Source organism: Natrix helvetica, assembly GCF_964273705.1.
Source record: "Natrix helvetica genome assembly, chromosome: 2".
NCBI lineage: Eukaryota > Metazoa > Chordata > Lepidosauria > Squamata > Natricidae > Natrix > Natrix helvetica.
In genome coordinates, this window is record NC_138552.1 from 62,594,075 (window position 1) to 62,666,163 (window position 72,089).

The 72,089-nt window shown below is 38.5% G+C and overlaps 2 protein-coding genes across 2 annotated transcripts; one reads left to right on the forward strand and one right to left on the reverse strand.

Moving 5' to 3' along the window:
- Positions 1-1,077: 1,077 nt before the first annotated feature.
- Positions 1,078-39,222, forward strand: SHC3 (SHC adaptor protein 3). The gene is made up of 12 exons (XM_081939993.1): positions 1,078-1,766; positions 13,650-13,720; positions 17,323-17,386; positions 21,675-21,794; positions 23,350-23,403; positions 23,968-24,019; positions 25,408-25,534; positions 27,523-27,655; positions 30,691-30,787; positions 32,801-32,995; positions 35,186-35,481; positions 39,045-39,222. Exons 1-12 carry the CDS (start codon positions 1,245-1,247, stop codon positions 39,168-39,170), a joined length of 1,857 nt encoding a protein of 618 aa, XP_081796119.1. The 5' UTR covers positions 1,078-1,244; the 3' UTR covers positions 39,171-39,222.
- Positions 39,223-45,878: 6,656 nt separating this feature from the next.
- On the reverse strand, positions 45,879-59,823 carry S1PR3 (sphingosine-1-phosphate receptor 3). Its single transcript, XM_081944875.1, has 2 exons — positions 59,363-59,823; positions 45,879-48,836 (listed from the first exon to the last, which is right to left on the reverse strand). Exon 2 carries the CDS (start codon positions 48,676-48,678, stop codon positions 47,545-47,547), a length of 1,134 nt encoding a protein of 377 aa, XP_081801001.1. The 5' UTR covers positions 48,679-48,836; positions 59,363-59,823; the 3' UTR covers positions 45,879-47,544.
- Positions 59,824-72,089: the final 12,266 nt, after the last annotated feature.

Below are 72,089 nucleotides of genomic sequence, written 5' to 3' on the forward strand. Positions count from 1 at the left end.
TGTCATCTGTTCTCTGGATAATATATTAAGTTGTGTGCTGCTGTTCTCTTTTCTGTTTTTTGCTTAAGTTGGAGTAGGATTATTCAGGAATTTGCCTTTTTCAGTATAATTATTTGAAATCATAGTTTCAAATCTAAATACATTAATTTAATGAAACATTAGCAAGATTAGTTTTCATAAGAATGTTACATTTTGCATGATTACAATAAATATATTACACATGTTTTAAAGGTTGGTGTGTTGCTTATCTCTTCATATTAAGAGTTTTATACACTTTTGATTATTATTGATGAAAATCAAAATGATTATGAATGGATTTATGTTTAGTTTGGAAGAGAGGCATTACTATTTTGTCTTAGATATTTTTCAGTTGTCCTTTAGTTGTCCTGAAATATTAGATTAAAGAAAATATGCATGTGTGTGTGTTTATACAAATTACTTAAGCCATATGTTTTTCATATTGTACAGCACAACATTTAATATAAAACTGCTGGCATTAAAAATTCCAGAATCAGAACACTGTGGTTTTGAAAGAAAGACTGCACTTTGGTGATTATAGTGACAAACATACGGCTATTTTAATTGATAATGAGCTTTTCTGGAAAACAGAGAGAGAATGAGGGATTCTGTACTGTATAGAATTTGTAGCATTGCTTTCTGTTTTTGAATAGTTGCACACTGGGGCATATTTTATAAAGCCATTAAAATAGGCTAGTACTTTACATAGGGGAAAAAGTTAATGCAATTGCTTTGAGCCATTGCAGACATCCACCTGGAAGGAAGGAAGGAAGGAAGGAAGGAAGGAAGGAAGGAAGGAAGGAAGGAAGGAAGGAAGGAAGGCTAAATATGTTTCAAATAGGGAAAGGAAATGTGAGAATTGATTGGAGGTAGTGTGCTGTAAGTGGGTGGATTTTTTTTCCTTACAGGAAGTGCTTTGCAGCATTCACTGAGCCTTTTGTTGAAAAGGGTCCTTCTCATTTGTGTGAGTCATGCTTTTGCTGTGAGAGACTTGGCAGCTCTGAGCTGGACTGGGATCTTTCTGTTGCACAGAAAATTACCGCTTTGCCTAGCCTTACCATGGAACCTTAAGCAAAATTCCTTTCATTTTATCTTTAAAAAAAAACACAAGCTCCTCCCCATGGCCACATTTTCACTGACCATCTTTGATACTCTGAATCATCTGCTATGTTAGTAGAGGAGTTTCCTGTTTGCCGGAACGAACACAAGATTCCAGACAGAAGGGCATGCTTCAGCGTTCCAAGTATAATCGCTTCAGGAATGATTCGGTGACATCAGTGGATGATACGGTCCATAACTGGTCCATCAACAGCAAGTTATCCTCAACAGAAACCATTTCAGCGTCTTCGCCATATCTGGCCTCACCTGAGAACCTCCAGAAGGAGCATGGTGGAAGCACCACCCTTTCCACTCTTGTGCCTAAAGCGTCCCACTTAAAACTGTCCTCCACAGGCAGCCTTTGGGGCATCAAGAACCTTTCCTCTGCAGTGAAAGAGCTGGCTGTCTCCAAGTTGCAGGGTAGTTCAGCAGCAGAGACTTCAGACAACACATGTAGCCTTGCCACTGCCACCCTGTCTTCTCAGCAGGACAAGAACAAGATGAATACCGGGAAAAAACCATGGTCGGAGGAAATGTACCTGGGAGGTGAGGACTGGAATCAGCGTGGCAGCACTGCCAGCAAAGTACCCCAAGGATGGCTGCATTCAAATGAGAAGATCCTAGGACCAGGAGTGATGTATATTGTGAAGGTTGGTCTTCTTTCTTTCCACGCTCTTTTTTTTTTTTTTTTTTGTATCTCTTTAATAAATTTGGGGGGGGGAGGAAACCTAGACACCAGCCAAATAGGTTGGAGGATTTTAAATCTGGAATTTAGTCTAATGAAGACTGTTAAGTGCAAAAGACTTTATTGTGAAAAACCGATGTTAATTTGCTTTCATTAAGTGAGCATTCAAGCTGACTCCTTGGCAGTTTAAATGATTTAAAGCAGTGGAAAAGAGCACTTTCAAAATTAAAGGGATTATATATCCAGCTCTTCAGAGCACTGCATGTATTTGTATATTTTTATTAGTATTGTCTCTAGAGAATCTGTAATAGGTGAGGTAAGAGTAACATCTTTCCAAATGATAATTCTGAGTTGAAATCAAATATCTCAAATGAAATGTGTGTGTGTGTACAAATACACACGCAACTCTTTTATTTGCATGTCATGGCTAGAAGAGCAACAGTTTGTAGAATCTGTCTTATTTGCAAACAGAAATACTCTTTCTTGAAGTGGTGCATTCAAAATGCAGTCTTGTTTTACATAACAGTCTTTAACAGGACTTTCCCCCCCCTCTCTGTTCCCTGATAATTGAAGAGTAGGACAAAAAAATCCTTGTGCATATCTAAGTCAGTTTTTTGATTCAATGTAGTTAAGGTTTCATCTGAGCAGGTGAAGTCTAAGAACTTAAAGGCTAAATTAATGATTTATTTTGTGACTGTATGCCAATAGGTACTTGGTTCTAAAATGGCACTGTTGAGAATGACCATTCGTTGTAACAGAGCAGATTTTCATAAAAATAATTTGATGTTTCATAAGATTAAGCAGAAGCATTGTATTTATATTTTATTTTTTGAAAATAGGAATGATTATGTAAAGGGGGAAATTATGATATACCCTATAGTACAACAGAGTTTAATTTCTCATTGCTCAAGATTCTACACTGGCTGTACTTTTATTTCAGTTATCTTCTTAATTATCTGGTTTAAAAGTTTGCTTTTACAAAAATAGGAAAATGTTAGTGTTTGTAATTGTAATTATAGCTAGATTACTTAAGAACCATATTTAATGAACAAATTGATCATGGCATGTAGAATAAAATATGCTTCTCATTGCTATTTTTCACAATATAGTACTCATTACTGGAAAATGAAGGAAATATATAATACAGCGTCAGATTTTAGAATAGCTATTCTGTATCATTTGCTTACTTATATTCTGATAAAAAAGCATCAGTTGCAAATTTCAAGTGATTTTAAAAACTTGACGAATGAGGCACTATTGTTGGTGGATTGCGGTAAATAATATGCTTGATAGAAATATTTTCATTTTAATTATTTATTATTGAAAGCTTCTCTTAAACATTCATGCTGACTTTTTCTGGATAGATAAATAGAAAACAGTGTATTCATGATCTCAGTATATAATTCTAGTTCAGCAAAAAGATTGTTACTCGATTGGACATTATTTTTTGCTACCTGCTTATGAATTGACTTCGAATAGAATAGAAGGTAGTAGACGAGTATTATTCTGTGTATTTAAAGTTTAATGTTGTATTTAAAAATGAACTGATATTTCTATTTTACTGAGTTTTGTTTGCGTCATATTTTTTTCTTTTTTAGATTCCCTTTTTCTCTTTTTAATTATTAAAGCTTTTTAAAAAGTTATTGATATTTGGAATAATGAATTGTAATTCCATATATTTCAGATGTTGGCTGCGTAGTGATTTTTTTACTTCTTTCCTGACTTCACTGATAATTGTTTTAATATTTTATTGTTTGGAATTTTTAATGTTTCTGTTCATTACACGAATACACAGAATTAAAAAATAATATAACAAAGATATTAGTTTTCCCCAAAAAAATAAATTGAGGAAGAAAGAACTAGAAATTTATCTTTTGTGTAAAAAATTTCATCAGCAACTCAAAAATCCTCTTTCTTGTCCTCTTGTTGATGATGAGGGTAAACGTATTTCAAAGTCTTCTGCTGTAACTCAGGAATAGATTTGTCCTTCTGATAATAACAACATTATATAATAATAATATTAGACACAAAACTCTTTGTCCCTTTGTTAACCAAAATATCAACATCTTTTTCTAAAGATGATTAACTGGCACATTTGGTGGAGTTATCCAATGATCTGATAGTTCTGAACATTTGTTGCTTGGGAATCAGATCTGTTCATCTTCCATCCCTGTAAAACAAGAACAATATTTTTTAATGTTGCTTGAGGGAGAAAAATAAAGATTTGATTAGTGACAGGAAGGATGGCTGTAGTTCATAAGTGGAAGGAAATGAGTTTTCCTGATTTAGACTTTTAGTACACCGAACTATTATAAACAGTTATAATGGAAAAACTCCAGGATACAATACATTAAATCCAGAACTTTCAGAACCCATTATGAGACATTTATCTTCATCAATGTTGAAGATAGTGGGACAAACATGAATGATAATTTTGAAAAAAAAAACGATTTAATGAGAAAGTGATGAGTACTACATTCAGCAAAGATATACTGCCCATGTAATACCTTAGTTAATTATCTAAAATTTCAAATATTTTATTCTAACCTGCTAATTATTAGTGAAGTAGTTTAAAATTTGCATTATCTATAATATTATACACAACAAATAAATGCAACTCATTTAATATTTTGATATCTTAGAAGTTCAATATTTTAGTATTCCTCATTTTAATAATTCACATTATTAATTCTCTAACAACTAATTTAACTTTTAACTACTTTAGAGTTTGTCTAGTATTTTAATAACAACTTGCTTTTATACTCAAGTCTATTTTAGTTTGATGTACTTTAATTTAAAGGATATAATTAGAAATTTCTTTTTGCAATTTTCTCTCTCTCTGTATCTTGTATAAAACTAGGTTTATATTATATACATGAAGCCAAGTAGAACTATACATAATTTTAGAGGTCACTGATTATTTTTGTCATATTATCAATCCTGTTAATTTCAGCCAAAATGTGGCAATATGGAAAGTTCAGACTGTGATAATTTAAATAACATTCAAACATTCTGAAATTGGAAAATTAATTCTCACATCGATGGCATCATTTCAATCAAGGAGGTGACACACTATTGACAATCATATAAAATGAGAAGTTCAGTAAAACATTAATCCCAAATGTAAAATTGTTGAGGAAATTTAATGTGAGTTAACATCTGTGTCAGAAACTGTGAGAAAATTACATCAAAAACTTGCTTTGCATCTAAAAAATAAGTGCAGGATTCGCATTCATTAACAATTTAACATTATCAGACCCTTTATGAGCGGACAGAAATCCAACCTAAGGGGTTGTGTAATAGGATGAAGAACAGGCAGCAATCTGTGAGCCAAGATAGATGATAAAATCTTAATATCTACATTTAAAGAAACAGCTGCTTAACTGGAACTTTAAGACTTGGGAATTTCTCTCTCTCTCTCTCTCTCTCTCTCTCTCTCTCTCTCTCTCTCTCTCTCTCTGTGTCTATGCATATACATAGTTGAAACTGCGAAATAGGTTTGCAAAACCTTTGATTTATATCACCTATTAAATGGGGGGGGGATTATCAAATTAGCTGGGAAATCACTAAGCTCAGCAGATTTCTACAAAACAATAAATTTTAGTGATATTCACAATTTTTTTAAGACGGGGTGAGAAAAATAATTGTGCAATAATCTCGTTATCTATTGATGAAAAATTGGAACTGTTCAGTTTGAAGTACGATTTTAAAAACTATTGAATAATTGGTATAGAATCTATATACAGCACATTTCTCAAGTATACAATGGTATAGATCAGGGGTGTCCAAACTTGGGAACTTTAAGACTTGTGGACTTCAACTCCCAGAATTCCCCAGCCAGCCATGCTGGCTGGGGAATTCTGGGAGTTGACGTCCACAAGTCTTAAAGTTCCCAAGTTTGGACACCCCTGGTATAGATGCAGTTACTGAATTTGTTAAGACTAAGGCCAGCGGCTTCCTAGATTTTTTTTCTTTCCTTCCCAGCATCCATGCCTGGTGCAATGTAATAAAAATTCTGATTTGGCAATGTACCACTTGTTAAATTCATATTTAATAGAATCCAGAGGTCTATATAAATTCTAATAAATGTTTTTGTTGCATCCCACAGTAAAGCAATTAAATTAAAAGGGAAAATGTGTAGCCATCATTCCCCCCCCCCCCAATCTGGTTAATACTTCTTTATCATTCAACAAATACACATACAAAGACTAGTTCAAAAATGTTTATAATTTATTGCCAGATGTGTCTTTTAATTCCACAGGAAAATTTAGCATCTGTATGATGCTGTAAGATAACCAGAAATTAGGTAAAGAAAAACATTTTCTTTGTACAGAAAAAAAGTAAATTCATGTTGGTAAGGATTATCACCTGTCAGATATGGACCAAGTTAATTTGTATGTATTATAAATCCTGAAATATAATTTGTATTATGGCAGTTGCTGTGATCTAATTAGGGTTCTAGAATATGTTAGGCTCCTTTCTACTAAATGCTACTAAAATAAGGTGAGGAGAATGAATAAATTTAATAAATACATGGACATTCTTTAAAATATATAGTACAATAACTCCCAGGATGTATTGGAGACTCAAAACACTAGTATTTCTTTTATCAGACATCCAGAATTCTAAGTGTAATGCAGGACACCAGTTCATATGATGAATGGAAACATTGTCTTCAAGGCAATCCCTTTTCAATTCTGTAATACCTAACCGTTTGGAATCATAAGAGTAATTTAACCTCAAGGATCAGTGACTGAAGACAGCTAAGATCTTTATTGTTGTTTAAACTGTTGTGAGTTTGCATTGATTTATTGATTTAAATTAAAAAATAAAATAAAATAAAAATGTAGGTGGTGCATCTTCTACCCACTGTCTATAAGCCATGTCTGTTGTAAAGCAATAGATTGGCATGGGAAGCAGCTTCACACAGTTTCATTAGTTAAATATTGGTCTTAGATCAAGCTGAACCTGAAATATCTCTCAATAATTTTCTCTGATAAAGATAAACATATTTTGAAAACCGATATACTGTAGATGTATAGTCAAATTATGTGTGTGTGTATTCATCTATATTTCAAGAAATAGACAGATATCTTCATATAGTTTAGGAAATTGTGCCAGTTTTAGCATATTTATAGGAAAGGATGACTATGCCTCTCCAATTAATATATATTTAAAAAGTACATTTGCTGAAAATAAAATGAAGCCAACTTTTTTTTCAGCTTAATTTGCCATCTTAAATTCAGAACCTTTTTAAAATAACTATGGAAAGATGCAATTTTGCTGCTTATAATTGACAATGCAATACACATATATGGGGATACATCCAACATGCATTAGTTCTGTGCAATGGGATTTCTTCTGTTTTGTTTTGTTTTTTTCATTTTTGCATGAGAAAAATCTATTCTATTTATGGTAAGTTGTAACTTCCATTAGCTACATTAGTTGGGGTCCATATTATATTATTCAGAAGTATCATGAAATTGTGTTGACCAAGATATTTTGTTGTCTGAAATAGAAAAGGAAATGAAAAATTCCAAATTTCTTACATTAACACCAACAAATCAAGGTGAGCAATACCTAAGGCTATATAGTTTCTCCACAACTCCAATCAGCAAATCTTCCTATTTATAAAAATATAACTAGACTACATTAAAAACAACCATGCTTTTAAAGCCAGCCATCTGATTCTTTCAGCAATTTTTGTTAGATATCGGTGACTATGGAGAGAGAGGAAACTTTGTTTCTGTCAGCTTCCTTATTACTAAATTAAAAAAGACATATCAACCTTTTGTTAATATATACGGTATGCAACTAACATACTTGTGTGATATCTCAGTGCTTATGCATTTAGATTCTATTGTTCAAGTTGACCTATAAATTTAAAAAAGCAAACATTAGTCTTTGTTCAAAATTGCTTTTCTTGATTCATTTGCTCTGAAATTGCAGGAACTTTGTAAAGTGCAAAGCTCCATTTTAAGCCACAGACATTGATCAGGAAATTAGCCACAAACAATTTAAAACAATTTAAAACTGATCATAAAATAAAATGTTCTGATTCAGTCATGCAGTGGAATGCTAAAAAGCATCATGGCCTCTATGCACAGCATATGAAACACATACATTTCTCAGTGTTTTGTCATGGAAAGGTAATATTTATGTTTGAGACAAGTGAACAAAAGTTTTCTTTTAAGAAATATCCTTCATTGATGAAATGTGTACTGGATTAATTATTTTATCCCTGGTAATCTAATTACAAAACTTCATTTTTTTCCCCTTTTCTAGAAGGGCATTGAAGCATAGGCATCAAGTCTTCAACATTGTGATACTAAAATGGTGAAACATATTGTGACATTGCAGTAAAAATTCCCCGTTTCTACTTTTGTTGTAATATCACATGCAAGTAATAAGGTCTGGAGTTCATGTCACAACCTTATAGAAGCTTTTTAATGGTTCTCCTTTGCTCAGATCTTCTTAGTTATTTTGTGCAAAGCTTCCTAGGGAATCTTTGACTCTGTGGAAATTTGAAGTGTTATCTTCTGGACCTTAAATTAGAGTTACAATCAGCAGTGATCTGAAAGTGATCCAATTAGCTAATAGCAATGTTTGAAAGGAACAAAATTCTGACACAATGTGGCTTTCTTTCTTAGTTTAAAATGGCTTCCTATTCAGCAAAGAAGTTGCATTTTCTCAGTAAAGGACTGGCACTCAATATTTCAGGTTGACTCCAGGAGAAACAGAATCTCATCTTAGAAATAGCAATGGAAGACTGTGACCTGTTTTAACTATGAGAGGAGAAGGATTTACACCCATAATATAAATTGTCCAATAATAATAGGGCAAACCCAAGTTCTCGACTTCATCAACAATAACAGAAGGCATGCCAATGATCGAAATTGTGCTAAATGCAGACTTGAAAACTGGAACAGCTGAAGATGATTTTAACATACCTCAGCTTTGGGCTGAGGTGAGGTAAAGTCAGCTTCACCAAGACAGTTATTGGAATATGTTTATGCAGCAGATAAAAGAATGTGAATATGGCTCCCAGCTTCATATCAGTTTCTGATACTTGGCTGGTTCTGAATGGCATTTGATTCCGTGGATACAAAGCGACTAGGACTTGCCAATAACTTGCCACTTCTCTACCATGGTGGAGTTTGTTCGTTTATCTTAGAATGCCAAGAAGTACATCAAGAACATACATCAAGAACAGAGATAAACAATCCAGCTGCTACAGAAAACAATCCAGCTGCTACAGAAACATTTGGGAGTTTTGATATTGCATCACCACTGAAACTACTGTGACTGATCCCTGTATTCATTAGTGAGAAAACCATGATCTGACAGTCTGACATAATAAAAAGGGCTAGATGAAATTATTAAAAATATTATGATAAGAATCACTTTAATGTATACAATAACATTTTAATTATGGCAAAAACAAACAACAATATGCAATATAATTAGAAAAAATTGGCATAGGGCAAAGTACTTTAATTTGAAAGCTGCTCTAAAATTAGATTTCAACCAACTTCATAAATAAAGCATGGTATGACTCTTTCTGGGTCTATGATGAATTTCTGAGCAATAAAACACAATTTTGATTAGTTCAAGGAGTGTTTATGGAAACATCTTCCTGGACTATACTCTAGGTATTTACATTTTCTATAACATTTCTTATCAAAGTATATTTGCTTTCAATAGTTTTCATCTGGAAATAAAGCATATTCACTACATCCATTAATGAGAAGCATCTATTAGAAATAATAATATTTATGAGTGCACATTTAGTAAAATTCTGTATCTATGCAAATGGTATTAAGGGTCAAGAAATCCCAGCTGCTTTTTTCTTTATTTTTGGAATACACTGGCTAGCAGATAGGGACATTGCCACTTCTGTTTCATCAGAGTTTGTCTGCAACAAGGAACCAGAATGACACTAAAAGGGCAGTATTTTTATTGCTACTCAGCTATTTACAAAAATCTTGCCAGACAAGCAGCACTCATTATGGAACAACTAGATAAACATTCCAAGGTTTGGAGAGGGTGTGTATTTTCTGTTGCTTCCTTCCCTTCCGTGATTCCAGACTACCCAGCCTCTTAACTCTTCCCTCCAACTTCAACTGCAGATTCCACGACAGATTTGCAGCAATAACAAAGACAACTGAGATAGCGATGGTGTCAAATAATTGTTATTTTCTAACAAGGAAAATGAACCCCAAATTCTGGTAACACTCTACAACATATCAGTAGTCCTCCACATACAACTATTCGTTTTACCACTGTTTGAAGTTACGACGGTGTTGAAAAAGGTGACTTGTAAGTGTTCCTTCCGCTTAGAAGCACCAGAGTATTATTATTATTATTATTATTATTATTATTATTATTATTATTATTATTATTATTATTATTATTATTATTATTATTATGGTGAGCCTCTTTTTTTTTTACTTCTTCCTTTGGATACCCCTGCAAAGATAGAGAAGATATATCATAATATTACATCAGAGTGGGTAGCCTTCTCCCCCACTTTGTCATTTTCAGTTTAATTTTACTTCTGGGTTTTATAAAATCCAACTGTGAACCTGATTTGCATAACTACTACTGTATCTGCCTCAGTTCTCTATTATTATGGTACTTTCCCAGACGGGTAAGAGCTATTGTATATTTTCAATAATGGAATTAATTCCTTCTGCTTATTTCTTCTATTTTTAATATATTACAATTTAAAATTTCTATTTAATTCCTCTGTTTAAGTAATTTAATTTTGAGGGGGAAGGTTCATTCTCCGAGCTTGTGGGTTGGTTTCCGAAACTTTTATTACCAGACTAGGTAACATCTTCAGTGGAGTTTAGGGCATGTCAATCTCAGTGTTCTTCTGTTTATGACGGCTTTGTGTGAACAGAAGGTTTTGTGATGGGTCAGACATAGGTGTGTCAAGTGGGGGCCTTGTAATGGGTCTTGTGATGGGCCAAGTACGAGTGGGAATTTTATCTATTTATATTGTAGTTTTGAATTGAAAATCTAAGAATAGTAAAATACGATCATGCAGAGTTCTGCTATCTTAAAAATAAATTCCAATCAAATATAACAGACTATTTATAGAGTCTGTGCATTGATGCTTCACACATAAAAATACCTGAAACAAAACATATCCTTAACCTTTATTCATATGCAATTAATAGCCTGGATTTTTTTTTTATGAAGCCAGTTCTGTTTTATGACATTACTATACGCATAATCAGTTCAACATGAATAACTGTTGGCAAATTTTCAAAGACAGGGTTATTTTTCCCAGCTAAAAGTATTATGCAGCAGTAGTGAGACAGATTGCATTCAGACAGGCATGAATTCAAATGTGCCCATATAAGAAATGTCTAATTTTGCAAGCTTATTTTTAGACCATTGGCTGACTGGCAAACTACCAAACTTAGGGGAAGGCTAGCATTAGAAGCAGCTATAAAAATGCTATTTTCATGATTAAAAAATGCAACAATAGTGCCTATATATAGTATTTTGTTCAGACTGCTATCTCATATTTGGGGATATGGCAAATTTCTTATAGAATTTAGTATCTCTTTGCAGTTTTCCCCCCATCCCAATCATCATTTTTGCAGAATTCTGTACAATCATTTTCATTTCTTCAGCAAGCCAATGTTATTTATTTTATACATGCACACTTTCTTATGGCATTTATTGATAGCCAAGTTCATAAGTATCAATACTCATTCTATTTTGCTTCCTTAAAATTTCAGGATTCCACCAATAATCCAAAATTTCAGATTATTTGTGAATGTTACTCAGGAATGTCTATATTTCTAATTGATTTACATAATATGCTGAACAGCTCCGTTAATTTTATTTACCACCTGTGCAAGTTGAAATAATAAATGCCATAAAAGTGTGTTTGTGTACATGTGTGATTCTATACACCTTTGTTTGTATCACTTTAAATCTAAAGTAAACGAGAAGGACTGGGTTTTGGAATAGTCACATTTCCTCAACCCTCAGAAGGAAACAATGGCAAACCTAAGCTACTCAGGTTTGTCTGCAGATAACAGCCTGCATTGTATGTATTGCAACCAATTAAATATAAACCAACAGTATGCAGCAGCAGCCAAAAAAGCCAATGAAATCCTAAATTGCATTAACAGAGGGATACAATCAAGATCAAGGGAGGTTCTTGTACCACTCTATAAAGCCTTAGTAAGACCACACCTAGAGTATTGCATCCAGTTTTGGTCACCAGGCTATAAAAAAATGTTGAGACTCTAGAAAGAGTGCAGAGAAGAGCAACTAAGATGATTAGGGGACTAGAGGCTAAAACATACGATGAACAGTTTGAGGAACTGGGCATGGCTAGTCTAGTGAAAAGAAGGACAAGGGGAGACATGATAGCAGTGTTCCAATATTTGAGGGTCTGTCATAGAGAGGAGAGGGTCAATCTATTTTCTAAAGCACCTGAAGGCCAGACAAGGAATAATGGATGGAGACTGATCAAGGAGAGATTCAACCTCGAAATAAGGATACATTTTCTGAGAACGAGAACAATCAACCAATGGAACAGCTTGCTTCCAGACGTTGTGGGAGCTTCATCGCTGGAGGCTTTCAAGAAGAGACTGCACTGCCATCTGTCAAAAATGGTGTAGGGTCTGCTTGGGCAGGGGGTTGGACTAGATGACCTACAAGATCCCTTCCAACTCTGTTAGTCGTTATCTCTGTATCTGTATGTTCACCTGTAGTATGGGGAAAGAGTGGTCAGGTTAACCATTAAATTGCATAGGTTCAAGACAGAAAGGAAAGAAGTCTGAACTGAGAGAAGAAGGAAGAGATGAAAGCCCCTCAAATTTCAGCATAATCCATAGAAGGTCCATTAGGGAAAAAAACATACAAAGCAAGCCTTTTTGACAAAGAAAGAAGACAAAAGTCCTGAGTCCCTCTACCAATTATGTCTGCATCTATTGCCCCCAATAGTCAATAGATTTTTTGGTGCAGAAAACTGGTGCCTGCAAAGTTGAATTCCAACCATTATCCCCTCTACATTCAGCATCCCAGCAACTGGCCCAAAGTTGTTTACTGACTGAAATATCTGGACCAGGCAAAAGTTGTTTCTGGCCAGGAAATTTACAGCTGCCTTCTATTTCTTTTCCAGCAGAGACAGGAGAGATTGGCCAGGCCTTATTATAATCAAGTTAGTCTAATTTAAATATATCTACACAGCTGCAGAATTGTCAATAGCCAGTTAGCCTTTTTTTTTTACTGTAAAGCCTAAATTCTTGTGCAGATGTGTTGGTGTGCAAACATTTATGAAAAGAACGTGAAACAAGTCTGCATGGCCTCTGATGCCTTTCACAATTTGAGGGTCATGCATGCGGCACAGGATATATTTTCCCACAGTACTAGACACAAATGATATCGTGTATGCAAATTTTCTAACTCATTCTATTCTTGCACAGTTATTATATGTAGCATCAAATTAAATTATAAGCATAAGGGACTTTCTGCAGCATTAACTAATTATGCAACCTAGACTAATAATAGTATGCTTAAAATGTACACACTAGTGAAAGTGCCTTCTGTGTAGCTTCTAACCTAATAGGGAGGGCTCCAATTTTTAAAAAATGATTATTGCTGCTGCATAGATAAATGAAAAAATATATAAGAATAAGAAAGGGGATAATGGGATTTGTTTTACCATACATGCTTAGCAAGCCATTTTGATGGACTATTTGTTGGAGAAGAGATATAAATAAAACCACAACCTCTGTCTATCAAAGTATGAGTATGGATTTTGCTATACAAAGTTTATTTCAGTTATATTTATATGCACACTTTTTCCTCTTTGTAGTATTTGGGATGTATAGAGGTCTTGCGGTCCATGAAATCTCTGGATTTTAATACTAGAACACAGATAACAAGGTAAGATGATATATTCTACATACATTCCCATCACTGTTGTACCTTTTGAATCAGATACAATTAATTTACTTGAAGGAGAAAAATACCAGCAATAGTGCAGGGTGCATGTTGCTGATGATGATAATTATATGTAAGTTTGTACACATAACAAATGTTTTTAGAGTTCTGCTCAGCCATAAAATACTGAAAATATAAAATTATTTATGGACGTGCAGTCATATATATATATTGTTTGTTTATTGGATTTATTGGATTTATATATATGCTGGTCTTGTTGTATTCGGGTCTTTTCCCATGTAAGTTTGAGATTGTCTTGGCAACGTTTTGGCGAGGTCTCACTCGTCATCTTCAGGCTGGGTTTTGGGCTTAAAGCCCAGCCTGAAGATGGCGAGTAAGACCTCACCGAAACGTTGCCAAAACAATCTCAAACTTACATGGGAAAAGACCCGAATACAACAAGACCAGCATACTTACACCCGTGAAAATCTGCGAATACACACACACACACACACACACACACACACTATTTATAAATAGCATATAAATGATTGACATATTCTTGGATAGTGTCTTTAGGGACCATTCTACTCTGGTTAGTAGGAAGTCCAGTTTTTTCTGATCAAGCACTTGCTCCCTTTATACTCACCTCCAATTCAGAGACTTAGCAGCAGAGCAGCAGTGGTGGTTGGGTGGTGGTTGGGTTTTGGGAAGAAGATGAAGGATGAAGCAAGCCATTTCACAGCACAACCCCATGCCCATTATATCTACCTCTTGTTTGGGATTCTTTTGAACATGGGCTTTGCACCAAGTATACTAAACTCATATTTAAGAGTTGCACAATGAAGCAACAGAGAAAGATAAAAAGGGGGAGGGAGGGAGATGGCTTGTGTGATCCCTTTATTGGCCCATCCACTGTCATTCTGACAGATGACTAAACCTGCAGATATAACAAGTAGTTCTTGACTTGCAACTGTTTGTTCAGTGATCATTCAAAGATACAATGGCACTGAAAAAAGCGATTTATGACAGTTTTTCACAGTTACAACCTTTGCAGTATCCCCATGATCATGTGATAAAAATTCAGATTCACAGCATCTGGTTCATATTTACGACTGTTGCAGCGTCCCAGCATCATGTCATCCCTTTTGCAACCTCCTGACAAGCAAAATCAATGGGGAAATTAGATTTCACTTAACAACCGGGTTACTAACTTATCAACTGCAGAGATTCACTTAACAACTGTGGCAAGAAAGGTCATAAAATGGGGCAAAATTAACTTAACAAATGTCTCACTTAACTGCAGAAATTTTGGGCACAATTGTGGTCATAAGTCGAGGACTATTTGTACCTGTAATGCAGTGATTGGTAGGTGATTTTCCAGCCATTTGGAAATATTGAGAGGAGTGCAGACAGCAACCTTTTCTGAGTGGAAAATTAGGATATCAAGTCAACCCTATGAGTTAGCAAACTGAGATTGACTGTGGGGAGAGCATATACCCTGTGGCAGCTTTACTTTTCTGCTTTCTCACAGAGGAAACATAAATAGGAGGAGAGCTGTTTTAGTCTATGTGACAAAAAAACCAGCAGCCTGATGACACCCTTTTTCTGACTATCAAATTTATTAACAGCAATAAGCTTTTGTGAAATGCAGCTCAGTGCTTTATTTGAGCTATGGGGAAATGTCCTAAGTAGGAAAAGGCTGCTTTATGTACGAAATTCCAAATAAATAACAACAGTATGTCAAGTTAAGATTTCTAAGCGTGTTTTATTTCTCTCTGTTTTGTGATGTGAAATGATTCTTAAGGCAGGAAATATTGTAACTACTATATTGCTTGAGTCTATTCTTTAAAGCTTGCTGCTTTAAATTTTGGATCCATGTTTTCAATGTAAAATACATTCATATCACTTTTCAGAACACTTTTTCAATACAGCTTCTATATAGTTTCAAAGCTGTGATTGATTCTATAAATCCACAAGAGTATATATATTTGAAAGTGAGAATATGCTGTTATAAATCTGGAGGATATAATCATTTATGTGTCAAAGCCTTGACTCTACCACCTGGGAAAACAATAGGTTTCCTAAATAGTAAGGTGAAAACTATGGCAATATTGAATAACCGACTGGGTCCATTGTGAATATATGCATTGAAAAGTACATAAAGCTGCCCAAGTAAATCAGTTTTAAGAATTATTTATTCTGGTAGCTTATTAATAAAGTCTGATTTAATATTTTGAGCCCACTTTTTGAGGGAGTTAGGTTTGATACTGTATTAAAATCATCATTATGTGTATATTAATAGCTAGATATATGCCATAATATATAAGGGATGGATAAAGAAGGAGAAAAAAAGGGGGAGATATTTTACTTATGCATTGTTCTACCTTCTTTGCCCCAATAGCCCTATTATTAATTGGTTGGAAATCCTTTTCTGGCCCAATAGTCAGTTCTGATCACGAAAGCAAGATATATCATAAACACCCATCCATGAAAGAATTGGAGACTTCTTTTTGCCAACAGATGCTCTTCTGGGAATGCTTGTCAGCTGTGGAAATCAGGAAATAGAGACCCAATCCTTCTGGTTTTCCAATGAAGACAGCACCAAGTTGGAGAAGGCTTGTCCATTGCTTCAAAAGGGTTAACAAGTGCAAGCCAGCATTTAACCCTGTTTTTGCCATACTTTTTTTAAAGCATTACCAAATTTTGGTAATTTGGTGTTCCCAGATAAGGATTTTATTGGGGAGTAATCCTGTTGCATTCAAGGAATGTGAATAAGATGCCATTTTCTTCTATTTATAAACCCACTCAGTCTTTCCCACTTTTCCTTTTGCTATTTTTTAAATAACAATTTACTTCTGCAAGGCTAATCTGAATTTTTATCATCTGATTTGTTGCAATAGGCAGAAAGGAGAAGAGGCACCAATCATTCTTTCTGATTATCTGCTTTTTTTCCTATGCTGGGTATAAAGAAGTTACCCTGTTTCTGCTTTGGCCAGCAAACAAACTAACAAAACTCTCAGCTTGCAGCATCTTCCTTCCTTCCTTCCTTCCTTCCTTCCTTCCTTCCTTCCTTCCTACCTTCCTTCCTTCCTTCCTTCCTTCCTTCCTTCCTTCCTTCCTTCCTTTCTTTCTTTCTCCCTGCAGTGTTCGGTGTTGGTGTACATTTATGTGCTTGTGTGCATTTAAACCAAAAACTGCAAGAAAATGAAAATTACTGTAAGGCAGAGTTTGCCATGTATTTATTCAGACTATTTTCATTGATTCATAATAAAAGTTCATATACTCTTTGTGGTATGGAAATGCCTGTTACTTCTAATCTAAAACCAATCTCATTGACTCCAGAAATCCCCCAAAATATATTTCAGGTAGAAGGAAAATCCATGTGTTGAAAATGTATTATGCTACTAACTCACATTCCTCTAGGAAAATTTGATGTTTGAGTAATTGTGTTGTTCCTATTAGCACAATTAATACAAGTTATGAAATTGTATATATATATATGTCATAAGGGACCAATTTAGATTTTCAAGCTCTGTTTGTAAAAATAAATGAAGAAAAATAGCATAAGCATTTGCTTTTGACATCCTATTCTATCTTTTTAGAGAAGCAATTGGCCTTGTTTGTGAAGCTGTGCCAGGAACCAAAGGAGCTTTTAAACGAAGAAAGGTAGTAATCTTAATTACTTATTTATTGACTTACCATTGTTGCCCAACTATCATGTCCTTCTCCAATTTTATCTCTGAAAAATGTCCCACATTTTAACCAGTCAGCTTCTGTGCATCAATGCAGACATGAGCCCAAGTCTTTTCAGTTCTAGAACATCTTCACCATCAAACAAAACTACTGTTTTTTATTAATTTATATTGCTTCTACCCAAGATAATGTGATAAAAATAAGTACATTTGTGTTTAGTTTTTTGTACAAACATACAGTATATAAGAGCTTGAGCAGAAGAGGGACCTGGGAAGAAGAATTATATTTTTATTCACATTTATATTTTGACTTCTGGTGACTACACGGATAAATGTATTTGGTTTTCTCAACAACATTTTTGGAAGTGGCTTGCTACTGTCTTCTTCCTTAGGTTGAAAAAGAGCCCAAGACTATGCAGTTGGCTTCTATGCCTAAGGCAGGATTGGAACTCAGGTCTTCTTGTTCGTTGCTTGGTGTATTAACCAGCGTTAACTAGGGTTAAGAATTAACCATCAGACCAAACTGGTTTTCAATCCAGATGACTACTAGATGACTGTGAAGAGACCCAGACAATTTAAAGTCTTAGTGCCATTTACTATTTATTAACAACCTAGTAGCTGTCTAAGGACACCCCAAATTTGGTAGGCCTAACCTGAATATCATAAAATTACCTATCCTGAAGCTATTATTGACCCTATTTTATAGATTAATATTAGATAATACTCTAAGGAGAGTATTATTTTAATAGTAGTCAGGCTTCTTTTTTATCAGATGGTCTACTGCAGATGGAACCACGTTAAAAAAAAGACTAACCAGAATATCTTTCTATGTAATTTTAGCTGTTTGCAGGCAGGATGTGTTTGTATCAAGTAGTATTGTGCTAGGGTACTTTCGGTGTGTGCTAATATATCTTAAGTATTGCAACATGATAGAGCCCTGTGCAGTTTTCTTTACATGGATAAATTAACTCATGAGTACATCAGTTCAAATATTGCTGTAATTTACATGTACCTGTCATGTAATTATTTACAATTATTTATCTGCTGTTCTTATTCATTAAGCACAATGGGTTTGAGGCAATGTTAGGAACATTAAACATATGATATTTATGTTTTTATGTAATGATTCAACAACATGTGAAATTTGGTTGGAAAGTCACGACAGTACAGTAGCATAATGTTAAAGTGAGAGCTGTATTAAAGCCCTATGTAGAAATAGAAAATAATAGAAAAGGAAATATGAACTTTACTTTTTATAAAATGTTCTTCCATTGATCTACCAGTATGTTTGGTATTAAAGTTTCATCTCTAGCATTTCAGATTTCTCCTGGTTTATTATCTTAACAAAGGTGGTTTATTATATTTGTTAACATTCTTATCACTTTTGTTGACTCAAGACAAATAGATTTTTGAATAGGCACTGCAATTTTTATGAGCCTAATTCCTATACGGTGGGTCAATGCTCATATAAATATGCACACACACAATACATATTAAGTTTATACAGTTTGTGAAGTTTGTGCCCAACTAAATACTCTGCCCAATCCTAAAATTGGGCAGATTTAGTTAGTATCCACTTCTTTAACTCACCTTCTAACCAAACCTAACTCATTTCATTCCATTGCTTTTTTCATTCACATTGAGGTGTTTGTGAGTTTCTGAGCTAGACTCAAAGCAACTACAATGTAGAACAACGTTATTTCAGTTTAGTGATAAGTAGAGATGGGCTACAAATGACTATGATAGTTCCTACCGTTTTGAACATGTGATAGCTGCTATATTGTCTTTAATTAACAAAATTCATTTTTATGACTTCTACCACCCAAACTATTGACTATAGTAGAGAGCTCAAGAGAGTTCTCAACCTTACACTTAATTCTTCAAGAAGAAAGCAATCCCACTAAGTAGTTAGGTCTACCATTCCAAACAGCTGATTTCCCAATCCACAAAATGTCTGAATTAAATCATGTCTATTTTCCCTCAAACATTATCCAGTGAACTCCCTCAGGATATCAACAACTATTGTAGGATTAACAAAAAACAGATAGGCATGTATCTTTTATATATTTGTAACAATGTAAACAAAATCTCCAGATGATTGGCTTCACATTATTGGATATCACAAAGTATGCAAGATAAATTTGATTTGTATGTCATCTCTCAACTCAAATGACATGGAATGAAACAACCGAAACTAGCTGGGGTTTAAGACACATGCTCTATGCATTGCTTCTAATCATAGTGTATTATTGATGTCAAACTTCAGTAGGCTTGAAAGGGTCATTGGATACCTCTACTATCCAATCACAGACAAGTTTAATTTCAACATAATAAGACTATTTTGTCTCAAAATCTAGCAAGAATCCCAGCAATTGTTAATAGAATTAAGTGGAGCTGAATTGTCACTGCTCTCAAACTTCATTTTTAAAAAATGAGATTGGAGACAGATAAGTTTTTTATCGGTTGGTTGGTTGGTTGGTTGGTTGGTTGGTTGGTTATACAAGCTGCCCAACACCATTGCATCTCTAGTATACAATATTAAAAAATTTGAGACAATATAATACACAACCAAATAAAACCAAATATTGGAAGGAAAATAGCTCAGTCTTTAGCAAATCAATCATCATACAAGGGGGCTGTCACTCTAAGTCCTAGTCCTTAAAGAAGAATCAGGTTTAGAGGGCTAATTTAAGTAAAGCCAGGGTACAGGCCATATAAATCTGAGGGAATGTTCTTACAAAAGGGCAGTCCCAGAAACAGAAGGCCCATTTCATGGACTCCATCCGTTTAATTGATTGAACCAAGAGCATGCCAACTCTGCCCAATTTTGCAGGATGGGCACAAACCTCAGGTGATAAATGGTCACTGAAATATAACTAGGCTATATTTATATTTATTTATAAGTTAGTGCATTTAATGTGTATTGTGTGTACATATTTATATGATCATTGAATTCATAGCAATTAGGATCATTAAAAAGTGCAGTGCCTATTCAGAAACCTATTTGTCTTCAGTCAATACAAGTGCTCTTTAAAATACAGGTAGTCCTCAAATTACAACCACTCATTTAGTGACCATTTGAAGTTGACCATTGTCGAATCCCCTCAGTTACATGATCAAAATTCAGGTGCTTGGCCATTGTCTCATATTTATGACAGTTGCAGTGTCCCAGGTCATGTGATCACCTTTTGTGACCTTCTATCAAGCAATCAGTGCAGAGGTGGTATTCAGCAGGTTCTGACCAGTTCTGGAGAACAGGTGGTGGAAATTTTGAGAAGTTCAGAGAACTGGTAAATACCACCTCTGACTGGCCCCGCCCCCATCTATTCTCTGCCTCCCGAGTCCCAGCTGATCAGGAAGAAATGGGGATTTTGCAGTAACCTTCCCTTGGAGTGCATGGGAATGGAGATTTTATAGTATCCTTCCCCTACCATGCCCATCAAGCCATGCCATGCCCACCAAGCTGGTAGTAAAACTGGTACTAAAATTTTTTGAATCCCACCACTGGTCAGTGGGGAAGCCAGATTCATTTAATAACCAATTTAAAACGGCAGTGATTCATTTAACAACTGTGGCAAGAAAGGTCGTAAAATGGTATAAAATTCACTTAACAACTGTCTTGCTTAGCAACAGAAATTTTGGGCTCAATTGTAGTTGTAAGTCGAGGACTACCTATAAATACATTTTGAAAACAAATAATAATCTTAAACAGGAGTTAAGATTTGGTGGCGCAATGGTTAGAGTGCAGTACTGCAGGCTACTTCAGCTGACTGCTAGCTGCAGTCCAGCAGTTCAAATCTCACCAGCTCAAGGTTGACTCAGCCTTCCATCCTTCCAAGGTGGGTAAAATGAGAATCCAGATTGTTGGGGGCAATAGGCTGACTCTGTAAACCACTTAGAGAGCGCTGTAAAAGCACTATGAAGCAGTATAGAAGTCTAAGTGCAATTGCTATTGCTCAGATTTGCAATCCTGCAAGTTCTCACCAGCAACCCGGGTTACTGATTCCAGTTTCCAGAAAAGGTTGTTGTTTCCAGTTTTAAAACTATTTCTTCCATCTCTCAGTTATACAAAATTAGATCCATTTTTCTTCCCTATAGTATTTTCTCTTTCTTCTAAATCAGTATTGAAAGTATCTGTACACTGTAGATTGAATTGTCACGTTCTTGACTATTAAATTTTAGAGGTGTCAGTTTATTCAGAGGGATTCAGATGGAATCAAACGTGGACAGAGTACTGAAATTTGTGAATTTTACTTTTCCAGCCACCAAGTAAAGCTCTCTCTAATATTCTGGGGAAGACCAATCTTCAGTTTGCAGGAATGAACATCAGTCTGAATATATCTACCACCAGCTTAAACCTGATGACTCCCGACTGCAAGCAGGTTGGTATTTTTCTCATTCCCATTATCTCTTTTTAAACTCTCATGGTTAGTGTGAGCAAGCTATTTCCGTTCTTAATTTAAAAAAATAACATTTAAATATCCAATTAATATCAGTAAAAATATAGATACATGTGTATAACTCAAGAGGCCATTTCTTCCATTTGAACTCACCAATAAGTGACTTCATTTTCCCATCCCTTCAAGTACATCCTGCAGATGTAAAGTGGGTAGTGATCTGGCATGCTTCTTTGCATAGTTACTGTTATGCTATTTCCAAGCTGTGAATTTGCTTTGTATGTTGTTAGATTAATTGTTTTAGATAATTATGTTTTTTTATTTATTTTTTTAGTTTAAAAAGATAAGTGTAAATGTTTTAAAGAAATGAATATGCACACCTTTTCTGGATCTTGATTTAAAAGCCGTAAAGACAAAGGTACTCAAATTGGAATGAAAGAAGAGAATAATTTAGCTTTTTAGTATGCCTACAACTTCAACCAGAGACCAATGTTACAAATTTTACACAGCATTGTGATGTGACTTTGGTGGTTTAAAGAGAAACGCTTGGGTGTTTGTCACTATAGAAAACAGTAGGGCAGGGCTCAGGGGTAGGTTCTGGCTTCTGTTATTGCCGGTTCGCTCAGAGGAGTGCTGTGGGTGCGCAGGCACTTTGTGCACACGTACGCTTGATGCTCACTTTGCATGTGTGCATAGTAGTAAAAAAATTGCTTCTGTGCATGCGCAAAATAAAAAACAAGATGGCGGTGCCTATGGCGCCACCAATACAACTGGTTCAGGGGCATGGCCGGCCGAGTTACTACCTATTTTGCTGAACCAAACTGGTAGGAACCCACCTCTGGTAGAGCTATGTAAACCATGTCCAGAGGCAGTGATGGGATGCTGCTGGTTGAACAACTGGTTCGGTGAGCGCGTGCCAAAAATGGAGCATTTAGAAACTCAGCTGCTTACCTTCCAAGTCAGCAACAGTAAGTAAAACAGCTGCCAGAGGGGATCAGCTGTGCCATGAGTTTGACGTGAGCTAGAAAGCAGGAAATAAAAGACAGGATAGAGCAGGGGCAGGTGGTCAGGGCCAGCTGATTGTCAGAGCTACTGATTCGCCCTAACCAGTCCGAACTGGCTAAATACCACCTCTGGCCAGAGGATGAGACAAGAATAGTGTCATGGGGACAGGCATTAAGCTGGGATTGTTAGTTCTTTGCACTGATTCTCGAAGCACCTAATAATGAAAGGTTGTCTGTATATTAAGAGCTATACTGGAATAAAAAAAATTAAAATTAAAAAAGGGGGCAGGGAGGCATTGGTTTTCATTTCCAAATTCCAGGTTCACATCTGAATGACTTTTGAAGATCTTACAGATAGAGTTGTCATTTGAATGTACTCTAAATGGAGACATAGAGATACATGACATTTGTCACTGTTACCCTTGTATTTCTAATTTGGGCTTCTGATTGTACATACTCAAGAACACAGCTGGGGGGAGGGGAAGAAAACTAGCATTCTTGTGTATCTCACACATTATGTTTTCTTAACTCTGCAGATTATAGCAAACCATCATATGCAATCTATTTCTTTTGCATCTGGAGTAGATGTGGTAAGTCTCTTCCTTTCTACCATTTGCTATTGATGCAAGAGGCCATTGTGCCAAATGTATTACTTATCTTTCTTGGGGAGGAAATTGCTCATTGTTACACTCTTAGGGCATAGCGGTAAGGGAGAAAGACAAAGAAAGTTTCACTTTATTTGAACACGCTTGTGATATATAAACATATTTTCAGCGGGGTTTACAATATATATGAAGTTTAGTTAAGATTTACTGATAATAATTTCATAATTTGTAAGAGCTTCATTTAATGGACTTGGAAAACTAGAGTCCACTTTTTGAAAATAGCATCTTAAACTTAATCTCAAGATTTGCTCAGTTGCTTTACAAAATTACCTATGCAAGACTTTGAAAAGGCTTGCTTGATCAATGCATCTGTTCTAAAATCTAATGTGATTAATTTTTCTAATATTTTTGTCACCGTGGGATCTAGGCATAAGTACCAGATTGCAAAGATTCAGATGAAAATTGAACTGACCTCTGAATCAGCACAAAAAGAACTTTCGCATTCATGATAGATGCTTTACTTTTTTATTCTATATCCTCCTCCAACAGGATACAACAGACTATGTTGCATATGTAGCTAAGGATCCTGTTAATCACAGAGGTAAAGAATGTCTTATCTTTAGTCTCAGCTTCCTTTTGAAAACATATATTGTCCAGATTCTCTTCCATTGTTAATCTATTTCTAATGGCTTCCTACAGGTATTTTGTTAGCAGTGTGCTTGTATTTATTTGTTCAGATATTTGTTTCCTTTAATGCACATCATCTTTTAATGACCCCATAATCCCTTGCGGGGTGGAATCTGGGCAACCGAATGGAGCTAATAGTGGTGGCAGTGGGAGGCTCCACCCGCCCGCTCAGACGCTTCTGCACATGAGCAAACTGGTATTAAAAAACGATGCCTGCATAAGCAAACCGGTAGTAAAAAAAATGGAAACCCACCACTGGTTGTGGCACGCCCGCAACCAGTGGAGCTGGCAGGAGATTCGGATAGTGAGGAGGTTGGAGAGGAACATGGGCCAGTCCTGGAGTCTGGGGAAGGCTCTGATGAGGGATCTGTATCAGAGGCAGAGAGGGGGCCAGAGCTGTATGCCAGTTATCAGCTGCTGCCAGAGTCAGACATCAGTGAGGCAGACAAACATCTGGAGCCTGTTCCCAGCTGTTCCTCTGTCGCATTCTCCGCATGTGCAAAATTGTCAGACAAAAGGAACAGCTAAAGAATGGGGGTCGACTTGGGAGTAAGGCCACAGATGGACGATGAATGCTCCCTCCCAAAGGAAATAAAAGAGGAGCGAAAGGGGAGTGGAATTTGCAGGAGACAATTAGTTCACTTAATTGGTTCGTGACTCTCCGAGACTCCTTGCCAAATTTTGCAGATATTGGTCTGGCAGCTCTCCAAGCCAGATAAGGTCTGTGACTGTAAATTCTCCCTTGAAAGACTTTGCTGGATGTGAATGAGCAGAATTCACAGTAAATTAATAAAAGAGGTTTTGCCAGGACAAGGAGTTTGCTTCATGCTCTCGGGAAGCCTCAGTCAGAACAAAAGATGTTTAAGCCACTTTGGGGGCTCTTTTGGCTAAGGAGTGGTTAGAAATGCATTATAACATGATCTTGAGATATCTTGAAGACTGATCGATGTATAAAACTTTATCAAAGAAATGAAACATGTTAACCACTTATACCAGGAGTAGATATCCTATAGTTCCAGTCAGATGTTTAATTTTTTGCTTTTCTTTCCAGAGATGACCTAGTGGTCAGATAAAAATTTACTTATTTATTTAAAACATTTATCTAGCCGTTCATTTTATATCAAACTCTGAACCGTTCCTAATCAAGAATTAAAAAAATGCCAGTATGATGTCATTAACAATGCTTAGATGATTTTTTTTTGGTATTTACAAAAGTCAGCAAATTAAACTGGAAACTGTAGTATTACAGATTTTTCCTGGATTTACATTTGAATAATGGTCTTGTTCTCTCATCACTTCCAGCATGTCATATTCTAGAATGTTGTGATGGTCTTGCCCAGGATATAATCAGTACCATAGGGCAAGCATTTGAACTTCGTTTTAAGCAATATTTGCAGTGCCCCTCTAAGATTCCAGCACTTCAAGACAGGTGAGTAGTATCACTGAGATTTTTATACACATAGGTTTCTTGATTTAATGGAATCACAAGAGTTATTTTACTCAAGAATTTTAATACTAGACCTAGCTGCAAATGTTTTAATTAGATCTACCTGTAAAAATGCAAGTAGAAAAATAGGGACCATCTTTGGTGGGAAGATAACAGTGTTCCTTGCGTCTTTAGCATTTAGTCATGCTGGGCACATGACCACAGAAACATCTTCGGACAGCGCTGGCTGTTCGGCTTTGTAACAGATGAGCACTGCCTCCTAGAGTTGGGAACTCTTTTTTTTTTTGCGCGCCAAACCAGCAGTAATGCCAGCAGCAATTCACCCCTGACTTAAAACAGTTCATTTAGTGACTATTCAAAGTTACAATAGCTGAAAAATCACTGAAAAAGTGACTTATGGCAGTTTCTCACAGTTACGACCGTTGCAGGATCTCCATGATCATGTGATCAAAATACAGAAGCTTGGCAACTGGTTCATATTTATGACTGTTGCTGTGTCCCAAGGTCACATGATCTTTTGCGACCTTCTGACAAGCAAAGTCAATGGGGAAACCAGATTCACTTAACACCAGCTTGCTAACCAATCAACTGCAGTGATGCATTTAACAAATGTGGCAAGAAAGGTTGTAAAAGAGCTCAAAATGCACTTAACAATTGTCTTACTTAACAGCATACATTTTGGGCTCAATTGTGGTTGTACATCGAGGAATACATAATATAATATTATTTTGATTATTTTTCTGCATCTAAGAGAGTGAGGGGGCAATAAAGTTTATTAGGATGTCTTTTAATGGGAGAAATAAGTTCATAAGATAGGAGGCAAGGCAAATGTTTTTATGCTGAAGATCTTAGAGAGCTGAATTGTCCTGCTTTTTTATTGAGAATCAGGCAGGGCAAAGTTGTACTGATAGAATGATAGAATAACAAAGTTGAAAGGGACCTTGGAGGTCTTCTTGTCCAACCCCCTGCTTAGGCAGGAAACCCTACATCACTTCAGAAAAAATGGTTATTCAATATCTTCTTTAAAACTTCCAGTGTTGGAGCATTCACAACTTCTGGAGGCAAGTTGTTCCACTGATTAATTGTTCTAACTGTCAGGAAATTTCTCCTTAGTTCAAAGTTGCTTCTGTATATCATTGAGTTCTGATGAGGTGGTTTCAAAAATTGAACAAATTATATTGTTATTATTAATCTTTGAATAACTGTTATAAAACAGTAAAGTAGATCTCGAAGTTGGGTTGAAACGCCTGGGAACAGGAGAAATTTTCATTATTTTCTTGAATTATTTGTACTCTGTTCAAAGGAATGAGGGCTCAAACTGTACCATAATAGAGCTTTCAGTCCTAATGCATAAAACCCTGATTCCAATAAAGAATATCCCATCTGTAAGGGTGGGATATTCACTACCTATTCATACACACTATTGAAGATAGAAAGTGGCATCCTTCTCACACTTCATATTTGTCCTTTGGAGGAGCTCAGAGAAAACATAAGCTCAGAGAAAAATAGGATCCAATCTGGGTCAATCACTGGGACCAGAGATTTTGTCTTCTGAGCTTTGAGACTTGTGCTGGAGACCATCTTCAGGGAGAAGATGGGCACCATCTTCAAGGTTTCTGCTAGAGAGGAGTTCCCTGAAGATGGGCTCCAGCAGGAGTCCGAAAGCTAGGAAGATAAAAACCTCTGGTCTCAGTGACCAACCCAGATTGGATCCTACAACACTATCCTGGGACTTCATTTGTCAAAAAAAAATAGTACATCAATAAAATATTCCTAATTGTTTAATTGTTTAATGACTAAAAGAATGACTTCTGCAGTAAATATGTGCCTACATTATTTCCAACTTTAGGATTCACAGATACTCTGATATTTTAAAAAAACCTTTGTTTACAAACCATTCCCAATATTAAAATATTGTGATAACAAATGAAGATAAATCAAGAAGCAATTAACTGAGCATCTCTCTGCAGGATGCAAAGTCTGGATGAACTGTGGGTGGAAGAAGACAGCGAAGTGGCTGAACATCCCTACTACAATAGTTTTCCAAACAAAGTGGACGAAAGAGTCAGGGTCAAAATTCCCCCTATTTCAGATCCTGCTCAGGTAAGCAAAGCAATCCCTATGAAAGTCATTCTAGAGTATTAAGGTTGAAGGTGGATTGAAAATAGCTGCCTAAAAGATACAGAGAAGTAAAGTATGGGGAGGAACTTTACTAAAGCCTCTCCAGCCAATCCATGTAGGTGCATGACCCAAAGATTTGATATCATAACAGAGAATGAAATACTTGTCCCTCTTCATTTTATCTATAGCAAGTATGTTATACATACAACAGGGACGTGCGGGCAGGGGAGGCAGGGCCTCACCTCTCTTCATGAAATAATAGTATATAATATTACATTATATATATATATATATATATGTGTGTGTGTGTGTGTGTGTGTGTGTGTGTGTGTGTGTGTGTGTGTGAGCTGCGGAGGCAGAAATGTTGTCGGTGCTTCCGGATGATGAAGGCACACAAACACGCATCTACCCAGCTGTCTTTTCCAGCTACCTAGCGCTCTTTTCCACCGATCGCGCACATTGTGTGCGCAAGAAGGAAAAGTCCGCGGCGAAGCCCTTGTCGCCCCGAGCCCCTTGTTTGCACTTCCGCCCCTTTTTCTTCGCTCCTCCCCGCTCCGGCTTTGGAAGGGCCGGTGAGGTTGGCTCCAGCCGAGAGCGACAGGGAGGAGAGGAGGGGGTAGCTGCGGGCTACCTTCCGGCCCTGGCGTGCGCGCCTCACTCTTGTCGGAGCCTCGGCCGCCCGCAGCTTCGACTGAGAACCGCAACTCCGCCCGCCTCGCCAAACCAATTTTGAAATCATTGTTTATTCCAAATGCGCACGAAAAGCATTCACGATCGGTGGAAAAGAGCGCTAGGTAGCTGGAAAAGACAGCTGGGTAGATGCGTGTTTGCGTGCCTTTGTCCTCCGGCAGCGCCAACATTTCTGCCTCTGCCCTCCGCAGCTCCCGGGTGCACCCGGACGGAGGTAGCCAGAATGGCGCCGAGGCAGTCCGGCCGGACGAAAGAGTGAGCGCACCCGGGAGCTGTGGAGGGCGGAGGCAGAAATGTCGGCGCTGCCGGAGGACAAAGGCAAACACGCATCTACCCAGCTGTCTTTTCCAGCTACCTAGCGCTCTTTTCCACCGATCGCGCTTTTGGAATAAACAATGATTTCGAAATTGGTTTGGTGAGGCGAGCGGGATGGAGCGAAGAAAAAGGGGCGGAAGTGCAAACGAGCTCGGGGCGACAAGGGCTTCGCTGCGGACTTTTCCTTCTTGCGCGCACAACGCCGCTTTGGTGGGAAACCGCTCGCCGTTCTTGCGCGCCTCTCCAGCCACCGCCTTGGAAGTGAGTCGCGCGGACAGAGCTTTGGGGCTGAGGAGAGAGGCAGGGACGGAGGGAGTGGGGGGAGAGGAGCCGCCCCCCTCAGCCCCCCAGGCAATGGGGAAAGCTTTCCCGAAATGGGGGGGGTGTCACAGGAAATAAAAAGGGCGCGCGCTGGGGGGGGGACGAAGGAGGTTTTGGTGCGCCTTAGAGGCGGACAGGAAAGCAACGAAAGGGGCAGCGAGGGCGGGCGGGAAAGCAACGAAAGGGGCAGCGAGGGCGGGCGGTGGCTGCAGGCGGCAAGGCTTGAGCGGGGTGAAAGCGCAGCCCCTTTTGTTGCTTTCCCATTCACCCCGCTCAAGCCTTGCCCAAGGGAGCTGGGTATCAGGCTTTGGGTTGGTGGGAGACCTTGAAGGAGTGGGGGGGGAAGGGACTGGTGCCGGTGGAGGAAGCAATGCTACGCGGATCAGTGCACTCCGCGGTCCCCTTAATGTTCACTCAGGAAGGCGGAGAATGGGACCACGTGTGCTGCACACGTGGTCCCATTCCCCGCCTTCCTGATGACGTCACCAGCCTCCCCAGCCATAACCCTCACCGCACGTCACTGACATACAATATCTATCTGTACCAATATATACTATAAGTCCTTCTTGCCATATTTTTATTTGATCCATGAAAGCTGCCCATTGTCCTTGTTTCTTGTAATTTTTTTTTAAGTCTGCATCTTTTCAAAATGTCAGTATAATTGTAAGCAGAAGAGCGGCCCTATCATAAATCTCTATTTCTGTATTGCCACTCCTTTTGCTCATGGGAACAAGACCTTCTCTAGAGTTTCTGTTTGCGTCTAAGGCACCTATGAGCTTTTCTCCCCCTAAATGCCATTACTATTTGGGCAGATGTTAATGTATGTAGCATCTTCATTTAAAATGCAATAGGTAGCATAAGGACAATGGCATGTTCTATTGTTTCCATAAGTGACCATAGGCCAAAAGGAGATGTTGGTTTAGTTGACTCAGGAATAATAACATGGCCTGATGATCTACTTCCTGCTTGTCATGTTTGAAACTAATGTTAGTTTGGTTTTATTCCAGTGTGCATTATCTGAGTTTCTAAATGTTCTGGTATCTTGCATCTAATAATACAATGAAGGAAATATTTAATATTTATTTCATATGTATTTAATATTTAATAATTGTTTATAAGATTGTGAAGGAAAGCACTGCTCTGGTAACTTTTGTCCTTTAGACTCTCCTAATTTAACTAAAATAGTCGTCTCCCTCTTCCTTCCTTCCTTCCTTCCTTCCTTCCTTCCTTCCTTCCTTCCTTCCTTCCTTCCTCCCTCCCTCCCTTCCTTTCTTCCCTCCCTCCCTCCCTTCCTCCCTCCCTCTTCCTTCCTTCCTTCCTTCCCCCTCTCTTTCTCTCCCTCTCTCTTTCTTTCTTTCTTTCTTTCTTTCTTTCTTTCTTTCATTAGGAGAGAGTGATTCAACTGGAGGAGTTCCTTTTATAGATGTAATATACCAACTTTGTCATTTAGAATTACAGGGGTTAATAAAACAGGAAAGGAATGAAGTTTTCCAGAAGGTCATCATTACTTTCATCCTCCTATGCAAACTCATTCATGCTCAGGCATAGTGTCATACATGATGAATGAATGAATGAAGACTGGGTTTGGGTAGAATTGCACCTGGGCCAATCATAAAAAAAGACTTACTGAAAATGCATAACAGTTTTTAAAGGTAACGTTTGCATGAAGAATATTTTTACTACTGCCTTAGTCTGCATCAGCATTGGGAAAAGAGCAAACATACTACCAGAGCCAGCACGTTAGAGATCTGTGTGGTGAAGACTGGCAACAGGCACCCAGCAGGCAAGGTAAGCTATACTCTTGTATTTTATATGTATACTCAAGGTACAGAACTACAGAAGTTCCAATTACTTCTGCTCATCCAATAAGATTGGATAGGTAGGAGTCATGTTCTAGAGTAGGTTCTCACTCAGTTATCTAGTAGGACCCAAGAAACATGCTTTCTCTATCACTAGACCTGCCATATGGAATAGCATTTCCCTGCCTCCACATAATTCAGATGGTACTGTCTCTACTTACCTTTTGGAGAGTATGCAAGACAATGTAGATATGACTTTTCCCAAGTTTGGCTTTTGTACCCATCTTTCATTGCTTTTTGATTGAATAGAGTTTGAATTATATATAGAAAGGATGTGGTAAAAAAATCATTTTTAAAAGTCTGGTGTACCTCTTGACTCAGTCTTCCATCCTTCCGAGGTCGATAAAGGGAGGACCCAGATTGTTGGGAGCAATATGCTGACTTTACAAATCGCTTATAGTGGGGCTGCAAAGCACTGGGAAGTGGTATATAAGTCTAAGTACTATTACTAAACATCATTGGCATTGATGTTACTGAACAACAAGATCTGCATTTTTATCTACCTATTGAGTCCTTCCCAAGGACCTAAGATAGGCAGATGTTGCTGTTTGATGGTTTTCAAGGTATCGTTGTAGGATGTAAGCTGTTCCAAGTAAAGCTGCCTTGACAAATTGACTAAACATGATTTTCTCATTGCTGATGGTGTTCAAGTGGTGCTCCAAATGTTTCAGGATTGTACCCAAGGTGCCTCTTAATATTGGTACTATCTTTGCTTTCTTTTGTCACGGTCGTTCTTCTCTTTGCACATATTTTGTGATGATGATGATTATCTTTTATTCATTAAACATGAAACTCAGTCAACTGAACATTTACAAATGTATCACAAATATCACTGACTGGCTCTGATGGTTGATACAGGTTGCTGCCAGCATCCTAGGCATCAACCAAATATCTTCTTAAAATGTAGTGCAGGTTTTTTTGCAGTTCCGTTGGTGTTATTGTAGGAAGCTGCATTTTTTTAATGCATTTTGTAAAATTTGTGAACATGGTACCAAGTGCCCTGATGACAAATGGGTATCACTGTTACATGTTTCATCCATAATCACGTAGTTTCAATGGCCAGGTCACAATATTTTGTGACTTTTTCCCCCCAGTTCTTTTTCTTTAACGCTAGCATCTCCTGGTACAGCAATATCAATAAAAAGTAAGATGATGGTGATTACCATCATCATCATAACAATGTGATATCACATATGCCAATTCTTTAGCTGGCATTGGCCACCATTGAGTTCCTTCCAGAATCTCAGAAATGGTAATGTATCGGTGTTGTAAACATCAGAATCCAAGCAATAAGGGTTTTTGTAACTAAAAGATTAGAGAGTATTGTGTTAGAAGAGCTTTCTATTTTTATCCTGGTTAAATTTTGTTTTCACACTATGGCTCTTTAGCTATCGAACATATCTAGCAGAGTTCTTCTCTTTTGTAAAAATCCCCCGTAAGTTTACTTGAAGTCTTTTTATTTAGCAAAGAATATTTCCAAAGTTAATTAAAAACTTCCTGCTGTCTGCGCCTCTGTCACTTTTATTGTATTCTTCTAAAAGTAGCAGTGGTATTTCAGATGAATTGATATGAACTGACTTTAAGTGACTTATAATAATTACATTTAGCTGTACTTTTTAGAGGACAAGAATTATTAAGTTTTCCCCATTTTTATTTTATCTGTTTGCATGGCTTTTGTGTCCAGGTAATGTTATTTTACTATATGAAAATGAGAAAAAAAAGGTTATAAAATTAATATTGAAGCAAATAAACATTTTAAAAACTGCATAAGTCTGATTGTTCACAGGATAGGAAAAAATACTGGAATAATGCTGTGGTCAACAGTGATGCAGAATAAATTCCATGTAATGGACAATGAAAATTGAGTTTCTAGAATTGAAGCAAAGTTACCTGTTGAATTCAGGATATAAATTGGTTTTCATTGGATGTATTGGTTTCACAGGGTCTTTGGACATCTACAGTATGCCAGAAGGAAAATCCAATGTTGATCTATCAAAAGAGATGCCAATGTATGTGAATACACGACATATAAATATGGAAACTCTACATGCTCTTCAGACAGAGGCTGAACATTTGTTTACTGAAAAAATAGAAAGCACCAAAGACAGCAGGCCAGGAAAAGATCTTTTTGACATGAGTACGTTCACCTTACTATCTTTTAACAATCCAATTTGAAGTAGATGATCTTGTTTTGCTTTGGAGAATTCATAGGCGGTCAATAGTTTTATAACCACTATTATATTGATTGAAAATTGCAATCCTGTAAAGAGATTCAAAAAGGACACTTATTGGCTAAAAAGCTCGTGATTATTCAACTTCCACAACAATTGCCCCCCAAAATTATCTAATTTTGAACCAAATTTTCACATTCCTCCTGATTTTTTTGAATAGTCAACTATTTTTGACTATCTCTGCTTTTGGAAAAGCAAATGAGAGCTGAGCAGGAAGGCTGCCACTTCTTCTGCAGGGAGGAAATGATGGATTAATCGAACTTCCAATCATTTGCTGCTTTAAACCTGCTGTGGGCAGTGATCATCTTCATTTTAGGACTCAGAGAAATAATCAGGGAGCAATTTCCATTCATGTTTTAATTTAATTTAATATTCCAATTTTAATTGAACTTTGTCACATAGAAAGTAGGAGAACTACTGTGAACAATGATGTGAGGTACTAATACCACTCTATAACGCATAAATAAGACCACACGTAGAATACTGCGTCCAGTTTTGGTCACCACTCACCACACTATAAAAAAGATGTGGAGATGCAGAAAGAGTTCAGAGAAGAGCAACAAAGATGATTAGGGGACTGGAGACTAAAACATATGAAGAACAGTCGCAAGAACTGGATATGACTAGTCTAGTGAAGAGAAGGACCAGGGGAGACATGATAGCAGTGTCCCAATAATTGAGGGGCTGTCATAGAGAGCAGGGGGTCAAGCTATTTTCCAAACTGCCTGAAGGCCAGACAAGGGACAATGGATGGAAACTGATAAATGAGAGATTCAACTTAGAAATAAGGAGAAATTTTCTGACAGTGAGAACAATCAACCAGTGGAACAGCTTGTCTTCAGAAGTTGTGGGAGCTTCATCACTGGAGGCTTTCAACAAGAGACTAGACAGCCACTTGTCAGAAATGGTATAGGCTTTGCTGCTTGAGCAAGAGGTTGGACTAGATGACCTACAAGATCCCTTGCAACTCCATATATTCTGTACAATGCTTCCACTCCCAAGCCTGAAGCCGATCCAAAAGAATACCATGTTTAGTACTGCTGAGAGATCAAGAAGCATGTTCCTCCATCCTGACACTATCACAAGTCATCAGTAAGCATGACCAATGCCATATGCATGATGAACCTGAGCCTGAAGCCTGATTCTAACAACCTAGATAAACCCTTTCCTTGAGAGTCTTCTGGAGTTAAAACCTAACCTTCCTCTCTAAAAAAGAAAGGTTGGAGTCTTGAGAGAAATTGTCTAGGATGATTGGGATCAGCAAGCCCTCTTTCTTTCTTTCTTTCTTTCTTTCTTTCTTTCTTTCTTTCCTTCCTTCCTTCCTTCCTTCCTTCCTTCCTTCCTTCCTTCCTTCCTTCCTTCCTTCCTTCCTTCCTTCCTTCCTTCCTTCCTTGATAGGAATGGAGTACGTGAAGAGATGAGCTATCATTTGCTTGCCTACTCAGTACTTCTCTAGGATGATTAAATTGCCTTAGGGAATGACTTTGTGCTGGAAAATGGATAGAAATATATGTGACTAGTTCTCTTGAATGTCTTCAAGGCTTTGAATATCAACAATCATGAGACCCTCCTGGACTGCAGGTTGAGATTGGACCTTAGTTCTTATTCCTCCTGTTAGGCAGTGTCTAGAAAACATCTAGGAATTTCTTGCTTTTTAAAATTTATTTCCTCTGCTAAGGTAATAGGCTTGCTGTTATTCTTTTATTACATATCACTCCATCATCCCGCAGCTTCTCTTTGACCCAACTTTTAATCTGAAGAGCCCTTTGATCACTTTTTAACTAAATTAGTACAGACACATGCTAATGTTATTCATAAAAATTATATTGAAATGTATTTAGTTTTGGAAACACGTTAAATATATTTTCTTTTCTATCCAACTGAATTAACTATAAAAGTTCAGAAATTTTTGACATGCAGTAGGACAACCCATTCAAATTAAGCTGGTTTAAGATCCCTCGGTCTCAGCGGAAGAGAACGATAGTTGCAATTTATTCAGATCTCTTTTCTGAGCACAGTATATAGAGAAAAAAATTAGGAATTTGGATGGCATAAATTGTTGCTAATTTCTCTCTGTTATTTCCTCTGTTTACCAGGCCCTTTCGAAGATGCTCTCAAGAATCAAATGCCTGGGCCTGTTTTGAATAAGGCTACCTCAGTTGAATGTACCAGTCCTCTCCATTCCAGAGCAAGTGGGGCAGCTGCAGCTGAAGAACTGAGCACAGAGCCCTGGTATCAAGGAGAAATGACCAGGAAAGAAGCAGAACAGCTCTTAAAGAAAAGTGGAGACTTTCTGGTTAGGAAAAGTACCTCCAATCCAGGATCCTATGTACTCACTGGATTACAGAATGGACAAGCCAAACATCTTCTGTTGGTAGATCCTGAAGGAGTTGTAAGTATGTGATCCTAAGGAGAGAGACCTTTTTTACTTTAGGTTGTAGAGACCCAGCCTTCTGCACTATCTGGTTTCATCATTAAAGCAGACTGATTCACACTTAACTTGTGGTGGTGCAATACAGTATTCAGAGCAATAGAGAATTATATCTTAGGGACCAGGGAAATTTAAGCTTCATCTTAACGAAACCCACTGCAGAGAACTCCTGCTTCTTTGAGGGATACCACCCCATAAGAACCCTTGTAAGTATTTGGTGTGTAAATCAGCCCCGATTTAATTCAGATTGAAAATCCGAGATTCAGTAGTTGTGTGATTTGATTCATTTTGATTCATCTGATTCATTTTGAAACCCATAGACAGTGCGATTCAGTTCAGCAGGATATGAGACAATAAAGGTTTCAACCATAAGCATCATAATATCTGCAACTGCTTCATGAGGGGGGGACGAATGGGATTAAAATGAAACGGGGGACAGATCTTTAAGGGAGAGTGATGCTACAAAGGTTCAGCTTAATAACCTGAAGGATTTCACCTCAATAATGCTTTGAGACATTACCTCTGCAATTTCTTTTCAGTAAGGCAACAAGAGAAGGACAAGGCAGCCTAATAGCAGTAGCACTTAGATTTATATACTGCTTCACGGTGCTTCACAGCCCTTTCTAAGCGGTTTACAGAGTCAGCATATTACCCCCAACAACCTGGGTCCTCATTTTACCGACTCGGAAGGATGGAAGGCTGAGTCAACCTTGAGCCTGTTGAGATTCAATCTGCCAAATTGCAGGCAACAGGTAGTCAGCAGAAGTAGCCTGCAGTACTGCATTCTAACCACTGTGCCACCGTAGCTCCTGATAACCCCGAATTGCCTATCCAAAAGCCAACACAGTGGTGTGGAACCAGAGTGAAGAATATTATATTCCAATTTCAAAATAAAACCTTTTTTAAAAACCCAGTTCTTTACTTGGCTGGCAGGGCTAGTTGGTATGGTTTACTGGCAAGAGAAGTCTCTTCTGGGAAGGATATAAAATAACCAAGATCTTAAAAATTGCAAGAGTTGACTCTTCATCCGATTATCTCTTTTCTCTTTGTATCATTCCCAAATCATTAAAAAAATCATTCTATCATAATGTACTTTGATGAGATGCAGCCTGAAATATTTCTGAACTAGATGCTCTAAGCTGGATTGAGGCTTGGAGAAGGGAACAATCAGGGTACTAAAAATTAAGCCCTATGATGATCGTTTGCCATAATTAGCCATGCTTAGCATTGAGAACATCTAAGGAGGGATATGCTAACACTCTTCAAATACTTGAGACAATGTTGCAAAGAATAAGGTCATTCTCTCTTGCTCCAGGTTTTGGATGTAAAGTTTGGACTCCTACCCTGAATTTAGGCTTGAACCTGATGACCCAGGTGCCATTTTTGGGCTGCTAAAAGTATTTCCATGCAAAGCAATCTATATAGTTCTTGGTTGAAGGCAGGGATGGACTTCAACATTTTTAGCAAGGGGTTCTCTGCCTGGTTGCTGTGTGGGTGTGGTCATGGTAGGCATAGCCTAGTTGGCCTCCTGCACCACGGTGAGTGGGGGGGGCGTTTTTCCCCTCTCTGGGCTCCGGAGGCGTTTCTCGAGCCTCCAGGAAGGTGAAAATGGACTCCCCAGGCTCTGGAGGCCCTCCGGTACATCCAGTAGGCCCAATTTTCACCCTCCCTGAGCCTCCGGATGTGCCCTTACCTGCATCCAAAACAGGCCGTGTGGGGACTCCTGGGAGGGGCTGGGAGGTCCAGCCAGGAGTGAAATTTGGGGGTTCTCCAAACTGCACAGAATCTTAGCTAGATGTTCTCCTGAATCCCTGCAAACCACCAGCAGCCCTCCCGTGGTTGAAGGTTTGCCTTTTTCTCATCCTTATCTCTACTGCAGGGCTCAGGCTTAGCTGAAGACATTGTTCATTGTCTGAAGAGTAGGGCTTGGAGGGCACTGGATGATGGAATTTTCTATTCCAGTAATATCCTCCTTCTTATAGACGAAACCATGAACTCTCTCTATCCACAATCAATCAATCCACAATACTGTTGTCAATCAACAACAGTAGCAGAACAACAGGAGAATGGTTTCTCTTTGTCTGTCGATTCTCATTCTAAGAGAACTTTCTAGAAGAAGAGTGACAGGAATGGCAAAACACAGACGCTCAGAATAGCAGATGGCATTGTTTTCTCATGTCTGAAGGCAAAGTTTGTGAAGAGATTCCCCAGTCAGTATCAGAGAACTCAACATAAAGTCTAGCCACCTGCTCCACTAACTCTTTCATATATATGGAAGAAGAGTTGGAGCCTTGTTTAAGGCCTCCTTAAGGCCTGAAAGATGGTTGAATCTCTCCAAAGCAATCTAGGGGCAAATAAACTGATGTAATGTTTCGGATCACTTTAGCAATTCATGTGTCAGATGAAATGATTTTGACATATGTATCAAATTCATTTCAAGTGATCAGCATAACTAGCTAGATTGTACATGGAATCATTTTCTTCTGAAAGGGAAAAAAAGAACTCTGCTGGTTCTTCTTGTGGAATCAGTTTTATTTACAAATCAGTCTCTATTCCAAGAATGCACCAGCAGATCTACTTCTGGTTCCTAGCCAATTTCTTTCAAAACTGAGTAACTTTCCATATGAACCTGTTGAGCCACATTCCCTGGAAACCATCTGATATAGCTTGGATCCACCTTAATTTAGGAGGGAATTGCTTTCCCATCAGGAAAGAGAAGGGGAAAAAGTGTTTTTTTGGTTTTGATATAGTAGAAAGGATGATTTTGTATAATCCTTAGTGCTGATAAAACGTCAGTAGGATGCATCACCCTTTTCATGGCCTCTAAATTTATCTACTAATTTGTAGGCTGGTCTCTGATTCTTGATGAAGAACCAAGAAATAATACATGTAACTTTCATGTTTGATCAGCAGAGGACAGTCAAAGATTATTCTCATCACATCAATGAGGCTGTATTAGGCTGAGGTTGCAAAGCAGGGAGATGCTTCATACAGAGAGGAAACATGCCACATTTTAGAAGTACAATTTTGGTTTTTCTGCTCAAAACATTTGCCGCTCTGTTAAAGACTCCAGTTCCTAAATTTGGATGTGACCTCTTAAAAGAATATCACAGAGCTTCAATTTAATTTTAGTCTCTACATTCACAATGTGATCCATGTATTTGCTCATTATTTACATTATTTAAGTTGGACATTAAAACTTTGCAAAGAAATATACAAATGATGAAAAGTAATCTTTTTCCACAACTGTAGTATAATATTTTTATATTGGGCTTTAGTTTAGTAGAATCAAGCTTGGTAGTTAAAGAAATAGGCACAGACCAAAGAAATAGGTTCATTTTGAAGTTGTTCCCTCACTAATTTCATTGGTCTTCTCCCAGCCTGACTTTCCAAACCTTATAATTTTCCAGACTGCCATACCTATCGAATTCATATGAATGTATTGTTACACCTGGATGGGACCTTAAATTAAGCGTCATCAAATCTGGCAAATGATATGATTGCATGTCCTTTCTTATTTTCAGATTCGTACAAAGGATCGTACCTTTGATAGTATTAGCCACCTGATCAAGCATCATCTTGAGTACAATTTACCCATTGTCTCTTCTGGAACTGAATTCTGCCTCCAACAACCTGCTGAAAAAAAGTGACCGGCCCTGTGGCTGGTGAGATGTGCAACAAGCAACAATCAGAAATAAAGTTTCGTTGAGGTTTCTGTAGGCTGAAAATATATCAGTTCTGCAGGGTACTAGAATAATATGTTTTTAGGACTTCGGAATAGGGAAGCATTTTTTAAAAAAACACTGCTTAAAAGGATTTTCAGAAAAGTGTCTTTACTCAAAGTGTTCTCATTCCTTAACAGGAACACTGCTTGTGTACATACACACATGTCCCATTCTATATAGACATGGTAGATAGTTATATTTTTGAAGTCAATCTGCTGAAGAAAACAACCATTTTTCTACTCTTCAGTGCAGTTTTAACAGAAGAAAAGATCTGAGTTGTGTATGATTGTGAAGTTAGAATATACGTGTCACAAGTCTTGTTTCTTTTAGAAAATTAAAGCTAAAAAAAGCAAGAAATGTAATATAATAAGCACAATAGTAGAAAGCAAACAGAAAAAATGCAATGAACAAGCATCAGGCAAAGGAAAATGACTCTGTGAGATAGTATGCCAACAAGAAATGTTATCCTGAATCAACTTTTTAACACATTCTTGTTTCTCAAGTAAATGATCATTTCCCCACACTTCAGATGTCTCATTTTGGTTCGTATATAACACTACTCCAGATTGTTTGCGATTTGTTTTGACTTTGACTTGATGTGATCTGTGTATGAAGTACATGCATTGAATTTTCTATTAATATGCTGTATGAAATTACTTTGATTTAATAAAAGAGTGTTCAAGAGTGTTTTATTAGGCATGTAATAATTCTTTTCCAGTCATGTCTAAAATTGTGCGCCCATCTTTTTCTACAAGAATATTTGGTGTGGTGGTAGGGGAAACGTATGTAGTAGGGGGAAGGAGTGATTGTAGTAGGGGCAAGCGGTGTAGTGGTAATGTTATAACATTACAAAGTAGAATAGGGTTTCCTGTTTTTTCATCTCTTACTGATTTGGGGGGTGGGAGCGGGGTATATAAAGCTGGAAACATAATAGTATTTTTAAGATTAAAATTAATAAAGGAAATAATAAAGAACATTATTATCCTATCATAAGAATTTGGATTACTCAAATACATTTACTTCATAATTACATTTTTTTCCATATATTTTAAATGTAATAGAAATCCAAAATATTCCCACCCCACCCCAAATTGTAAAATTAATTGCTCTGAGGCTTTTAACAAAAATGTTGGATTGGTTCAATTAATGAAGGATAAGCCTATTGACAGCTATAAAAATAGAAAGTCACTCATGAGTCAATACTGTATACCCGCAATTAGATTGTGGTTTTGCCAACAAAACAGAAATTATTTGCTACTACCACCTTCTGGTCTTAGTTTGAAACTTCCCAGTCTAATCTACAGCTTAGAATATAGATTTCTGTCTACAGGCTAGAGCAGTGTTTCCTCAATGTTGACAACTTGAAGATGTGTAGACTTCAACTCCCAGAATTCCATGGACAGTCATGCTGGTTGGATAATTCTGGTAGTTAAATTCCAGACATCTTCAACCTGCCAAGTTTGATAAACACTGTTTTAGACAGTTTTTGGTGGTTTCTCATCTAAGGAGCAACCCATTTAATTTTTTCCAATATCTGCAGATCCATGCTCTGACTTTTAGATCTATAAATTACTTTAATTGACAACACTTCCTTTAACAGAAGCAATATTAAATCTTTAAATTCTAAGGAGTGGGAGAACCTGGGGGCAGAATTAAAAGAAGGATTAGCCTAGAATCCCTATGTAGGCACAAGTGAACTAAGTCCAACCTCCCCTGAATTCTGTTGACCCTTATCTAACGCCAAGCAGATACTCACCGTTAGTTGAGAAGATTCCTATGCATAGGCATGATTAGCAATAAACCAATTTAACTGGACCTTCATGTGTGGATTTGATCTTTCACACCTGACCTGTAGGTCTTCTAGAGGTGGAAGTGAGTTCTGACTTAAATGGACTCAAGCAGTTTGCAATTCATCTTCACAAAGCTAAGATTAACACTTCTTTCAGGTATACACAACAAAGAATTTTCTGGCACCTTAAAAACATGCAGTTCAAGGATTCTTTTTGGATCAGCTGCATAAAATAATAGCCTAAGAAGAAATATATTAATTTAATTTAGGTGAATTAACCAGATTCCTGATGCAGGAATATCTATATCATACCAATAACTGTCTTATGAATGGTTGCCATTAGGAAGATCATTATAGGTGTCTGCTGTATTTTTGGAATTTCAATCCCCAAAGACTTTGTACATTTAAAACAAGTACAATTCTCTCTATATCTATATCCACTTTTGTATTGTCTGTATCTATCTCATCAGAAACCATGGGGGCCCCCCAAAAAAGTTTTACTTTCTATGATGTCAATATTTACCTCTTAATGCTATGTGTGTGTAGCAAGGTCACATTAAACAAATCTTACAAAAAGTCATTTCTAGTTTGGAAAACTAACATCTGGAGAAGATAACTGAATGGTCCTCCTTGCTAGCAGCCCAGCTGCCAGAAAGTGGTCTCTTCATGAGCTATATTACCATTTGAACAATGGTATTTTGTCTCCAACTTATTTCAGAAAAAAAACACGTAATTTCTTACAGAGACTTTTAAATTGGAGACTGATGAAATATAGCTTATGATTCAAATCACTTCACAAAGAACAGCTGTTAACCATCCTAGGCAGTTTCTAAAAAAGAAAGAAAAACATAAAACAAGACTCTTGGCTACTTTTGAACGAGAGGGAGTTAAATATAGAAAACATGATTTTCCTGCCCACAATTTCAGCAAACTGCAAATCTGAAAGATTCAATTTTTCATTAAAAATAAAAACTGTATCTGCTTTTATCTATACATTTTCCTTGATAATTACTTTGTCCTGATGACATATCAAATGGGTACTTAAAATTGTGTGCAAATGCAATATTACAGCTTTCTTCGAATTTATACTTTCCAGATGTGTAATATTACATCTCTGTCATATAAGATTACAAATCATTTGGCTGAACAGGAGGGGAAAGTAAGAATTCACAAATTGAATTCATTAATAAAAATTATGGAGCTCTTCTTCAAAATAGAAGATGAAGAATACTGACTTTTCAAGTAAGTATAATTCTAAATAATGTAATGGAGCTGTTCTAATTATCTGATTTAATATTATTTTATTGAAACATTGCTTCAAATGCAAGATCATTGCTAACCAGCAACTCGTCTCCCTCATTTCCATAATATGTACTTTCCTGTTCAAAATAAACAGTTCCAAACCTTTGAATCACCAGAAGCACATTAAAAAATATCACATCCAATTCTCAAACCAAACTTGGAGTTCTGATTTATAATTATTACTTTCTCAGAAATTCAGCATTGCCAATCAAATAATGATCTCAAATTAGACTTAGTACTGCCGTTTGCCAGTTGACTGTGCAATGCATAGTCTAAGAAATGTAAACTAGTTTTTATATTCTGAAGTTTTAACTTGGCCTGGAACATAGTTATAGAACAAGATAGACACCATGGTGTCCTCCGAATATTTTGATCCCAGTATCCTTGACCATTGGCTGTGTATATTGAGAATGATGAATTTAATTCTAAACATCTGGAGGATATCAGATAGTTTATGCCAGCTTTACAACTGGGAGAAAACCAATTGTCTAAACCCTTTTTAGTCAATACGGTGTAGTAATTAAGGTGTTGTACTTGGACCAGGGAGATCCAGATTCAAGTCTATCCTCAACCATGGACGTTTATTTAGTAATTTGGTAGCTGTTATTATATATCAGACTATCAAAAGAAATTGTGGAGAAACGAAAGTGAAATTTGCAGAGGAAAGCTGTAAGTCTAATTAATAAAATAGTAAATAAATAAAGCAAAAGCTTCTTGTAAAAGATCAGTTTTCTTGGACACTGTACTACAGCAGAAATGTTCAGGAACTTCATGAAATGATAAAGATTATCCAACCTGTTGCTCGGGAGCATGAACCAGTGAGAAATATTCCTTTGGTAAACGTATCCAAAATAATGATGATATCCAATCAGTGCAGGGTTTGGTATTTGCTAGATTACTGTATGTGAAGTTGGAAATCTAAAGGATTTCTCCCTCCTCGTTAGAAAATCAGCTATGAGTTTAGTTTTGCATCTCACGGCAGCCTTGGCTTGACTGCACAAAGCCAGAACCATTTTCCCGCCACCCGTTTCCTGCAGGATAGCTGCTGCTCATGACATTTTGTGGGCTGTGCAGATTGAAGGGTGGGCACACTTGGCTTTAAGAAAAGTCTGACTGACCCAGACAGTCTCCTGTTCCTTGCCAGCATTTCAAGATGTATTTGACAGTCTTGTCTGCTCTCGCCCTTCCTGTCTCATTTTTTCTGTCATCATTTAGAAAGAGAAGGGCTTGTTTCTTGCTCTTCCATTTTGATTCATATGTATAACTCTTAATTTTCTTCCCAAAGAACCCATCTAAAGAAGAGATATATTCGAAAGGAATTGCACTCAGATCTCCCTCGTGGCAAGCAAGCAATATGAAATGCTTACACGGTGGAAGCAATTTCTATATGTAGTGTAGTTCTCAATGGAACTCTACTAAGTGTGTAGTTCTCAATGGAACTGCATCTACATGGAGGGAAGTATGCAGTGGAGTACCCCAAGGCTCTGTTTTAGGCCCAGTACTCTTCAACATCTTCATCAATGATTTGGATGAGGGAATAAATGGGGAACTCATCAAATTTGCAGATGATACCAAGCTGGCAGGAATAGCCAACACTCCAGAAGATAGGCTTAAGATACAGAAGGATCTTGACAAACTTGAACATTGGGCACTATCTAATAAAATGAAATTCAATGGTGAAAAGAGTAAGGTTCTACATTTAGGCAACAAAAATGGAATGCACAGGTACAGTATAGGTGATACCTTGCTCAGTAGTAGTAACTGTGAAAGGGATCTTGGAGTCCTGGTGGACAACCATTTAAATATGAGCCAGCAGTGTGCAGCAGCTGCCAAAAAAGCCAACACAGTTCTAGGCTGCATCAACAGAGGGATAGAATCAAGATCACGTGAAGTGTAAATACCACTTTATAATGCCTTGGTAAGGCCACACTTGGAATACTGCATTCAGTTCTGGTCACCACGATGTAAAAAAGATGTGGAGACTCTAGAAAGAGTGCAGAGAAGAGCAACAAAGATGATTAGGGGACTGGAGACTAAAACATATGAAGAACGGTTGCAGGAACTGGGTATGTTTAGCTTAAGAGAAAGAAGGACTAGAGGAGACATGATAGCAGTGTTCCAATATCTCAGAGGTTGCCACAAAGAAGAGGGAGTCAAACTATTCTCCAAAGCACCTGAGGGTAGAACAAGAAGCAATGGGTGGAAACTAATCAAGGAGAGAAGCAACTTAGAACTGAGGAGAAATTTCCTGACAGTTAGAACAATTAATCAGTGGAACAGCTTGCCTCCAGAAGTTGTGAATGCCCCAACACTGGAAGTCTTTAAGAAGATGTTGGATAGCTATTTGTCTAAAACGGTATAGGGTTTCCTGCCTAGGCAGGGGGTTGGACTAGAAGACCTCCAAGGTCCCTTCCAACTCTACTATTGTATTGTATTGTATTGTATTGTATTGGTCACCAGGCATGGACAGGACTTGGCTCATTGTTGACTGTGTGATTTGATAGGCTTTGCTGAGGTTCAGATCCCAGATTGGGTTGGATCTACTCCTAGGGAAGAATTCAGGCATCACACTTTCCCCTGACAAATTTTTTGAGACAGGCTCTATAAAATTGGCCGATTCTATCAATTCATGGCATTTCTCTGAGAAATATTATATTTTCCAGATGGATTGTGGAACAGGAATTCATTATGGCATAAATTTAAGGAAATGTCTAAGCCTCATGGAGAGCTGTTACCAGTGTAGAGAGTAAAGAAGTTGACCTTGACAAAAATAAGCCGGATCTATTAACAAAGCAATGAGGAGAAAAACAAGGCTTAAGTCCAAAATAAGCACAAAGTATATACAGGGAATCCTTGGCTTATATCCATAATAAGGGACCAGAATTTATGTTGCTACAACCTTTTGTTTGCTGTGGTTGTTAAGTGAATCATGCAGTCATTAAGGAAATTCACCTTCCCCCATTGATTTTGTTGTCAGAAATGGGCTGGGAAAATTGTGTATAAATAATAACCTCACAATGCTACAACCATCATAAATACATTGTGGCTGCCAAATGCCCAAATTTTGATCACATTAAGTAGAGATGCTGTCATGGTCATAAGTGCAAGGATCAGTTGTTACGTCACTTTCTCCAATGCTGTTGTAACTTTGAACAGTCATTAAATGAAAGGTTGTAAGCTGAGGACTACTTGCATAAAGGGCTTAGGCAGATAAGCCTAAGAATAGATTAATGTATAGGAAGACCCCAACAAGGACCATTTCAATGTAATGTAGGGATTTCAATCTGAGCCTAGATATAACTGCCAATGAGCGTCAACAGTGAAGTATGATTTGTGATTTGTGTATCTTTCTCTAAGCAGCCACAATTTTCCTGTGCTTTGTCTTTTCCTGATTTTGGGGAGGATCACATCATTTCCAATAGACCATTTATCTGGTTCGGTTTTAAACAACAATAATGTGGACCTATTTCTCAATCTGTAACATTCTTCCCAAATAGTAAAAAATCAAAACCCACATTAAAATATATGTAGGTGAATATGCATGAAATTCCAAGTCACATGTTTTAATTTTACCATCAAACTACATTAAATAATAATAAAAAAACTGTTTTAGTGAAAAACAATGATTATGTATATATATATACAGAATAATACAGAAATGGCTTCTAGTCACAACTGCTGTATTTGCCTTGGAAGTGCACCGGTAAATGCAAGACTGATTACTGGATTAATTGAGCATCTATTTTCTGTCTCACAAAACTTACATAAAGATGTTTTCTTCATTTACTTAAAAAAATATTTGAAGATTACATGTTCACAGTACTCCTTACATTAAAAAGTTATATTATACAGACTAGCATATTATAATGCCATATAATGTAAACCTATGCCACACAGCAGGCATAATAAAAAGAAAACAAATATAAAGAAAAACAAAGGTTGGTGCCCCAAATTAAAATCCCTCTTTTTTTCCCCCTAGGATGCCTTGATCGGTGTACTTCAACACAACAAATGCTGGGCCTGCGACTGTTTATCAGGCCTGGCAAAATAAACCACCGCATTCTAACTTAAGCCCTGATTTCTTGATATAACAGATCTCAAAATGTATGAATAAATATTTGTGAAAATGTTAACAGAAATCAATAACAGTGCAGCCTGGATAGAATAAGGTAAAGGTAAAGGTTCCCCTCACACATATGTGCAAGTCGTTCCCGACTCTAGATGGCGGTTTTCATCTCCGTTTTAAAGACGAAGAGCCAGTTCTGTCCAAAGACGTCTCGGTGGTCGTGGCCGGCATGACTAAATGCCGAAGGTGCGCGGAACACTGTTACCTTCCCACCAAAGGTGGTTCCTATTTTTCTATTTGCATTTTTACATGCTTCTGAACTGCTAGATTGGCAGAAGCTGCGACAAGTAACAGGAGCTCACTCCGTTACGCGGTACTAGGGATTCGAGCTGTCGACCTTTCTGATCGACAAGCTCAGCCTCTTAGCGTCTTTTGGATAGAATATCCGTATATTATTCACCTTAAACTGCAGGATAAGGAAAGTTTTGTCTCCTGCGGCCAATGAACAGTAACAGTGGAGAAGGGCGTTTTATACACATATACAACCAGCTGACCAGCCATCATTATGTAATGATTTCGCATTTTTCCCAGACTGTTTGCTGAATGACTGTGACATCACAGAATGTTTATAAGTGTTTCTATTACTGAAGAGTAAGCCAGTCATATAGATGCTAAATTGTCCAGGTACACTCTTAAATCCTAAACATTGATTCTAGACAGATGTAGGCTGAGGAAGACTCTGCTGGGGTCCTGTAAAGGCTTTCACAGTTGCCTTTTGTAACATAAGAAGTGAATTTCATGTAGTGGTTTTGAGTAGTCAACGGCCATTTCTACCTTGTTTCTCTAGTAAGTACACTTTTTCAGTTGAATTGCATCAAGAATGCAAGGTCAGGGGTAGCACTTTTTCTTCTTCTTTACACAATCCTCACGGGAACTAGAAGAGGCAGTCAAACCTTTCCTGAATCAGTTAGTGAAGGCTCAGTGCTCAAAATAGGCACTTCGAATTAAGCAGCCGTCTCAAGTTTGCCCTTCCTATGAGTTAAGTGCAGGAAACTCCACTTAAAAAACAACAACAACCCCTTTCTCTTTGGCTCTCTAAAAGCCACAGGACAAGAATCCTTGAAGTGCCCAGTCAGCAGATTTCACTTGCAGACATTTCCATTATAAAACGGAGGTTTATTCTTTTCGGTGATGTATGACAAATTTTTTGTTTTCAGAAAGTCATCGTTCAGTTTTGGAGTGTTGTTGCCGCTGCTGGATTTGCTTCGACTCTGATCCGGGGTGGGCTGGATAGGCAAAGACATGGCAACATTGTTCTTCACCAGACAACCACACACCAGGCGAAAGAAGGCCCGGCGCATGTCTTTGCTTGCCAGCGTATAGATGACGGGATTCATGGCTGAATTGAGGACCGCTAAAGCTATGAAGCCATCTTCTTGATACAAAACTGAGCACTCTTTCACTCTGCAGGCGACGTCAATCAGCAACAAAATGAACAGGGGGGACCAGCAGGCAATGAAAACCCCAACCACGATCACAACAGTCCTCAGCAATGCCATGGACCTCTCTGAGTTGCTGTGGTTGGTGACATTCCGACTGCTTGATTTCACCAAGATGTAAATGCGGGCATAGAGGATTACGATGGCCACTAGGATGGCTATGAAGATGATGGTGCAAAACGCCACGTATTTCTTGGAGTACAGTGGTAAAATGGTGGAGCAGTCTCTTAAATTGCCAATACAGTTCCAGCCAAGGATGGGCAAAGCTCCCAGAGAAAGAGAGATAAGCCAGCACGTTCCAATAAGCAGGAAAACCCTGTACTTTTTATTTGCATCGTATGGCCTCATTTTGATCATGGTCAAATGCCGTTCTATAGCAATAGCTAACAGGCTGAATGTAGACGCACCCAGCGCCACAAACATGCTGCCTTCCCGAACAAACCAGATCCTGGAAGACAAAGTCAACGTTTTGTTTCCTGACATCAGAATGTTCACTTTGTAAACTATTCCCGCCAACAGGTCACAAAGGGCCAGGTTGCCAATAAAAAAATACATGCGGTTGTGAAATCGGTTGTTCTTCCAGATGGCAATCAGCACCATTAGGTTCTCCAGGATGATAAAGCCACAGATAATGAGAAGTGCAATGATGGTCAATTTTTTTTCTTTTCCACGGCTAAGCTTTCCAGTATAATTGTAGTGAAGTACGATCACTGGGTCCACAGCTTCATTTTCCGGAAAGAAAAAGAAACTAGGGGGCGCTGTGTTGACAATAGCCATGACTTAATTTGAGAGCGATGCACTTTGAACATCAAGAAACTTTTGTTCTAATGGTTTTCCACCAGGGGGAGCTCACGCCACACTCTTTAGAGCGCGGCTCTTTAACGATGTCTCCAAGCTGATTGCATCTCAGCATCTTCAGGCTCGGCTGCCAGGACCTTTAAAAAGAAGTAAAAGACAATGTTAGTCCATAGGCTTCCCGAATCTCATGTTGTAACAAAGTAGGAACGGGAAACTCTCCTTTAAACAGAGAGCAATCAGATCCTCAAGGCAAAGGAGATACAGGTGAGGCTACTATTATCAAACAGGTGAGGTTACTATTATAAAGGACTTTCCATATCAAATACATTGTCACTGTGCCAAAAAAAGCTGAGTTCATTTTATATCATCACATAGGACTGAAAAACGGGAGCAAGTTATTACATATTAAGGGGAAGGGCAGAATTAGTGTAGGAATGAATTTCCAAGCAATGATTTTCACAGAAAACGAAACAAAACAAGATACAAGTTAAAATATAGATACAATTGTAGACACAGGGCAGCACCTATTTGATATTTATTGCCTGGAATAAAAATATTAGATGGCATTATCATCTTCTCTTCCACCCTGCCACAGTCCAGAGTCATCTGCCTAGAATTCAAGGCCTGTTAAATTAGTTGAGCACAAGAGAGAAGCAATGCCACAAGGACACCTCATTTCTGGCAGTAACGATGCATCAATGGTAAAATCACAACCTCTTCATTTTTGCCCTTTCAAAACACCCAAAATGTGCTGTCTGAACTTGTCAGGCTGTGCCTAATTATAGAACTGGTCCTGACTGCAACTGCATGGAATGGCATCTTACAGGAGCAACAGACTGCAATCCAATACAAACCTTGCCTGGGAAAATGTTGCATAGAACTTGAAATAGAATTCCTTCACTTCATAGGAAAAATACTTCCTGCCGAACCACCCAATTTCTCTCCCCCCTGCTTCTTGTTTCTTAACCTCCCCCTCTTCTGCACATTCCTGATCTGATTTCTTCCTCTCCCTTTTATTAGACAAAGACACTTCAATTGGATTCTTTTTTTTTCTTAAAGAAAAGGGCAGCACCACTTGTAGCATCCTCTAGGCCAGGGGCGCCAAACTCAAGGCCCGTGGGCCAGATCTGGCCTGCAGGGTGCTTAGATCTGGCCTGCGGGCCACCCTGGAAACAGTGAAGGACCGGCCCATGGTGCCTCTGCCAATGAAAATGGAGCTCAGGAAGGCTTAGCTTTTGGGATGTGTGTTTTTTTAATGTTGTACGCCGCCCTGAGTCCTTTTGGAGAAGGGCGGCATATAAATCCAAACAAACAAACAAACAAACAAAAACAAACAAACAAACACTGGCAGAGCGCTTGGGCCACCGCAGGCTGGCCGTGCCCCCTCCCCCCGAGGTCAAACACAACCCTGATGCAACCCTCAACGAACTCGAGTTTGACACCCCTGCTCTAGACAATGTGGCAATGACTCCCTGTCCAGTGATTCAGCTTTGACAGCAACACTAGTTGTAATTAGAAAATCCATCTAGTTAAAGGCCATCTTATTAGAGTTTTTTTGCTGACAATTCAGTACTAAGCACAGATAATAGACTGAAAATTGCACAGCAGTTAGATTCCACAGTTGTCTTAAAAAAGCAGTTCAGATATTACCGTATATCAGATGTAACATCTGAAGAGATCCAATCAACATACACTCTTCCAAAGCATATTGATTCATGCAGTCCAAAAATATATTATTCCGATTGGGCTTTTATGGATGGTCATTGTCATCTCTCATGGTTACTTATGTTTTCAATCTGCCCAATCACAAAACTCATCTAAGCCAATTATATAAAAGTAAAGAATGAAACACAACAAACAAAGAAACACACACATTATCGAATGTGTGAAGTGGCCATGATTTGCCTCAAAGTGATACTCCATGCTGTGAAATCACTGATACTGTTTTTCTTGGCTCAGTCAAGATTATCACCATGCATCCAAAGCTACCCAGAAGTGTAGGATGCTCTTTAGAGCACAGAGAGAGTCGTGTTGCTTTGTGAAACAACTATCCTCTTCAAACTTTGCAGAGAAAATGAAAGAAAGAAATGGACTATTAGGCAAGCCATTACAACACTCTATAGTCATTTAAAAATTACAACTCCACATTATTATTATTAATCGCACAGTCAGCCAGATGTTCAGTCTGGGTTTGGCATTTTTGTCTACCTATTGAGTGCTTACCAAGGACCTGGGATAGGCAAATCTGGACGTTTGATGGTGTTACAGATATCGTTGCAGGGTGGAAGCAGTTCCAAGTACAGCTGCCTTCTGCAATTGACTGATGGTAAATTTGTCAATGCCTATGGTGTTCAAGTGGTGCTCCAGTTGTTTTGGGACTGCACCCAAGGCGCCTATTACTATTGCTACTACCCTTGCTTGCCCTTGCAATAGTCGTTCAATTTCTACTTGTAGGTCTTTGTATTTTGATTATTATTATTATCATTATTATTATTAAATTTATATTTCCGCCTATTCACCCAATAATCAAATTTGAAATGATTAAATGGATAGGACAGTCTTCATTTAAAAAAAAAACTCATTATTGCATCATCTGACCTCCTTGAAGAGGTCTCCTCTCCGGCAGGTTCTTCAGTTCTTCCTTCACCCTGAAGCCACTGAATGCACTTCAGTCAACCAAGAGTGTCCAAGAATCGTGACTTCTTTAGCAACTGAGAGGTTTTTTTGACCAGGGAACATTTCTCCCTACTGTTAGTAAATCAAGTAAAAAATGCTGAGCCACAAATGACATGCTTGAGAATTGACAAAGTATGCCAGGAAGATTACTGACATAAAATTGAGATTTGGCATTGGAGCAGGCTCTTTCCTAACCAGTCTGACAACTTATTCTACCCTTCTCTTGCACTGAAAGGCTTGCGCTGGTTAGGAAATGCCCCGTATGCTTCCAAAAGCTCTTTTTGCAGCATGCATTGGCTTGTTAAATAATTAAAATTAAATACAATTGTTATCTAGCTATTCTTTACTATTATATTATATTATATTATATTATATTATATTATATTATATTATATTATATTATATTATATTATATTATATTATATTATTATATTATATTATATTATATTATATTATATTATATTATATTATATTATATTATATTATATTATATTATATTATATTATATTATATTATATTATATTATATTATATTATATTATATTAGAAATTATAATTCGGTGGCAACTTGCAGAAAAACCCTGGGGTTAACTTTGAAGAAATATACAGCTCTGGCTTGGAAGTTGTCTTTACATAAACATCAGAGTCAAAGTAAAAGGAGAGTGGATGTTCATACAATGCCAGACACAGATTTATTAACGCTATATTGACATTTCTAATATCAGATCAATATTAGTTGACATGGTCTCTGTGGCTTACGATTGCACCACGTAGAAAGCCTATGCACCAGCATCTTCCTGCTGTGACCACATTACTAGGAGACATCCATATTCATTTTGAAGCACGGGTCCTGTTGCAAAAAATAGGAGGAGTTTGCAGTGTTTCTTGCATATGGGGAAGGTTTGCGACCATTGGAAGGGATACTTGGCTCCCCCTCCTTCCCTTCTTGGCCGATCAGTCCTAGAGGAGATCAACCCGGACTGCTCTTTAGAAGGCCAGATCCTGAAGATGAAACTCAAATACTTTTGCTACCTAATGAGATGGAAGGACTCACTAGAGAAGAGCCTAATGCTGGGAAAGATTGAGGGCAGAAGAAGAAGGGGGCGACAGAGAATGAGGTGGCTGGATGGAGTCACCAAAGCAGTAGGCGTGAGCTTAAATGGACTCCGGGGGATGGTAGAGGACAGGAAGGCCTGGAGGAACGTTGTCCATGGGGTCACGATGGTCAGACATGACTTCGCAACTAACAACAACAAGGGAGAAGACAGCCAAATTACACAGAGATTGAAAAAAAGAGCTCCCCAGCAGGAGAATGAATATGCAATATGTTGAGCAGAAAAAGAGGGTTGCCATTGTCTTTCTTTTATGACTAAGACACCTTCCCTGAAGGTGAAAAGCAAATTGTTGGCACTCCTATAGACTTCTAACACCGCAAAAACACCGCAAACAGGAGGCTCCCGTTGCCTCCTAACAACTGTAAACAATTAGAACTGCCCATACAGAACATTCAGAAGGTGGAGGTAATAGCAAGAGTAGAAGCACAAATGTTGGCTGCTGAAAGGGAACAAGAGAATTGGTTTGAAGGGGAGCAAGTAAGGCTTTGATCCCTCTTTTTCAACCCCCAAATATATTTTTTATATATTCAGATTCAGCTACTGGCAGCCCTGGGATGCTATTTGCAAACTCAGAGTTGGGGGAAGGAGGGAAAGAGAACTGCAGAGAAAAATGCAGAAATGGAAAAAAAAGGGACTTGCCAACAAGCTACTTTGGCCTACAGATGGAAGTTTTGCTTACCAGTTTGCTTGTCTTCTATATAGTTGCTGGTGGCAATAAAAAACTCCCATCATAGCTAAAAGCTCCAGATTCCTAGATCCCAACTTTGCTATTTTTCCAGTAGTTCTTATAAGGAGCTTCAGCTAAGTTACTAATTACCAAACACAACTCACTTTGCTGCTGTTCCAATATTTATGCAAACATAGCAGTTTGAAAAATCAGAAAACTACACGTGGAGAATTTTGCTTGAGGCTGACCTGGAATCATTTCTGTTGTCCAAACAAAAGTCAGGCTTAATACATAAAAATCTCTCCACCAGATCTCCGCAATATAGGCACTCTGGATACACTTCTAAGAATTTCCAACAACCAAGGAGGGCTTCAAGTTGAAAAAAGCAAAGCTGATTGCTAGAACCTGACAAAACTTTGGGAGGGCCTCTTGTTTAAACTTTCTGTTGGATAAGAACAGTTAAATATGTCAGCAAAACAAGTATGTACTCGATTTCACTATGAAACATGATCTGACTCAGTGGACTAAGGCTAAGAAAGTAACTCAGAGCTAATATTACTCTCTGGGTAAGAGAGTTAGACTAGAATACGTAGACCTTGGGAAATCCCACCATACTTCAAAGCTCATTGGCTGATCTTAAGCCAATCGTTATCTCCCTTACTAATTTATTACACAGGGATATTGTGAAGATAAGATATGGGTTGGGAAACCACGTAGGGCATTGTGAATGCTTTAGGAGAAACAATAAGACGAGATAATATGAGTATCTCCTGATAAAATACTAAGTGTATATTTCCACGGCAGAACAAATCTTCATCAGATAATTGCTAAGTTATACAGTCCTATTTATACATTGATTCCCTCCTCCTTTTTTTCTTGATAAACACAACAATGGAAAACTTTCAATCCAACTGCCTTTAAACCACTTCACTGCACCAGAATGAATCAGATCCACAAATGGTATGTTTTACACAAGAAAACAGCACGTACTTTCAAGGTCTATGGAGATTCTTAATCATCCGGGTCATCATTGTCTCAAAGGTGCTTTTTTCAAAAGGCAACTGGGCGTTCTTGGTGTTGTTGTTTTTTCTTTGAAAATGTTTCACTTCTCAACCAAAAAGCTTCTTCAGTTCATTTCAAGACAATATCATATGTAAGCATTTACGGTTAGACATGCCAGACAGATAGTTGCCTATCACACGCCGAATCATAAATATAATACTATCCTATATTTGGCCCATTGTAGCAGCTTTATCTATTGTTTATTAATTTGTTGGCTATTCTATGAAAAATAATTTCATACCAATCAAAGGAATGTAGGCCAAAGTCATATACATAGAGTCTTTTGTCCAGCACTTTCAATCCTTGTCCTTGAATGCATAGATAATCAGCCCGCAGCCCTAGAGTAACACACTGTACATGCCTATATATTAATTTCACAACCCTTTCAGAGTGAGAGTTAGCAGAAAGAATAAAAAGAGGGGTATATGGGAGAATAACTATCCTCACCCATTTTGGGTTACAGCCAACATTTGCTGCTTGCTTCAGCCCCGTCCATCATATGTGCCTCTGGAAGGCATTATCTATTCCAGACATGTCTTTCTTCACACAGAAAATTGGAAGGGATGGGCAGAGGCAATCTGGAAAATACATTCTTACAGATACTCATATCCAGGGGCCCAAGACAATAAAGCATTTCATGTAAACTTTATGCTGGAAGCAAATAGCAGGGGGATATAAAAGGAACCTTTAAAATCTTCACACACACACACACACACACACACTCAAATATCCTGCCTCTGCCTACTTTTGGATTGTAGTCCTTGAAGAAATGCTGTTTTAAAGTCTGCTATATATCCTTAAGACACTGGAACTCCAGTACCTATGACTTTTACTACTATTACTACTACTACTACTACTACTACTACTACTTGTATGTTACCTCTGATTGTAATGATTACTTTACTGTTTACAAATGGAAACAATTAATCTAAAGGACTACCAGGCAAAGTGGATACTTCTATTATTTGGAATAGGAACCTATGAGAGATGACATCAGTATCAGGTTCAAAGCCCTAATGTATATTATTATTATATATCACATATATATATCAGAAGACTTCCACCTGGTAATGACGCCATCACGCAATTCCTCTAGAAACTGAAAGGGTTGTGTAGATCTGGCTGTTTTGAATGCCTTTCAGAGATTCATTGATTGATCTAATTGATCAATCTGATATCAGAACGTTCCAAGAAGGTGTCAACATGTCTTCCCTTAGATGTGCACTAACTACTTCAACCAATGCATGTTTGTCATATTTCTAAAAATTATGGCTCTTAGGCACCCAGAGGTATATGTCTGGAATGCTCCACATTTCTGCTGTCCTTTCCTATTGGTTTTCATTGCAACCTGACCATGATCAACATATATGCAGCATCTAGGTCAGGCCTGCATAGCATATGACCTTCAAGCCACAAGTATCCCACGAAGCAGTCTTTGTGTGGCCTGCTGGCAATTTTTAGTAAGTAATAATTCCATTACTCTGCTCTATAGCTGCAGAGTAGCTGCATGGCATGTCAAGTATTTCTTTGCAGCTTGCAATGATTTTTTAATGTATCAGTGTCATCCTGTCCCCTTTACAAGTTGGGCAGGTCTGATCTAGGTGATGGATTTGATGTGTTCCAAACTCCATTCACATATTTGATATCAGGGGCTGCCAATTGACTGACTGTTAGCTGTCTGACAAGGATGCCTGTGAAATTAGATGACTTGATAGATAGACAGACAGACAGACATAGATGATAGACAGACATAGATAGATGACAGACAGACAGATGTAGGTACAGGCAGATGTAAGTATAGACAGACAGACAGATTCTGCCTAAGTACCCCACTGTTTTTCATGACCAAGAATGGTGAAAATAGACAATGCAGGACTTGTAAAATGAATGCCAAATTAACAGCAAACACAACGTTAGGTTTCCATATTCAAGAAAGCAGTGAAATTACATCATCTGTAAAAGAGGAAATTAAAAGCAGACCACCAGTCACTTCATGCACTGCAGCTCAATATCACTGGGATATACTAGCAAAAATAAGGTTATTTAGTTAAGATTATTGGGGTTTTTAGATTTGTATAAATATTTGTGAAGCTGAGGGTATGTATGGGTTGGCTGTTTGAAGAAAAGTGTTCTCATGTTCCTAAAGTCTAGCTGAAGTAATATTCTTTCCAGATGGTGGATGCACTGAAATTGGATCCTTACAAGAGGGAGATTGTGGGAAAGGGAATGAATAGGAGAAGCAGTCCATGTACCTTTAAACGTTCTTCCCATAAGTCTGAACCCAGAGAGAGTCATGAAATCATGAGCGGAGGAGGAGTGTCCTTGCCAGACACTCCAGATGCTGTCCCCTGATGCCCCTCTATTTTTTTTCCTTGTCCTTCACTTCGGACAGAGTGGAAGAGAGGGAGCAGAAGGGTGTGTGAATATGGAAGTGAACAAGTGGAGAAGTGCTTCAGAGTTTGAACAAACTCAAAACTTCTTCTACTCATTAAAATCATGATCCCGTATTAGCCTGAAGAAAAGGACACAGCGGCTTTATTGTATTTACTATCAGAAAGGTGCTGTGCTTATGTTTATACGAGATTCCACTCCATATTCATTTTATTTCAGGCTACGTCACTCTGATCTAGTTACAATGCCCCACAGAGCAGTCCACAAATGAAATAATAGCTCTACATGCCGAATATGATGTCATGTGAATATTTTGACCTTGTATGATCTGTAACTGTCTGCCGAGCATGTTTCTGCTTGTCTGATAAAACAATGACCCAGGGATACGATATGACATTTCAAACTGATCGACAAGATGTTCTTGAAGCAAACCACTACAGAACTCCCCAGTTGCAATGTAATTTATTTTATAACATGTTGTATTTTATGCAAAGTCCATTTGTATGGGGAAGGAAGGAAGGAAGGATCCTTCCACCCAAAGACTTAATAGTGAGGTGGGTAGTCATATAAATTGTTTAAATAAAATAAATATTTGGATTACCCTTTCTTGTAGATCAAGAGTGCGTATCCAATTAAATTCTCTTGCACAGAATACATATATGTGATGTTCACTAGCAATATGCAGAAGTTGTGAATCTTCAGTTTTAATTGCTTGAAAAAAAGTGTGGCTGCTTTAATTTGCAGCAAAGAGACACTGTCTAAAGTACTTCTTCCAAATTAACTTTTGAAAGTTCATATATGCAGTTTTAGGTCTGAAGTGGGAAGAGACGTACGGTAAATGTGATCAGTCTGGAATAGGAAAGAAATTAAGTGTGTTTATTTAGTAGTTAATTATATAGTAAAGGAGTTGAACTGTTAGCTACCATCCTTCAATTTCACTTTAAACCTAAAAGCAAAAAACCCTTAAATCTTTAAAAGGCTCCATCTTTTTTCTGGATTTGACCTGCCCACTTCCGGAATACTTTACAAAGGCTTGTCCAATCACTGGCTCAGTAGAAGCTGCATGCTTCTTTGCAAGCAAATGGCATTTGTTTGCTTATGCGTTGGATGACTTCCCATATTTTATTACCACATTTTGCTAAATTTACCATTATTTTAGGATTGCATCTCATATACTACTGCTTATTTTCTTCCATTATACTTCCAGAGAACACAATGAGTACATTTTTGTTTTTTTAGAAGCTATCTTCATAGAGATCTCCTCAGTTCAAAGACTAGGCGGTTTCCTAAAAAGTGCTTTTCTCTTCCTTGTACTCCAAACTTTTGAAATCTCAGCCGTTTCTTTAGAGCTATTTAATATGGCCATTTTAAAATCTTGCCGCAGTTCTCCTGAATTCTGTCCACTTTTTGTGAATTTTTTCCAAGATCCCATCCCCAGAGGAGATCCATGGGTGTCCTGAAAATGCATTCACCTGATCATACCAGAAGCAAATACAAAGAATGTTGAATTAGGACTAGAAGACTAGGGTTCAAGTCTGCCCTTCTGAGTAGTTTGAAGTCAGTCATATTCTTTCAGTCCAACCCACCTAGGCGGATCATGCTAGGTGTACAACCCTGAGCTGCCCTGGAGGAAAGGTGGGGTATAAATTCAGTACATGAACATTTTAACCAAATAAATGCACAAGCAAACTCCAAAGCAAGGGAGGAGAACAATGCCTCCTGGCTTAAAAACTGATGCTATAAATTAAATTTTCCCGTCTGGCACTTTCCCATAATTCCCTGTATTAATCCAACACTTTGGGAGGTGTTGGGTTGGGAATGGTTTTTCCGATGCACAGTACTACGATAATAATAATAATAATAATAATAATAATAATAATAATAATAATAATAATAATAATAATAATAATAATAATAATAATAATAATAATAATAATAATAATAATAATAATAATATTTTATTTCATCAAGCATGAATTAGATAACAGATATATGTATATTCGTAATATGAATATATGAAATGGATACTAATACAAGGGAATATTAGGACAGGGACGACCCCTTAATCTCATGCTCATCTTCCCTATTACTTTCATTGTTCGTTTATCTTTATCTTAAGTTTAGTTAGCCCGGTTGTGTCGTCTGAATGTCGGATCATCAGAAGCTGGAAAGGCCAAACTGACCTCCGCTAACTCAGACGCCGATTGGCTCCTTGGTCTCTTCCCCGCATGAACGCGCCGCCGAGGAAGCTGCTCTGGATTAAGGCCCGTTAATGGGCGAGGGTCCCACCGCAACTTTTTAAAAGGGGGAGGAGTCTTCAAACCCACCCACCACATAACGAATGTGGAAATCGGTGATGGTGAACTGGAGTTCACTTAGAACCAGTGCCCAGCACAGCCCCGTCGTGAAGAGCGAATACAATTGTGGGTCCATCAAGTTCAAAAAGGGGACGAGGATCGGGGCCAGATGCCTTTTGTCGTTTTTGGCGACACGGGATGTGTAAACGGTCCCACCTCGTTCCCGTCTCCAGCCGATTCCCCCCCCCCCGCCCCAAATAAGCTAGCAAATCGCACGTCTGTGGCTTTGCGGGCGCATCGCCTTGTCTCTCTCTCTCTTGGCTCGCCGTCGCCCTTACAGTTGCCCCATCGGTCCCACCCGATTCCCAAGCGACTCGTGCCAATTCGGATTGTGAGAGGCGAGGCGTCCCACCCCTTTCGCCCTTTAACTCCGCGCGGCGTTGCCTTCCCGCTCACCTGGCGTCCGCTCCTCTCCCTCCTTGGCCGCTCTTTGCCCGGCGCGCCTCATGCCGGCTGGAGGTTTGTTGGCGCCAAGCGCTCTGCTCTGCCTAGTCCCACTTTTGTGGGGCCAAAAGTTCCCGCTTAGCCAAGAGCGCAGCCGCGCGGGACGATCAGCGCCTCCCGACCGCGCCGTCCAGCCGAAGGAGAAAAAACTCCGCCGGCCGTGCTGCGAGCGGATGCCTCCCCCTCCTCCTCTGCTGCTGCTGCTGCTCCGCCGCCGCCTCCTTTCGGCCTTGCGGGGCTCCTCCCGCCGAACTCTCCTCGGCGACGAGTCCCGGTTCACACGCGCCGCCACATCCTCCCCTGTTCCCCGCTGGGCTGCCTCTACATTCCTTCTCCGGCGAGCCTTGTGTCCTCCAACGCACCTCCCACGGCAGCGGCAGCCCTCAGCTCCGCGCTCCTGCCAACTGCTCCTCTCCCAGCCAGGCTGCTCAAGCCGGATCCGCTGAGTGGGAAAGGAGTCCCGCTGTTCTCCAGCCAGCAGGGCCTGTGAAGGTGGCCCATTTCTGGCCGATGGGTGCGCTCTTGCACCCTTGGCGGAGAAGGAGCTCGGCTGAATTCTCTGGGCTCGGCTTCTGAGTCAATGGGTGGCAAGCGCTCGGGAGGAGGAAGGGAGTTCTGCTTGGCTCTCGGTCACTTCATCATTTTGTTTAAGGGCTTCGCCCGAACTGGGAAGTTTTCCTCATTGATATGGGGGAAGCTGTGGGGCAAATTTGACAAAATACTTGCCATTCCTGCTTTGGGAAAGGAATAGCATCAATTAAAAAAAGAAAGAAAAGAAAACCAGTAAATAGGAACTCCAAAAGAGCATAATGTTATCTCTGCGGAAAATATTTCCATTCTGTGTATTTTCTGAGAAGTACAGGCATGCCTCGACTTACGACAAACGTTTAGTCCAATGTTTCAGTTGTTAAGCGAGACATTTGTTAAGTGAACTTCCCCCTATTTTACGACCTCTCTTGCCACAGTTGTTAAGTGAATCACTGTAGTTGTTAAATTAGTAACACTGTTGTTAAGTGAATCTGGGTTCCTCGTTGACTTTGCCTTTGTCAAAAGGTCACAAAAGGGATCACATGACCCCAGGACACTGCAACCATCATAAATATGAGTCAACTGCCAAGCGGCTGAATTTTGATCACATGAGCATGGAGAGGCTGCAATGGTCGTAAGTGTGAAAAGTGGCCATAAGTCACTTTTTTCAGTGCCTTTGTAACTTTGAACGGTCACTAAATGAACTGTTGGTTTCCCTTCACTGGCTTTCTCTGAACTTGTCCTCACTTTCTCCAATGGGGAAGTTCTTTGTCACCATGTCGCTTTGTCGCCATGCAACGAAGTCTGCTTCAAGTCCCCCTTAACAGGGTTGGTTTTAAAGTAATGTCTTCCTTCTTTTGACACAATTTTCCCCTTGGAGACTTCATTGATGCTGGGGTGGCTGATGTGGTTAAGGTGTGAGATCGGTTGCATCCACCACAAACAGTGACAAAGCCCAAAACATGACATGCATGCAATGAGGTCATGCATGGTTCACCATTTGCCTCCTGCAGTGTCCGTGGAGTAAAGGGGAGGTCAGATTGATGAAAGCATCATCACAGTCCCAACCCTTTTCTTTGTGATTTATGACATTGCACTCATGCCTTAAGAGGACTGAAGTTTGAGGTGTGACGTTGCAATGCCATTCGGACAAAAATATGTGATAGGTTGCACATGTCATTGCTTGCTGCCCACTGTGCCCTGATGTTGGGATCTGCCCAGCTCCCTTTGTGCTATCTGCACACTCTTTCGTGGCCATTTTGCCATGAAAGAGTATGCAGATTAGTGTGTGAGTTACTTAAAGAGTGTGGGTTACAGGAGAGACTGAACACCGAGTTCCATAGAGGCAGCTGCCTGCATAATGTCTAGCTAAAGCTCTTATTTGAGTTTCACGCTGTAGGTCTGTTTTTTAAAACATGTGCTGTGCAGAAAGGAGATGTTCTCAATCACCGCTATAGAAATGGCCAAAGTCAAAACAAAACAAAACAAAACTCTGCATGAGATTTCTTACTCTCTCAGATCTTGGCCTCTTCTCCGATTCTGTGTCTTCTCTGTGATGAAAAGAGACAGTATGTGGGGTGTGGGAAAGGAAAAAGTTGTTGAGAGGAGGAATCATGCGTAATCATTTTGTGTACACTACGATGGCGGGCAGTTGTGTGCACGCATGGATTCATTCATTCATTCATTTCTTTATTTTACTTTTGGTTCTGTGGTTTGGGAGTGGGAGGGGACTCGTTCCAGACAGGCAGCTGATGAGTTGCAGGGACCAGAGTAAAATCTGAACTCCGGAAGTGGAGAAAGGAAAGATGCCAGAGAAGACTTGTGGTTTAGGGAAAGAGAAGGCTGGCCATCTCAAGACCCTCTATCCTTGGGAAAATCTCAGGATAGGCTTCTGTTCTGCTCTTCATCTCATATAAGAGCTCTTGGGTTGTCTCACTGTCTGTGCAACAAAGATCAAGAGGGAGGGAGAAAAATAAGTGGTGTAGGAGCAAAATGGAGAGAATGTGGGCAAGGTGTCTTGGAGAAGGAAAGTCCCTAATTTATTTCCTCTGAACTGTTCCATTGATGGCTGGAGAACCTTGAGACATCTGCTCTGTGGCCAGAAATGTACTTTCAAGTCAGATTCCACCTGCGACTTTGGAGCATCTGTTCTTTAGTTTTCCAGCTCCCTCCAACCATCCTTTCACTTCTCTTCACTTCTGAAATCATTTGCATTACTCTGGTGATTCCCCATTGAGTGTGTATGGGTGATGAGTGGGGGAAGCATTTAAGAAAGATAGCCAAGAACTCTGGTATGAAATGGAAAGGAATGCTCTAAGAGCAAAAAGACTAGGAAAGTCCCTCCCGCTTCAACCACGAGCCATCCTCCCTACCTGCGATCTGCCAGCTGGGCTATTTTGGACATGGCTTTATGATGCTCATTGCAGAACGGTGAAAGTCCGGCAACGTGAAAGGTGGCTAAGGCCACAATTCAAAGCATCTGTCTACCATTTACCCAACTAGCCCCACCACATGTTAAAGAGCACAATTGGTGGTTGTTTTTCCAGCTGGCAAATAATGCTCGGTGGGAGGCGAAATAAAGCTACAGTCTTCTGTCCTACATAAAGACAGAAACAATCAGCAGCAGAAGCAGAACGGCAGTTGGCAATGAAGCCAATGGAATTTGTGCTGGAACCCTTTTTTTGCCAGCTCAAGGACTAATGGATTGCACTTTAATGTGGCAGTCTTCATCCCCCCCCCCCCGCTTTGAATCCACCCCTCCTTTGTGAATTCCCATGAATTAATTCCTGTGAGCTCAGCCTGGGCTTCAAACTTAAACTTGGTCAATATGGGAAGAAAGCCATAAGGGGGTCCAGCATTGTATATTTGAGAAATTGACAAGGCATCCAGGTAGTATCCATGAAGCCATTGCTGTCAATTCCACTGTAGGATGTGGTTGCATTTTTATGTATAGTGTGTAACTGAAAGAGCCCCTGCAAAAACAACCAGCGAATTTTAATTTCTTGCATAATGAAGATGATTCTATGATTATACTTAAGCATTTAATTTGATTGTGTTTAAATCAGATTCAATATTTTCCCTGGGTCTGCCCACTTCTTCATCGCTACTTTATCATAGGCAGGAAGAGCCAACCACCCGCTTACTATAAACATGTCTCCAGGTCCAGCAGCTGCAATTAGACACATGTGGATTTGATTTGGTGGTTATTATGTACATTGTTTTAAATGAGAGTCGGAAAAACATGAAATAATATTTGGGTCTGAAGTCTGTAGAGATTCTCAGCCATCCAGGTCATGGTTGTCCCAGAGGTGCTTTTTCAGGAGGCAACCGAACTTTCTTGTTTTTTCTTTTGAAGATTTTTTACTTCTCATCCAAGAAGCTTCTTCAGCTAGTGGGGAATGGAAGGATTTATATTCCTTGCAGACAACAACCATGACCTGGATGACTGAGAATCTCTACAGATTTTTAGCTATACAATTTGGGATGAACACCCTTCGAATGGTGTGGGAGTAGGAATGGATTTCCAGAGGAAAAATTGCAGACTAAAATTGCAGAGGAAAAATTGCAGAGTCAAAGTATTCTTCAAAGCACCTGAGGGTAGAACAAGAAACAATGAGTGGAAACTAATCAAGGAGAGAAGCAATTTAGAACTGAAGAGAAATTTCCTGAGAGTTAGAACAATTAATCAGTGGAACAACGCCTCCAGAAGTTGTGAATGCTCCAACGCTGGAAGTTTTTAAGAAGATGTTGGATAAGCATTTGTCTGAAGTGGTGTAGGGTTTCCTGCCTAGGCAGGCGATTGGACTAGAAGACCTCCAAGGTCCCTTCCAACTCTGTTATTCTGTTATTCTGACTACAGGAACCAGGACCACTACTCTGGTGACCCTAAGAACTCAGATAAACCTCCAAGTGCTTCAATGACCCAACCTGCTAAAAGGATGCAAATGACCAGCTGTCTGCAAGGAATATAAATCCTTCCATTCCCCACTATCCTGTCAGAACTGAAGAAGGTTCTTGGATGAGAAGCGAAACGTCTTCAAAAGGAAAAAAATAACAAGAAAGTCTAATTGCCTCTGAAAAAGCACCTTTGGGATTTGGATCTGAACATTATCATAGAAACACACACACAGAAGCACAATGTCTTAAAACTGTGCATTGAGGTAGAAATATTTTAAAACAGCCCCTATGATTTTGTGTGCTTACGTGTTTTCAAGACATTGGCATTCCTTTACTTCTTGCCAGCATGGCTTATATTGAGTGAAATTTCTCCAGAACCCAATAGGGGCAGTGCAGACACAACGTGTGAAACTTATTTTGACGTTTGCAACAGATGAGTCAGAGAAAAGCAAAGACACTCTTTGTTTCTGACCTTTTCCCCACAGTGCAGTCTTGGAAGAGGTCAAGCTGACCAGAGCAGAGATGCTGAACAAGAACACAGAATTCTGGGAAAGTGAATGAATTCCAGATGCACTGACAATAATATCAGAATATAGGCAGTTTGGGAGAAGATGCACCATTCGAAAATCTGGCAAATGCTTCGTGGCATCAGACGCTTTAAAATGCTTGAATATATCAAATGAAGTTGCTTTGGAAGAATAGTAGCAATGCATGGACCTGCTATTAAATGTGTCAATTATGCAGCAAACATAGTTATATCCTACCAGCTTTCTGATAATTATGCGCGTGCGTTTCATTTGTCAACTTTTATCACTTGTGGATCTCCATTTCTTTCATCCTTTCGCTGTGTGGTGGGGCTGGGGAAGAAGGGAATTGTAGCCTTGAAACTACACTCTGAATTAATACAAATTAGCTTTCATAGTTTCCCAAGCAACTATACCTAAAATAGCCTCACCCCTGGCCTGCCCAATCCACACTGAAGCTTTAACTTAATGATGGGCAATTTATTCATCTCCAGGAGATGCACTTAACATATCCTAGGGTGTAGGAAGGCAAGGGCTAAAATTAGCAAGGCTAAGATTCAAAGTTTTTGTTACGAGTTTATGGTTTTTTATGGTGCTGAAGTCTCAGCATGAGCCACATTTGGCCTTGGGATGAATGGGGTTTTAGTGGCTATAGTGGTAGTAACGATAATGCATGGAGAGAAGAATTAATGAATCAGTCAATGAAGGAAAAAATGCAGCACACCATGACACAAGGTCTATGGGTCATAAGAGAAGTAACCAGCCCTCTCCAGAATTTCTCTGGAGGAGAATGGCTCTTTGCAAAGCCAAGCCAAGTCAAACTGAAAACAGGAAATGTGTCCTACCTCTAATTAATTCTGGACTGATGCATTTCTCAACATTTCCCTAAAGGTAGCTTTTGAGGGGAGGATTAGTACATTTTCTTTTTATGCTCCAAGTAGCACAGAACTCATTTCTATTCTGAAGCAGTACAGCAGGCTTGAGAACCTATGGGCACCAGATGTTGCTCCAGGGTACATGCCATAATAATAATAATAATAAGTCCCCAATGCACACTCCAGGGTCTGAAACACACACCCAGCCTGGTAGTAATTTTCAGAATGTTTACAAACAACAATGCTTCCAAGTTGATAGCATGTAGGTAATGGTATATTAGCATGACTGGTAGACACTGGACTTGGCATAGAATAATATGAACATACTTGAGATAAAGCTGGACTTTGCTTGTACTTGTGGCATAATGGACAAAATATGCAAAAATTGACCGGTACTCTCCATGCTGTTAGGAGACAATGTGCGTATGTATGGGTATGAATTAGATTGATAATTAACATCTTCTGTCATGATGCATAGTGGAGTTCTATATCTATGGACCCATCTGGTGGTAAATATGGAAAGTTATCCTTGGAATATAGGAAAAGTAAACCGTGAATTAATTATGAAGTAAAGTCTCCCTCCTGCCCCTCTTTCCCGTAATTATATAGAGAGTAGATGTATTTATGAATGCAAGAGCTAAGAGGTTATAGGTGCAAACGAAGGATATCAGAAGAGGTAGGCAGCAGAGGTCGGGGTGGGGTATAATGTGCCCCACAACTACTCCTTACTACTTATAATATACCAGTAGAGCTGTTTCTGAGTACTGGACTCAGAGGTGGTATTCAGCAGGTTCTGACCAGTTCTGGAGAACCGGTAGTGGAAATTTTGAATAGTTTGGAGAACCGGTAAATACCACCTCTGACTGACCCCAGTCCCAGCTGATTGGGGGGGGGGAATGGGGATTTTGCAGTAACCTTCCCCTGGAGTGGGGTGGGAATGGACTATCCTTCCCCTGCCACAACCACCAAACCACGTCCACAGACTGGTAGTAAAAAAATGTGGCTCCCACCAAAGACAGGACTCTTTCGAAAACCTTTTAAGCCTGAGTTTCAGGATAGCTTGGCTTTTAAGTTACAGGAATTGTTAGGATGGAGATGAAGAAACAGGATGGGGTTGTTTTTTGGACATACCACTTTCTTTGAAGCTGACTTATCCATTGTTCCTTGCTGCAAAGGTTCCCTAGGTCTCAGAAGAACTTAAGAACAAAAGAATAGCTTGTTCCTTATTGTTTTGATTATTGCAGCTTCAGAGCAATTCTATGGAGCTATAAGGGAAAAAAGAAATTAAAAAGGGTTCATGTTAATGTTAAGAAGCTAATGTGAGAAATGATGGCTGAATGGAGCATCCCACTTTCCCAGTTCCCAACAAATTGGAAAAGCGAAGAAACAGTATGGAGCTAATTAGGAGGGAAGAATCCCTAAAAGAAAGGGGGCGGTGTTGATAGACCGGTCCATACTGGAACCAATTGGCTACTCCTGCCCTTTCTGAATGGAAGGGCAAGAACAGGGGAATCTTACAGAGTCCACGGTCTAGTTTGAACACGAGCTCAGAATTCTTGTGAAACTGGAAATGGATTTTCTGAAGCTGACTTAAGAACAGTTGGGAGCACATGAGAAAACAGCTGAGGCTGAAGGGCAGAATTGCCCTAAATTAAATTGGACCTGCAAAAAAGTTTACTTGCGAACTGGTAGCTTTCATCACATTTCCAAATTAACAAACGTTCAGATTAAAGTGCCTCCCCCTCCTCCCCTTTCCTCCTCCTAAAACTACAGATTTCATTGGGAAAATATCCCCTAAAGGGAGGGGAAAAGAAGTATCAAAAACTGTTGGAAGCACCAACTATAGGCCTTGCTTAAGGAATGCAGTACCAAGGCTTGCAATTTCTTTGCATTTTTGGCTATGAGGACTGTTACTGGCAAAGCATGGGTTATTGATGTTTCATCCATCAATTTTAAAACCACTCTTGACTTCTTCCAACCCAGCTTCAGATAATATATACATATCAAATAAATAAATAAGGGGAGAGTGTGTGCCTTGTTGCATTCCTTTGCCAACTTGAAATCAGTTTGTTTCACCATGTTCTGCCCATACTGTGACTTCCTGACCTGTGTAAATATTTCATGAAGACAATGAGATGTTCCGGGATTCCCATTGTTTAAGCTTTTTCCGGAGCTTGATGTCATCAATTTAATCAAAGTCTTTTATATAATTGATAAACTACACACTGCTTTCTTTTTGGTATTCTTTGGCTTTCTCAATTATCCAGTGTGCATCTGTAATAATGTTTCATTTTTTCTGGCCTTTTCTAAATCCAGTTTGAACATCTGGCATATCTTACCCCATTTGGACTCTAATCTGTGTTGGATGATCCTAAGTGTTATTTTGCTAGCATATGAAATTAAGGATGTTATATATAATTTGCACATTGGAATGTAGGTTGACCTCTTCCAATTGGCTGGCCACTCTGTCACCCTCCAGATTTAAGCATAGCTTGGTTAGAACTTTGATTGTTCTTCTGTTTCCCTTCCATATTTCAATGGGTGTTCCATTAGCTTCTGTAGCCTTTCTACTTGATAATGAATGGAGTGCTGATTTAATTTCATCTCCTAGTACTAGACTTTTGTAAGTAAGAAATATTTTCTAAAGTATTTTGGATGTTGACTTCTCTACTTAACAATGTTTCAGTATACTCCTTCCCTCATCCTTCTATCTCCTTTGAATCTGTTAATATCTGTCCATTGGTGTCATTTAGCATACCAATTTGAGTTTGGAATTCAGAACTCCTTTGACTTTTCTTGTTCTTCCACGTCTGTCTCCATCCACAGTGTTTTTGCAGATGTTGTAATACTGCCTGGTGTCTCTTCTAACAGCTGTCTGAACTCTTCGTTAATTTCATTTCTGAGATTTTTTTCTTTCCTTGGCTCTGCCTTCTCTTCTTTTCCTTGACAATTTCCATGATTTGTGTGACATCCATTTTGCTTTCTTCTATTTCTTTGTTAATCTTTTTTTCCACATTCATCCTTAATGAATTCTTAAAATTCATGCCATAATTCCTTGATTATCTATCAGTGAAGTTTAAGGCTTCAGAGGGATTCCTAATGTTCTCCTTGGAAATGGTGGTACATGTTCAAGATCATATTGTAGAAATTTAACTAGCTTTTTCTCCTTCCTTAGTTTAATTTGGAGCTTGAACATGAGCAATTCATGAACAGTTCTAAAGTTGGCATCTGGCCATGTCTTTGATGCTATAATTGAGCTCCCCCACTTCCTTTTGGCAATAATGTAGTCAATTTAATTTCTACATGTTCCATCTGATGATGACCATGTACAGAGGCATCATTTTGATTGTCTGAAAACAGTGTTAGTGATGAAGAAATAATTGGAATGGCAGAAATTGATAAGTTGCTCTCGTGCTTGATTTTAGTTTCCTAAACTACACAATCCAAGTACATTTTTTTCTTTCATGTTTCCAACTTTGGTATTCCAGTCTCCAATCACAAACAGCATATCTTGCTTGCATGTTCTGTCCATTTCATTTTGAATTTGATTCCAGAAGTAATAAACCTTCTTCCTGTTCTGCATCAGAAGCATAAGCTTGAATGATCGACATATTAAAATGTTCATCACCAAGTCAAATTGATATTATTTGGACATTGATTCCATTGCAAGCAAGCACTTTTCTTGCCATACCATTCCTAATTATAAAAGCATCACAGGTCCCCTCTTCCATGTCTTTAGTAATAAATCGTGTAATCTTCTGACGGAAAGTGTCCAATCCCAATCTATCTAATTTCTTGATGTCTAAAATGTCCATTTGTAGTTGTTTCATTTTATCTTTCATTGACCTTTCCTGTGTTCATACCTCTTATATTCCCTGTTCCTACTGTAATGTTATCTTTGCAGCTTCAGATTTTCTTTTCCTGTATAGCAATATCAGCAACTAGACATCCTGAAGGCTTTAATCTAGCCAGTTTATTAATACCATTATGATAAGATATTGCATAGACCGTAATATTGCACCAAACATGGTGTATTCAATGTGCCTAGTTTTTGTAACTAAAAATAAACAGATGTTTAATGGGTAGAAGATATAGAACAAAAAACCTCTAAATGATTTTGTAATATGGGTTTCAAAAGGCTTCCAAAATAAATGTGTATTTCCCTTTGTATCAATGGCTGTAATGATCCATTGTCCAGGTTCATAATAGATTCTTTGTAATACTTGGGATATTATACCATCTCTTTCTGTTTTTTTAAGCACTGCAGTCTAAAAACAATGTCAGGGCAGCCTCCATCAGTAACCAAGAAAGAAACCACTCAATTCCATTTTTCAGAATTAAGAGTACTTTTACTGGTTATGAGTAGAAAGCTGCTAGCAAAGCAAGATCTGAGGCAAAAGCGCGCATAATCATAGATATCAATATGTGACCCAACTCCCTCCCCCTAGTAACCCCAACCCCCAGTCCAATCCGCACACCCCACAGGTGTCAAAACCCATCACCAGGTTGGTATGCCGGACGGTTGGCCTTGGCGGCAATTCCACTATCTGCAGCATGCGCAGTAGATGGTGAGAAGATCATCCCTTCTTCATTCACTTCTCCTGTGCTTAAGTTTCCCCTCCCAAATACCATATTATCTCCCCCCCTCCCCGTTTCAATGGCAGCCGAAAGCAAGCAGCAAAACAGAGGCTGACAAACAAACTGTATTTGACCTAGTGGCTAAAATAAATATCTGACTTTTCTCATCATTATTTTTGTTTTTGATTTTTTTTATGCTCACCTGAATTCAAACACAGTAAAGATGAAAAACAGGTCTAATCCTAACAATGATTTATAACATTTTATAGCATCTTCTAACAATTATTGTCTAGATATAACAATAGCAATAGCAGGCTTTGTATTTCCTCAACAATAAGCGACATTAGGAAATGTTTTAAATAATTCATGAAGAAATTCTGCACAATTCATACCTTCAGAGGCAAATTACACACTTTTAATATGTTCAAATATTCTACAAACCTCAGAGAGCCTATATCAGTTACCACAGCCTTCAGGTGTCTTTGGAATATAAGTCCCAACATTTCCAGACAATTTAATCAACCTGACTAAGAATTCCGGAATGATAGACCTCAAATAACTGGAGGCAATTAGTTGAGGAAATACTGACCTAGTTCATAAAGTATCAATCATTTCATCTTGATAGTGCCCTATAGTATGCAAACTGTATATTTTGCTTCTAAGTCCAGTTAAGTTGATTTGCCATTAGAAGGGCTTTTGGTTTTGTACCTTTTTCATATTTTTATTAGCACACAGGGAACCCCAAGAATTGGAAAATAAACAATAATGATAATGGACTCTTATTTCTGTGACCTTATCTGATAGCAGCAGTTTATTTTCCTTAGAAGCAAAAGATAGTGGTAATTCCATAGTTTTGCATACTTGATATGTAGGCAAAGAAATAATATATTTTTCTTTCAATGACTTGGGGTAAGGAAAAAAATAGAAGTGGCTATCACTTCTGGAGAACAATATTGATGACTATTGCTGTTTCAAATAATCACTAGTAAATCAGTTGAAGGTGTTACAAAGCTGCTTAGACATTCTGGTTCTCTATTTATATGCAATTGAGCCTTGCATGTTTTGTTGACATTACCCTGACACTTTAGCTCAAAAATCTGTTTTGTTTCAGGAAAAACAACAAATCTGAAGCCTTGCCAACTGCTAACAACCAGACAAATGTCCTAAAGGACGCAGAAGGTCAGAGCCTAATAGTTTGTGCATTTCCTCCACCATTTAAATTAAAGAGAAATGTTCCCAGAGGATTGGCATTTCATTCAAATGCATCTGTAAATTGGCCAATCCAGAATTCTGATAGGAACAAGAAAAGGGGGAAAAAATCCTGGACCATTTCCATCCCCTAAATGGATGAGTTAGTCAGAAAATGTGGTTGCTATATTTATTCTCTCTATTTGTGGTTTGCATATTCTATTTTTTAAAAATAATCATTTAATTTTAATAATTGCCCATATTTTTATGATCGTTTTTTAACGATTGCTTTTATACTGTTGTTTTATTTGATTGTTGTATACCACTTAGAGTCACTTCTAGTGAGATGGGCTGGCTATATAAATTTGATAAATAAGTAAATAACAAATAAATAAAAATCAGCTGAAGAATTAATATGTCCTACGTCAATACTTTGTAGCATACCTTTGGTCAATCACATCCACTGTAAGTTAGTTAAGACCATGCTGATGTTTTCTTTAATTATCAGATGATCTAATTAATACTGTGTTTGACCCAGGGGTGGGTTCCTGCCAGTTCTAACCTCTTCTATAGAAGAGGTTCCACAAATCTCCAATGCCGTTTAGAACCGGTTCCAGCTCCCTCCCCCAGCCCATCTGCACATTATCAAGATGAAGAGCGAGAGGAGGAATTCTGGGAGTTGAAGTCCACAAGTCTTAAAGCTGTTAAGTTTGAACCCCCCTGGGTTTTTTTCTAAAGGGTTAGGGGCGCAAGGGTCTTGTAACTTGACAGCTTTAAGACTTGCACACTTCAATGCCAGAGTTCCTGAGCCAACATGGACTGGAGGAAGAATTCTGGGAGTTGAAGTCCACAAGTCTTAAAGCTGTTAAGTTTGAACCCCCCTGGGTGTTTTTTCTAAAGGGTTAGGGGTGCAAGGGTCTTGTAACCTGATAGCTTTAAGACTTGTGTGCTTCAAATGCCAGAGTTTCTGAGCCAACATTTTGTTTGCTAAGCAAGAGCATTGTTAAGTGAGTTTCACCACATTTTACAAGTTGGCCAGGCTCACCCAGTCACATGGCTGGCAAGCCACTCCCACCCGGTCACATGGCT

Bases quoted from the DNA above. Each gene is read 5' to 3' on its own strand.
- S1PR3 (XM_081944875.1), bottom strand. From the start codon at position 48,678: ATGGCTATTGTCAACACAGCGCCCCCTAGTTTCTTTTTCTTTCCGGAA.
- SHC3 (XM_081939993.1), top strand. From the start codon at position 1,245: ATGCTTCAGCGTTCCAAGTATAATCGCTTCAGGAATGATTCGGTGACA. The intron at 17,387-21,674 runs GTAGTAATCTTA...TTACTTTTCCAG, and splicing joins GAGCTTTTAAACGAAGAAAG to CCACCAAGTAAAGCTCTCTC. The intron at 27,656-30,690 runs GTAAGCAAAGCA...CTACTGCCTTAG, and splicing joins CTATTTCAGATCCTGCTCAG to TCTGCATCAGCATTGGGAAA.